The following is a 72,089-nucleotide window of genomic DNA, read 5'->3' on the forward strand; positions in this document are numbered from 1 at the left end:
GGCTCCTCTATGAAGTCTCCATCTAACACAATCACATAAACAACAATCACCATATGCAAAAACCCCCCATTTTCCCCAATTCACAATCCAAGCCAAACTCTAAAGGTTAACCAAAGAATTTATTAGGGAAAAACAAGAAATTACCGACGATGGAACAAAAGATGAAAGCCCTTGCTAACGATCACACACACTAGGGAGAGATTTGGAGAGGATTAGAGCGTCGTTGAGTGTTTACCTTTTGTAAAAATATAATTAGAAACTGATTAACGCGTTTTATATAATTCTAATCATCTCCAAATCAAACCGCGGAAAACACTCGTCAGACCGGACACTCGGTCGAGTACTGAGTATACTCGACCGAATACGCTCTACTCGGTCGAGTATTCCACATTACCGGCTGAGTATTCCTGGGCAGTGAGCCACTCAGAATACACGACATCCCTTACTCGGCCGAGTAGGCCATATTCGGCTCAGTACGGGCTTAGGAAATCCGTAGTATTACATCAAATTTACCGCCAAAGTCAAATATTTGAAACATCTGAAAGTTAGACTTGGCGCCAAGACGAATATTCCGTTTCGATTTGGCGCAAATGTTCAAGATGTAATTCGATCTCTACCTTGGCACTAACTTTGAGAGTTCAAATTTCAGTCCACCAAAACTCAAAATACCCCTTGTTCGGATAACCAAAAGTGAAATCATTATTTTATTACTCAAACTTTAAATTTTTTATTTTCAAACTACAGTTTTAATGTGCTCGGAATATGGTTGTTTAACAAAACAAACAATAGTCGACAAAAGTATTTGTTCTTCATCACATATTAATAATATACAACAATTGTGTAATCTCACCTTGAAATTTTTAACTATAAACTAAAAGGTTCATATAAAAACTCTTTCAATAGTAAACGTTATATTTGAAACTATTTTTGACTCGTATGCTTCACATGTACACAATCTTTCAAGAGACTTATTAACAATCTTCGATACTCGATACCGCATGTACCAGAATCGCGATTTGATGAACCGGAATCGCGTTTTAACATCTTTAGTACATTGTAAAACTGTCGTATAATCTTTTAAAATGTTACTCAAGGTTCCATGCATGTTATCAAATGTACGCCACTGTATGTCACTACCTTGATCTGCATGCAATCGCTTCGATCGTGCACCAAGAATAGTGTCTTAATTTACTACCACCGACATTTCTCAAATTTTTATATTGAGATTACATTATGTCTTACAAAATAAATGACTAATTAATATTTTTATCAAATTTATTAACAAAAAATTACAAGCGGGCTTTACATTGTTTTATTTTTTAAAAATTATCTGGCAATGGGCCATGTTGCATTTGGGTCGGGTTAAAGCGGGTTCAGGATTGAACTACAGGTCGGTTCATTTTGGTTCAAATCAGGTGCGGTTTGTGGTGAATCGGGTTACGCGTTATGTCACAAGTCGTTGCGGGTCATATCATTTCGGATTTGTACGGTTTATCGGTTAACCTTCGGGTTGGTTTCGGTTTAGCATATTTCGGATTCTAACTAGTCGATTTTCAGATAAGTCAAGTCGGTTCTTCAAATCGAGTCAACTTTTACAAGCTCTACTCATCATCCATGCAAGACAATTTATTTACTCTTTCATTTCAAAATTCTATTCTCATTTTTTATTTTTGAGTTTTTCTCACTTTTCTTATTCAATATTAAAATATTAATTTTCATGTAACTTTCTCGACTTCAATTATATAAATTGGTTTTTGGGTAAAATGATGAAAAGATTTATTTTAATCATTTTTCAAACTTGTACACGATATAAATACAATTGTCTTGGTTCAACTACACTAGTTATGTGTTTTTCTTAGATATATACATAAATTTCTAATTCCATTATCCATGTCTTTAAATATTGGCTGCAACGTTGAACCAGTCTTTTCCTCCCACTCGTCGAGATTATTGCGTTTGCCAATGTTCATTAATACTCCTTCCATTCAACAATTATTACCTCATTTCTCTAATTTATGTGAGGGTTATTATATTGAAATGAGGTGATAAAAGTTGAGTGGAGGGAGTATGAAGCAATTTAGATATTCTCCATTTCTTCTCTAATACACTTTATATTTTAATGTATTTTTTCTTTTCATTCATTAAAATATTATTTTTATGAAATGATTACAATTATTAGATCGGCATAAAATTTAATATGGACCATTTATAAAAAAATGGAGATCCATTTATTTCAAAGAATGTGAAGAGAATCCGAAACAAATATGAAATGACTTGCCTCTAACATAAGAAGAGATTAGATCCTCTCTAGTAACTAAGGGGGTGTTTGGTTCACCCAATAAAGGTATGAGGTATGGGTTTGGAATGAACCAAACCCATACCATGTGTTTGTTTGACAAAATTGAAGGTTTCATACCCATACCTCAAACCCATGAGGTGTGGGTTTCTCATACCCAGGGAGGGGGGTGGGTATGAGATTGATACCCATGGTATCAAATTACAAATATTAAAAAGTGATAAAAACAATTGTAAAAAAACTATTTTATATATTTATTTGATTAAATTTTCTCTACATGATTTAATAGTATAAAAATTATTATTAAAAATATTGTATTTTGAAGAGTTTTTAGCTTTGATTGATTTCTAACCTCATACCCCCCAAAATTGAACCAAACACAAGGTATGAGGTATCAAGTTCCAACCCAATACCACCCTGGTATGATTCCCGATTCCAAACCCATACCCACGCGTGAACCAAACACCCCCTAAAGTGTCGGTACTCCTTTTGACAGAGAAAAAAAAAAGATAAATAAATAGTGTATTAATTACCACCTTACCCGGCTATTATCCAAATACCTAGCCTAGCATAAGTGATAGATCGCATATGGGCCTAGGTCGTGCCCTTCGAGAAGGACAAAGTATTCATTTTATAAGTTTAAGAAGATTTCATCCCAAAAACCAATTGACAATGAGTGAAATAACTTCTTACTTGGTTTATAAAGTAGATTATACCCCTTATCTCTTTTTTCGATATATGAGAATTACGCGTAATTCTTCATAATAAGTACAAAATTTGAACGAAAAATCTTCCAAGGAAATTGATGATTCACTATAAATAAGACGAAGCAATAAAGGAAAGCCTCACCAAATAAAAAGGAATTAAAACAAGTGAAATAGTATAGCTTAGTAGTGATGGCCTATCTTGTTCAAACTGTTGTCACCAAATTCATCTTCCTTAGCCTCATTTTCTCTCTTATTACCGCTCCTGTATTATCGCTTCCTTTCGTCGTCTTCAATGGTATTTTACTCTTTAATCTTTTTATTACAACACGGTTATCATTGCAACTATATAATAGTAAATGGTATATGAATAACCATCGTTTTTCTAACGTGTGCCCTAAAGGTACACGATAATAAGTTAATTATATAAAGATTCACAGGAATTTATCATCATAAATGAAGTGTTATATTCTTGTGAATCTTTCTTAAATTAGCTCATTAACGTAGGGCACACGTTAAGAAAACCAGAACAAGCATAGGTTAACACTGTTATATGTCATACAACATCTCGCTCCTTTACTTGTTTAGTTCAAATCTCAACAATAATGTAAGAAAAAACAAGAATGAAATTAATCGCATTACATTAAAGGGGAGAGGGAGTCGAACCTGTGACTTATTGACCACTATACCTCCGTTTTAACCACTATATTAAACCTTATATCATTTGGTTGATGAATATGTTACTAATATTTACTACTGTTACAATTGTTGTAATAATTAACAGGTTTTCTTTCCACATGCAATGATGCCGAAGAACTCATTGAAACTCTAGAAAAGGATTCAGGAAATCAGGGACAATGCATGTAAGGCTTTCTATTCATTTAAATTGTTGGAAAAAGATTATATGTTAATTGCTCTCATATGAATGTAAGTTATGTAACACCTCAAATCCTTCTTCTAGGTTAAAAGTATTTACCCATTTTATTACTCTTTTCGTTCCGGTCATTAGTTATCTATTCAATTTAACACAAAGACCAAAGAAATAATACGGAGTAATAAAATAAAGGGTTCTCTCTTATGCTCACTTACACACATTATGTCCAATTGCCACTTGTTCAATCTTTAACAATTGAATGATATAACCCGAAACAAAAATAGATAACAATTGATCGAAATTTGAGGAGCACACTTTTTTGTATTAAAATAATTAAATAGTTTTGTCCTAAAACAATAATCAAATAATCAGATAATTTATGTACAGATCATTGGGGGGATGGCTCCCGCGACTATACTCCGCATTTACCCCCATAATGGACCAGGTATGATCAAGTTACAAATCCTTTTTCATTTTTGTGCAAGTATTATTTTATAGAGCAATTTATATATTTCTTAAGCACCGGCTTAATCATATCGAATATTCCCTCTTAGTTGCTTATTTCTTCACCTTTCATTTTACATAAGAAATAGGCTTTTGGAATGTGAGAGGAATGAATAGGGTAAATAAGCAACAGTTCATTAACTCCTTCCTGCATACTAAAGGAGTAGGGCTGTTTGGTCTCTTAGAAACTAAAATCAAAAGCAAGTTTTTCAGTAGAACTGTCAATGTGTTTAACAATTGGTGCATCTCAACAAACAATGGGTACCATAAAAATGGGAGAATCTGGATATTATGGGACCCTAAGATTTTTAGAATTCAGTTTATGGAATACAATGCCCAATTTATCCATATGAAGGTAGAAACTTTGGTGAGTAGGAATGTGTTTTTCTTAACCATGATTTATGCATTTAATGGTATTCATGAAAGGACCCCTTTATGGGATCACCTTAGGAGGTTTGCTAGTCTAGTGGATGGCCCTTGGGCGATGGCAGGTGACTTCAACTGTGTCCTATCAGCTACTGAGAGAGTGGGAGGTAATTCTACTTGTGCTGAAATGGAACCTTTTAGAGATTGTGCTGCTGATTGTGAAGTGGTTGACATTCCTGCAACAGGCTCTTTGTTCACCTGGAATAACAAGCAGAAGCCTGTTGATAGGATTTACAGTAGGCTTGACAGGTTTATGGTTAATAAACTTTGGAGTGATAACTTTCCTGACCTTTATGCGAATTTCCTTCCTGAGGGATTGTTTGATCACACTCCTTGTCTACTTAACAGCTCTAACCAGGTCCAACATATTAGAAGCTTCAAGTTCTACAATATGTGGGGTCAAGCTAAAGAATTTCTGCCTATTATTAAGAGATGCTGGACTACAAACATTCATGGAACCCCTATGTTCAGACTGGCAAAAAATCTTAAGCTCCTGAAACTTCCTCTGAAAGAATTGAATAGGGAGAGGTATAGTGACATTGAGCAATCTACCTCTTTGATGCAGAAAAGAGTAGCTGATTTACAGGATCTGATAGGGAAGGACCCATCAAACTTGGCCCTGATTCATGAGGAGTCTGAAGCTACTAACAGCTTAAGGTCCTTACTTGAAGCTAGGGACAGTTTTTTGGCTCAAAAAGCAAAGGTTCAGTGGCAGCAGAAGGGTGATACTAACAGCTATTACTTTCATGGTATCCTCAAAAAGAGAAGGAATGGAAATAGAGTAATGCAGATTGAGGATAGGTTGGGTAACTCTTGTGATACTCCTGCCCAGGTGCAAAATGCTTTCCTTGACTATTATATTTACCTACTGGGGACAAAGCAGGAGACAAAGAAGGTTCACAGGAGGATTATTGACCAGGGCCCTAGATGTAATGCTGAACACTTTTCCTTATTGAACAAGCCAGTCACTGGTAAGGAAATAAGGGATATTGTTTTTGGCATTCCTGATATCAAATCCCCTGGACCTGATGGCTACACAAGCAAATTCTACAAAGATGCATGGGATGTTATAGGAGGGGATGTGATTACTGCAGTCAAAGATTTCTTTACTCATCAGAAGCTTCTCAAGCAAATCAATGCTACCTCCTTAACCCTTGTCCCTAAAAGTGAGAGACCCCTTTCTGTGCTGCATTTTCGCCCAATAGCATGCTGCAATGTCATATACAAAGTTATCTCCAAGCTGCTTTGTGCTCGACTGGCTGAAGTTTTGCCTAGCATCATAGATCAAAATCAAGGGGCTTTTGTGCAAAATAGGAGTATTCAGGAGAATATTCTTATTTGTCAAGACCTGATTAGACTATATGAACGTCCTAATGCTACTCCAAGAGGTATGTTCAAGATAGACTTGCAAAAAGCATATGACACAGTGGAATGGTCTTTTATTGAACAACTTCTTGATGCTCTTAATTTTCCTATCAGCATCAAAGGAATGTTAATGCAATGTATAACTACAGCTAGTTTCTCTTTATCTCTGAATGGAGAAATGTTTGGATATTTTCAAGGAAAGAGGGGACTCAGACAGGGAGACCCTCTATCTCCACTGATATTTACTATCTGTATGGAATACTTAACGAGGACCCTGAAATTTGCAGCTGCCAGATATGAGTTCAACTACCATCCCATGTGTAAAGAGGTAAGATTAGCAAACCTGATGTTTGCTGATGATGTTCTTCTTTTCAGTAGAGGGGATGCCTGCTCTATGATGCTTCTGCTAAGAGCTTTCTCTACCTTCTCCAAAGCATCTGGTCTTCAGATGAGTACTGCTAAATCTAATGCCTACTTCCAAGGAGTCCCAGAGCACATCAAACAGGATATACTTAGGGTTTCTGGTTTTGTGGAGGGTAAACTACCCTTTAATTACCTGGGGATGCCTATCCAGACTACAAGACTGAGGAAAGCTGACTGTGAATGTTTGATTGAGAAGATATGCAGCAAAATCCATAACTATGGAGCCAGGAAGTTCTCCTATGCTGGGAGACTAGTTTTGGTACAGGCAGTGCTCACTAATCTTCACTCGTATTGGGCTTCAATGTTTGTTATCCCAAAAGGGATCATCTGTAAAATAGAAGCTGTGTGTAGGAATTTCTTGTGGGACAATAGTGCTGAATACAGGAAAGTCCCTTTGGTTGCTTGGGATAAACTGTGCTGCTCCAAACAAGAAGGAGGACTAGGGCTCAAAAACCAGGAATTTATGAATAAAGCCATGGTAGGCAGGCTGGTACATTGGATCATGGAAGATAAGAACTCAATTTGGGTGCAATGGGTGAAGAAGAACTACTTAAAAGGGAAGACCTGGATGGAGTACAAGCCTACTGCCAACTCTAGCTGGGTATGGCGAAGGATATGCAAAGTAAAGGAGGAAATGATACCTGGTTATAACGATGGAACCTGGTCTGCACAGCTAGATTACTTCCCTACCATGGGTTATGAGTGGTTCAGGGGAAGAAAAACTGAAGTCCCTTGGCATAAATGGGTCTGGAATAAGCACGTGTCCCCAAAACACCAATTTATGGGATGGCTATATGCTCATGGTGCTATGCGGACTAAAGATAAGCTGATCAAGATTGGACTGGATGTGGAGGATAGTTGTTTCATGTGTGCTCAGACTGCAGAAAGCATAGATCACCTCATGTGTGACTGTGTTTACAGTAGGAGGATTATACAGGAAATTAACAAGAAGTTGCAGCTTAGTCTTCCAGTCACTGACCTGCTAGAATGGTGCACCCTGCAAACAGGCACGACACTGCAGAAGGGGATACAGTTTGCTCTCCTATGGGGGACTGTGTATAACATATGGCAGCAGAGAAACAAAAGCCGAATGGAGGGGGTACTGCAAAGACCAGAAAAAGTAGCTAAGACGGTCATTGACGAGATAAAAGCAAGACTCCATGGAAGGGATTTCAGAATGCTCACCAAAACGGATGTTGACTGGTTGAAAAATCATGTAATTATGTGTTTAAATGTTGTTTAGTGTTTCATGAACTCCAAATGTACTTTTCTTTTTGATATTCAATTTAATCATACTCACATTTCACCAAAAAAAAAAAAAAAAATAATCATCTACAAGCGATGAAACAATAAATTGATATATATATATATATATATATATATATATATATATATATATATATATATATATATATATATATAGTAATAAGATCAAGTGAGTCCTCCTCTTACATTTGAGTCCATAAGTCCCATTATGGGTCATTGGATCTTGGAAATGGAGGGCTAAGATGAGAACCCAAAAATTAAGTTTAATACTCTAATTTTGCCATCTTTCTCTAATTTTCTCATTAACTACAATAATCCTCATCATCTTTCATTCATCAACTCATTATCACATCTCCTTATTCTCTCTCTATATCTCACTTCTCCATATTCTCTCAAAAAAAAACCAAGAAAAAAAAAACCCAAAAAACCAAACAAATAAAAAACCCAAAAAATCCAAATAAATCATTTACTCATCTTTTCCTCATTCACCACCCACCGGACACCACCACCGCTGCCGCCGCCATTGCCACCACCACCGCCGCCGCCGCCGACGACGTCATTTTTTTAAAATTTTTTTTTTTTTTTTTTTTTTAAAAAAACTTGATGTTTGGTTGTTCTTTTTATTTTTTTTTGTTGTTTTTTTTCTCCTTATATCGTCTTGCTATATAATATTGTTTTAAATTTGTGAGTTTTTTTTAATTTTAATCTTAGATCTACTAAAATAGATAAATTTTCATTGACCCGTTTTTTTTTCCATTTCCGTTTTTTTTTTTTTTTCAATTTTGATGTTTTGGTCTTTTTTTTTTTCCGGTTATTGACATTCTTACAAATTATAGTGTGATTTTAGTACTAAATCTATTAGTTATGAAATCTCATTTTTTACTTTTTTCTTGTTGATATCACTTTGTTAATATCCGTCTTGTTATATATATTTGCCAAATTTCGTATTTAAAATTTTGTCTTGGTATTGTTTGATTTAGGATCTATTAAACTTACTTGTTCGGTTAAAATTACACTTTTTTGGTTAAAATTACACTTTTGTCCGTTAAAATTACACTTTTTTCCGTTAAAATTACACTTTTTTCTGTTAAAATTACACTTTTTAACGTTAAAATTACACTTTTTTTCGTTAAAATTACACTTTTTCCCGTTAAAATTACACTTTTTTTCCGGTTAAAATTACACTTTTTCCCGTTAAAATTACACTTTTTTCTGTTAAAATTACACTTGTCTTCATTAAAGTTACATTTATCTCTATTATTAAAGTTACACTTATCTCTACTAAGGTTACCCTCTCAATGACTAAAGTACGCTTTTGGACTAAAGCTAGAACAATTTGGACTGAAGTTACACAAATTTGGACTAAAATTACACAATTTGGACTAACTAATGGAGTTATTTTAAAATTGTAACTTACACAATTTGGACTAAAGATACACAAATTTGGACTATAGTTATATAATTTGGATTAAAATTACACTTTTATGGACTAAAATTACACTTCCTTTGACTAAAATTACACTTTTGTAGACTAAAATTACATTTGTGTATTAAAGTTACACATTTGTAGACTAAAATTACAGTTTTTTGGACTAAAATTACACTTTTTTGGACTAAAATTACAATCATAAAATGATAAAAGATACACACATTATCAATTTACTAAGTTACACTTTAGTGGACAATGATTGAAATTTCACAATCTCAATGACTCAAAATAAATGAATTGTGTAACTTTAGTTAAAATTGTGTAATTTAATCTAAATTTAGTCGTAAATAGTGTATTATTAGTTCAAAATTATTCGTAAATAGTGTATTTTCAGTCCAAAATTGTATAATTTTAGTCCAAATTTAGTTGTAAATATTGTATTCAATTTAGTCGTAAATAACTCCATTAATTAGTCCAAATAGTCCAAATTAGTTAGTCCATATTGTCCAAATTAGTTAGTCCAAATTGTCCAAATTAGTTTGGCTAACTTTAGTCCAAGAGTGTAACTTTAGTCATTAATAGAGATAAGTGTAATTTTAACAGGAAAAAATGTAATTTTAACCGAAAGAGGTGTAATTTTAAAGTAAAAGTGTAATTTTAAAGTAAAAAAGTGTAATTATAACAGAAATAAGTGTAATTGTAATAGAAAAAAGTGTAATTTTAACAGGGAAAAGTGTAATTATAACAGAAATAAGGGTAATTTTAACCCAAAAAAGTGTAATTTTAACCAAAAAAATTTGTAATTGTAGCAGAAAAAAGTGTAATTGTAATAGAAAAAAGTATAATTTTAACAGGGAAAAGTGTAATTATAACAGAAATAAGGGTAATTTTAACCAAAAAAAGTGTAATCTTAACCAAAAAAAATGTAATTGTAGCAGAAAAAAGTATAATTGTAATAGAAAAAAGTGTAATTTTAACAGGGAAAAGTGTAATTATAACAGAAATAAGGGTAATTTTAACAAAAAAAAGTGTAATTTTAACCCAAAAAAAAGTGTAATTGTAGCAGAAAAAGTGTAATTGTAACTTTAATAAAAACCAAAATAACAAATCTAAAATATAGTATAACACCCACAACATTAACATAATTAAAAACCAAAATAAAAACCAAGAATACTACATCTAAAATATAAAAAAAAACCGAAATAAGAAGTAGATGAAAATAAATGAATAAATCAAGCGAAATTTTAAATACAACCATTTACAAAACGGAATCTATACCTTAAAAAAACGGAATCCGACACAAGTAAACACGGAATTCAAATTATATAAACATTGGAAACCTCAACAAAAACCAAATCTGAAATTAAAAAAAAAACCAAAATAAAAACCAAGAATACTAGATCTAAAACAAAAAAAAACCGAAATAAGAAGTAGATGAAAATAAATGAAAAAATCAAGCGAAATCTTAAATACAACCGTTCAAAACGGAACCTATACCTTAAAAAAACGGAATCCGACACAAGTAAACACGGAATTCAAATTATATAAACATTGGAAACCTCAACAAAAACCGAATTTGAAATTAAAAAAAAAAAAACGAATCTGAAATTAAAAAAAAAACGAATCTGAAAAGGGACGAATGGAGGTCGGGGTGAACGAATCTGAAAAGGGAAGGAAGGAGGTCGGGTGGTGCGTGGTTGCATGGTTGTGGTTGTTGTTTGTTGTCGGTGGCGGCGCGTGCTTGTGGTTGTTTGAGGGAGGGAGGGATGGTTGTCGGTGGCTGTTTGAGGGAAGGAGGGAGTTTTTTTAAAATTTTCTCAGATTTGAAAGGTGGTTGTTTGTGGCTGTTTGAGGGAAGAAGGGAGTGGTGGTCGTGAAAGGTGGCGGTGGTAGGGTGCGGGGTGGTTGTTTGAGGGAGGGAGGGAGGGAAGGAGGGGTGGTTGTCGGTGGCTGTTTGAGGGAAGGAGGGAGTGGTGGTCGTGAAAGGTGGCGGTGGTAGGGTGCGGGGTGGTTGTTTGAGGGAGGGAGGGAGGGAAGGAGGGGTGGTTGTCGGTGGCTGTTTGAGGGAAGGAGGGAGTTTTTTTTTAAATTTTCTCAGATTTGGTTTTTTTGTTTGATTGGTTTTTATTGTTTTGGTTTTGTTGATGAGAGAAAAATGAGTGAATGTGTGATATAGAGAGAGAGAGGAGTTTGTAGGTGGGATAAATGATTATGAGGGATGGCTGATTAGTGAGTTCCTTAATTGAAATGAGGAGCTAATTAGAGTAAAATGAATTGTGGCCATCCATTGAGATGCAATCTCCTCCCTCCATCCCCTTCATCCTAAGGCCCTTAGAAGGACTTAAGGACTCAATAGATGTAAGGGACTAAGGAGAACTTGACACTATATATATATATATATATATATATATATATATATATATATATATATATATATATATATATGTTGTGTAAGTCCACAATGGTTGAGTCCCAAAGTCCTATTCTTAGCCAATCATTTTCTGAGTGTAACTTTACTACTGTATGAGTGTAATTTTATTCATTTATTGATTTAGGAGTGTAATTTTAGCTTCATGAGTGTAATTTTTTCATTTTAAGGTCATTGTGTATATGAAAAATTGAATTTATAAATTTGAATTTATATAATTTTAACAAAAGTAAATGTAACTTTATTGTTTCACGAGTATAACTTTAGTCATATTAGATGTAACTTTAGTCGTTTTAGGTGTAACTTTAGTCATATGATGGGTTATTTGAATTTATATACTATTACGAGTGTAACTTTACCCCTTTTAAGTGTAACTTTAGTCGTTGGAGTCATAACTTTAGTCGTATAGTGGTTTGTATGTAAAAATTTAAATTAATAAACTTTACTACAGTAACTTTAGTCCTTTCAAGTGTAACTTCTGTCCTTCAAAAGTGTAACTTTAGCGTGGAAGAAGTTTTGTCATTAGAGGTGTAATTTTATTGTCTTACGATTGTAACTCTAATCCTTGAATTTGTAACTTTAGTCAAGGAAAATGTAACTTTATAGTAATAACTCTTCTTTCTCAACCCCACCACCATCACCATCCTACGACCTCCTAACCCAACCACCACAACACGACCACCAGTCCCACCACCACTCCAAACCGCAACAAACAACAACAACACCAATCACTTATGATCTCAAATCTGGAAAAAAAAAAAAAATAGGAGAGGAGACGGCATACCCACCACGCGCGCACCCCAAAACCATAACCACTGCCACCACCATCACCACCATCCCTATCTCCAGCCCCCACCCCCCGCGTCACCAGTAAAAAAAAAACACCACCACAAACCCACGACGGCACCACCATAAAAAAAAAAAAACAAAAACTGAAAAAAAAAACACAAAAACAATAACAACTCACCCATCAACAACCAACAACAACCATGGCTTCAATTTTTCAGATCTGAAAAAAAAAAGAGAAAGGAGAAGGGGATGAGGACGGCGGCGGCAAAATAGAGGCAAGGGATTGGTGAGGCGAGGGGATGGTGCGGCTGCAGGTGGTGTATGGGTGTCGGCGTGGTGGTGTGTGGTGGGTGAAGGGGAGAACGATGGAGAAGGAGAAAGACGAAGGAGAGAAAAGCATGGTGGTGTGCGGTTGGTGCGGCGGCGGCGTGGAGGGTGGCGGCGGCAGGGAGAGATTGAGAGAGAAGTTGAGAGAGAATGAAGAGAGAGAGAGGGGGGTGGAAGGATTTGTGAGAGTGATTAGGGTTTGGGTGGGATTTGGGAGCTTTTAATCTCAGCCTTCCATTTTCTTTTAATCCTCACCACTCATCTCTTAGATCTAAAGGCTTACATTAGGACTTATGGATTCAACCAAAATAGGTGGACTTACATGATCCTCTCTCTCTCTCTCTCTCTCTCTCTCTCTCTCTCTCTCTCTATATATATATATATATATATATATATATATATATATATATATATATATATATATATAGGGTTCTGATCCGGTGAGAACCACTAACATAATGAGAACCGTGAGAACCCTTACTAAATCATCATCAAATCTAGTTCCGAAAGTTTTGATGGATCATTTACCCTTAGTTTAGCATATTCTAACACATTTTTAATATAGCTAAACAAAAAAATTTTGATTTTATTGACAAATATAAACTTAATGTACAAAAATACAATTAGGTATACTAAAATGGATATAGATGCACGAAAACCAATAATAGGTGCATGAAAATTGTTACATGCATGAAAATGATTACTAGGTGCATGAAAATATCAGGCTCTAAATGCACGAAAACGAGTTCTAGTTGCGTGAAAATTGTTAGATACATGAAAAATGAGTACTATGTGCATAAAAATTAATAAAATGTTTCTCGTCTCGATTCCGGTTAATAATTTATACTTTTTGGACCAAGAAATATGTTATCTAGATATAAAATTCTATGCCGAATCCAAATATGTCGTTATTTTTCAGAAAAAAAAATCATTAAGGTGGAGTTCTCAAGGTTCTCACTATGTAGGTGGTTCTCACCGGATCCCAAATTTTTCTCTCTCTCTCTCTCTCTCTCTCTCTCTCTCTCTCTCTCTCTCTCTCTCTCTCTCTCTCTCTCTCTCTCTCTCTCTCTCTCTATCTATCTATCTATCTATCTATCTATCTATCTATCTATATATATATATATATATATATATATATATATATATATTATCAAAATCAGTTTTGGTCCCCATTGTCATCTTGTCATTAAAAGTGAAGACGTGAAGTAGTGAACGGAGATAATTTAAAACATACTCTCCCCATTATTTTTTATATGTTGTTTTAGATTATTGATAAATTTACTCCTTAGAGTATCTTCAATGGTTGGCAAAAAGGACTTGCTTACAATTTTAGGAAGTTGCAAGCTAGTAGTTCAACCATTGGAGTTATCCTATGCATTCTCTTTTTTAATGTAATTGTAAATTAATTATGGGTCCTTGATTCCATTTTTTATTAAAAAAAAATTTCATTGGTTGATAATAAACAAACGAGTAGGTCTCCTGAGAGACGGTCTCTTAATAAAGATAATAAAATAGGTACAAATCACGATTAAAAAAAAGGTACAAATCACGATTAATGATAAAATGGGTACATTTATTATGTAAATAGGTACGAAATTACTATGTCACGAACAACAACAAAAAGGGTACGAAATACAAATAAAAGAGTACGAAAGATTGGTCTCTCAATAACTTAGTGAGAGACCGTCTCTCCCAAGTTTTAGTGTAAACAAATTCACTATAGAATGTAAAGTACTAAGCATTTTGCTTCTTTCCAAAGCTTTATTTAAATGCCAAATTAATGTTATAATCAATTAATCACACTTAAGTCATTTTTTTAATAATTGCGTTTTTTTTTTCTTAAACGACATATAATGAATAATGGAGAAAGTATTTGATATTGTCTTTGAGAACTTTCACATGAAATAAGTTTTGAGTGGCAAAACTTAATTCACAATTTTTTTTTTACTCAGACTTGTTTTTAAAATATTGAAGAAAAAGGGGAATTTAGTTCAGTTTAATAGTAGACCAATTAATTCCAATAAGTATAGTTCAATTAGATTTACTAGAAGGTATTGGAATTTAAATTTTATTTAGGATGTCAAAAGGTTTTATAATTGAAATTTAATATTAATTTGAATCAAACTAACTATGTTTTTCTTTTTTCGATTTCTACAGGTGAAATTGGCATGTGAAAAGGTTAAGTCACATTTTTCCCATGAAATTCTATTAATTCTTCATGTAACTGAGCAAATGATCAATCCATAAACATTGCTAAGATATTAAACTACCCCTTCCATCCAAACTAAAAGCTACATTCACTTTTGAAGAGTCAAGCTTCACAAACTTTGATCATAAATAATACCGTCAAAGGTATAAAACTTTGAAAGACAAAACTCATATATACAGATTTGTTATGAAAAAAATCTGTCATAAAATGTTACTCCCTCCGTTCTGATTATTTGTTGTCCTATTTTATTTTGGGGTGTCTCAGTTAATTGTTATCCTTTCTATTTTAGGATTGCATTTGATGATCAATTTGATCCTTCACACTAAATTTGGTCAACTTGTCATCTTATAATTGTTCCCGCCACTTTCTTTGGTCTTTGTGCCAAAATTAAAGGACAATAATTGACCGAGACAGAGGAAGTACTTTTTGAAAAAAAAAGGACACGTATAAATGAAGAAAAATATGATCAAAGTGTCGACTCGAAAACCTCCAAACAAGTGTAATCTTTAGTGTGGAAGGGAGAGAGAGCGATTTAATTTCTTCTAAGATTTTTCTTTTATTGCCAGGTTAAAGAGTTGGATGAGCTCAAGAATGGATATAACTTAATTGGGATATCACAGGTTGTTTATTTTCAAAATTATAACATGGTCTCAATCATTTATTTATTCTTTTTTAAATCTTTTTCAGGATTATTTTAATTAAATATTTAATGCAGTAAAAGATACACGGATTATTAAAACGGAGAAGGTTTAATATATATAAATGCATGAATATATTGGATTGCAATGAATTCTTGATGTTATGTGAATCCTTTATTTAGCCTTTTTTTTGTGTTAACCAGAAGTATCTCCTACCGATAGCGGGGTAATCTATTTCGAGGTACTGAAGGCAATTTAATGGGTTGACCCCTCCCAAGTTTGGCTTTTTCATTCGCAAGAGTTCGAAATCGAACCCTTGACCGCTTGTTTAAGAGATGAGAGTTCTTACCACTCAGACCAGCTAACTTTAATTCCTTTATTTAGCCTTTGTAACAAAATGTCCATTGATATTTCAAATACAATGAGTCGAGTAAAATTCTGATCCGGCTATAAGAGCAATTCGATCCAATTGGCTATTAAAAAGAGTTGCTTAATGTTTACCATTTTTTTTTGGTTACAAGAAGAGGGAAAAGCCCGGAAAAAGAAACGAGAAAAACAAGCAGAGAAAGAAAGAACAGAACAAAAAACAAGCAAAACAAACTAAACACAGAAGATCATGCTAGGTAGAGTATAGAGGGACCATTCTAGGCCATGATACTCCCCCAGTGTCCTATTGCATCAGCCTGAACAAATGGACAGGAGCTTCATCTGGTTCCCATACTTTCAGCTGTTGCATTTGTGCAACACCAACATTCGCCAGCCAATCCGCACAACCATTAGCTTCTCTGTAGATATGATGAATCTCAATATTCCAAGGATGAGCGTTTAAAAAACACTTGCAGATTTGGGTCAGGTGGTAATGCGCAGCTGGTAACTCATCTCTAGCATCTAGTAAATTCACCATCACCTGAGAATCCGTTTGAATGATTAGCCTCGGGAATGATCTTTCTTTGGCCAAAACAAGGCCTCTCTTAAGAGCCATTAGCTCTGCCCTTGTGACAGTAGCAGTTCCTAACTTTTCAGCAAACGCCAGAAGAATATTGCCAGCCGAGTCTCTAAAGATACCCCCTGCACCAGCTACACCTGGGTTACCCTTTGAAGCCCCATCGATATTTAGCACAACCCACCCATCTGGTGGTGCAATCCATCTAACAAACACTTCATGGTAGCGGTGGTTGTTCAAATCAGCTAATAAATCTGTGGACTCCCTCGCATTTCGTGCCTCCCAAATTCTTTGCATGAGGAAAGTGAAGATGGACCCCGAGATTTCCTCAGCTCTTCCAAAACATCTGGAGTTTCTCCACCTCTAAATCCACCAAATCACAATTGCAAAGGTTGTAGGCCATGTATCCAAGGAAGCAGTTCTTGGACCGGTTAAATTCAATAGCATCCATTGTTTCAGGGACCTTTCTTGGTAGAATTGGCTTGACAAAGAAGAATTAAATAACTGCTAAATCTTTCGTGCTTCTACACAATCCCGTAATAAGTGAAGGGTTGTCTCCTCCTGCTCCCTGCACGATAAGCAACATGGGTCTTCGATGAAACCCCTTCTTACCCTGTTCACATTGGACATTATCCTATCATGTAGGACTAACCATAGGAAGAACCTTATTCTTTGTGGTGCCCACACTTTCCATGGGATCTTCCATAAGCTTCCTCCCTCCTCTTGGATTTCATTGCGGATTAACCGAATTGTAGATTTCACCGTAAATTTGCCAGAAGGACTTTGTGCCCAAAACAGGGTATCATTATTCTCATCGCCTCGTGTTACTTCATAGGATGCAATGGTATGTGTTACCTCACTGGGAAGGAATTCTGCAAACAATTCCCATTTCCATCCTGAGTTTTCATCCCACATCTCCTCAACACGAGCTTCTAATATTTGGGGTGGGATGTCAGTCACTGCAAAATCAGATAACGGACTGTCCATCGCCCAACTATGCTTCCAGAAAAACGTGTCCTTCCCATTTCCTACTGACGATTTCACCCCTCTTTTCATCGTATCCACGGCTTCCACAATGCCCTTCCAGACATTAGATGAAACTTGCTTTGCTTCAAACATATTCATGTCACATCTTCCTTTGCAATATTTATGTCTCAGCACACGAGCCCACAATGCATTAGGTTCAGTTAACAACCTCCATCCCAGTTTGGCCATGAATGCAACATTCACTTGATGCATTGACCTCAAACCCAGACCTCCATTTTCTTTTTCTCTCGTAACGGTGTCCCAGGAAACAAGGCTTAGGCCTCGTTTATCAAGGTCACCACCCCACAAAAATCTTCTTGCTTTCTTGTCCAGCTCATCACAGGTGGTGCGTGGGAGTCTAGCCGTTTGCATAACATAAGATGGTATAGAGGAGAGTGTGGACTGAATGAGGGTAGCTCGTCCAGCCATAGAGATATGTTTGGCTTTCCACCCAGACAATCTCTTGTCTACTTTTTGGACAATGTACTCAAAAGTGTTTCTGGTTACCCGTCCATTTATTGTGGGCATACCTAAATACATTCCAAGATCCTCAGTCCTCGCAATATTAAGTTCCCTGGATATAGACTCTGCCATCTCTTCATCCGTATTGGAAGAGAAGAAAACTCGAGACTTGGAGTTGCTAACTTTCTGACCAGATGCTAGACAAAAGCCATCCAGAACACGTTTGATTTCTCTGGCTTGTTCCAAGGTGGCTTCTCCAAAGAGAATTATGTCATCGACAAAGAATAAATGGGAAAGACATGGTCCATCTCTGCTTGTTTTGAACCCAGTCCATCTCCCCATTCTCGCTGCTTCAACAATTAATTGACTCAATTTTTCCATACAAATGGTGAAAATGTATGGAGAAAGTGGGTCACCTTGCCTTATGCCTCTTGAAGGATTGAACTTTTCAGTCTTCTCCCCCATTCCAGAGTATAGTCAAAGACGATAGAGTAATACATTTCATTATAGTCCTGACCATACGTTGAGGAAGACCCATATTAAGAAGTGTGTGTTCAATGAAGGGCCATTCCAGTCTATCATATGCTTTCTCAAGGTCTAATTTTAAAGCCATAAACCCCTTTCTTCCTTTCTTACCTCGCATTGAATGGAGCACTTCTTGTACCAGAATGATATTATCAGTGATTTGTCTCCTCGAGATAAAGCTGCATTGCATTGGGCTAATTAGGACGGACAGGAATGGCTTCAACCTATTAACCAGCAATTTTGTCACAATTTTAAAGGATACATTGCATAATCCAATAGGACGAAACTGGGATGGTGAAGTGGGATTATCTATTTTTGGAATAAGAGTCAGGAATGTATCACACAGTCCCTCTGGGAACACCTCTTCATGTAGCACCGGGAAACCATTCTACATAAACTTGGTGAAACCGTGTCCCATTGTGACTGGTAGAATATAGCTTGAAAACCATCAGGTCCTGGGGCTTTGTATGGTGACATTTGGTTCAGTGCAGCTTACATTTCAGTTATGGAGTAGTTCCTATCTAGTTTTTCCCGTTCCAATAAGGTAAGTATGGGAAACAATCCAGGAAGAACACCACCCATATTAATGGGCTCAGATTGGCCAGTAAACGCACACTTGAAGAAATCCAAGACCATAGTTTTGACCTGCTCAGTATTCCAAACCCAGTGCCCATCGTGATCTTGTAGACCTTCAATTCGGTTGTGCTTTCTTCTAACTATCGTACTGAGATGAAAGTACCTTGTGTTCCTGTCACCATCACAAATTGCCTCCATTCTCGATTTTTGAAACCAGAGAATCTCTTCCTGGCGAAGAGTATCATCCAGCTGCTTTTTGAGCTTCCTCTCAAGTATGAAAAGGTAGCCCGGTCCTCCACATGAAAGTTTCTTCTGCACTCCCAGCAGCCTGCGTTCCAAGCTTTTTTTTCCTTTCAAAAACATTACCAAACACTTCCCGGTTCCACTGTTTTAATTTGTCTGCAAAATTGTATACAAAAGGTATGAGGGGTTGGTCATTATTCCAATTTTGCTTGACAAATTCCGAGAACCTATCATGACACGTCCACGCAGCCTGGAATCTAAAAGGTTTCAAAATAGATGGAATTGGGGCGAAACCATTTGTATTCACCAGAATTGGGCAGTGGTCAGACTGATTCTGAATCAGATGACGTAGTGAGCCTTCCTCAAACATAACTCTCCACGATGAATTGCAAATGGCCCTGTCCAGCCTAGCCCACTTCCTTGTCGCAGTAGAGTTGCCCCTGTTAGAAATCTTTATCTCATTACTTAACATATTCATATATGTGATGATTTAATTTAGTCATAAAATTAAATATTGATCTTATGCATGCAAACAATAATAAGAATAAGGAAGAAATCATCATTCTTACATTGGTATTTCGGATCAAAAGGGCACAAGAGAGTTCTCCTACTCACTTGTTCTTGAGCTCTCCTAAAATGGATGAACAAAGGATTCAAGTATAGAATCCCTCCCAAGGAATAATACCCAAGATATTCTCTTAAAAAAATTAATATTATTAATACTAGAACAATATTAATTTAAATAAAATGACCCATAAATTTTTGGTCCTCTTGGAATTTCGGTCAAGAGGAGGAAGAAGAAGGAAGAAATATTTTTATCTCTCTAAAAATATTTTGATGATGTTAGAATGAATAATCATCATAATTCTTCTCAAGATAAGTGTATGTACCAAAAACAACCCCTTGGCATGGAGGGTTGGAAAAACGGTTATGGGAAGGGAGAAGGGCCAATGCATGAGTCTCTATTCTTCCCAAGAAAAGATTAGGCTTGCATGGCTAGAAGGCTAGGCTTAATTATATTGTTTTCCACTCACAAATTCAACATAATATAAACACCATACTCCCTCCTAATTTCGGTCCAAATGGGATAAAATGGGTTCCATTTTATCTTTGTCAATTTGTCAATTTTGTCAATTTGTCACATGTTATAAGTCATGTAAATTTGTCATGTAGTTTTAACATATTAAAAATCAACGTATTAATAAAATACGTCATGTACAAAATCGACTTAGTAATTCACAATTACTTGTACCAAAACACTTTACAAATTGTAAATTACAACATCTTGTATTTACAATAAATTATTCATTCAGTTCAATTTTGTTTCCGTAAACAACAATTTCATCTAAGTAATAAAACAACTCGATCACTTAGACCGTATCTTATTTAATCAAATTATAATAAGATACGTAAATATCACTTCCAATATGTCCGTCAATTTTAAGTAATTTAATTAACCCGTATCGTCATACGATCAATTAAATAATCAATTAAGAGTGTTATCCTTTAGGTATGACCTAAGGGGATCAACTGATCACCACCGTCGCACGACAGTAATGTCAAACTCTAGTCAGCCAATCATTACCGATTTGTGTGGACCAGTTGACAGTAAAAATACTTCCCAAATGTATTCTTTAAAATGAGATTTAAACATGTGATCATCATGATCGACAGTTGTGATCGCATTATTGTCGGAGGACACATATTCCAACAATCTCCCACTTGTCCTCGACAAGTGTGCGTCACCAATTATCTTGCCTATTACTATCTCCCACTCAATGCAAGGTGTCTTTCAGGTCGTACTTGCAAGTGATCACATCGAGAGTGGTTTCCTCGATCTGGAGAACAACTGATTGACCGGAATCATCCACCATGGATACCTTCCGAGCGTGGCCACGCATTTCCAGTTTATTACTCCTCGAGTGGCCCTGAGATATTGTTATAACCCTGACCAGGGGTGGACAATTCCTATCGCACATATTCCCTTCGACTAGCCACAGCCATCATAACCCAAAATACGCCCATTTGACCCCATTTACGAAGGTCGTAGTAACACAAATCAAAGTTAATCTGAAACTGTACCATCTTAGGCGAACAGTCTTTAGTCAAAAGAATCGACTCATTAGAATACTATAGTAGCTCTCGCCACGACCAGGCTATATAAATTTGGCAGAATTCTATAAGCGGTCATAAGGCCCGACAAAGTGTTCCTAACAGTCTGCCTATGTGATCGACTAGTCATTCTCATATGACTCCATGGCACTTGAACTTGCCATCAATCGCATCACACTCTAGTCACTTCGAGACGTCACCTCATACAAGTGACTATGGGCAAATACAATGCTAAACCGTGTTCACTTTAACGGGGTTCAATTGTCTCTATAACCCGTTTGGATGTAACAATGTATAAGAAAAGATAAAAGACAAATTCGATTATGAACATGAACAAAATCAACACTTTTATTTCATTTCAAAATCTAACATAAACTTGGTACACGTTTAAGTCCCATGGACGCAACATGTCCATCATGCTTGGCCTGCGATAAAGGCTTGGTGAGCGGATCGGCTATGTTGTCATCCGTCCCAACCTTACAAATCGCAATTTCCTTTCTTTCAATGAAATCTCTTATTACATGATATTTTCTAAGTACATGTCTAGATCTATTACTAGACTTTGGCTCTTTAGCTTGGAAGATCGTCCCACTATTATCACAATAGAGAGTGATGGGATCATTGGCGGTAGGTACTACTCTTAGACCTTCCGTGAATTGCCTGATCCACACAGCTTCCTTGGCGCACGATGCCGCAATGTACTCACCTCCGTTGTTGAATCATGATCCAGACTTCCTTGAAGCTTCTCCAGCTAACGGCACCACCATTGAGCATGAAAACGAAACCAGCTTGTGATTTCATGTCATCTCTATCCGTTTGAAAACTCGAGTCCGTATATCCATTAACACGTAGCTCGGTGTCTCCTCCAAACACTAAGATAGAATCCTTAGTTCTTCTCAAGTATTTAAGGATGTTCTTGACGGCTATCCAGTGACTCTCACCGGGATTTCCTTGATATCTACTCGTCATGCTCAAGGCATACGAGACATCAGGACGTGTGCATATCATGGCGTACATAATTGATCCAACAACGGAAGCATAAGGGATCATCTTCATGCGTTCAACATCATGGGGTTCGGTGGGAGATTGAGACTTGCTCAATATAGTCCCAGTTACGATAGGTACCAAACCCCTTTTGGATTTGTCCATGCTGAACCGTCGAAGAATCTTATCAACATAAGACTCTTGACTTAGTGCCAATATCCTCTTGGATCTATCTCTATGGATCCGGATACCTAATATGCGTTGTGCTTCTCCTAAATCCTTCATTTGGAAGTGGTTACCTAACCACTTCTTAACTGAAGATAACATCGGAATATCATTTCCAATGAGTAGTATGTCATCGACATACAAGATTAGAACACAACATTGCTCCCACTAAATTTCATGTATAAACATGGTTCCTCAACACTTTGAGTGAAACCATTCTCTTTTATAACATGATTGAATCGATGATTCCAACTTCTAGATGCTTGCTTAAGACCATAAATGGATCTCTTAAGTTTGCACACTTTGTTAGGATTCTTAGAATCAACAAAACCTTCGGGTTGTATCATGTACACCTCCTCTTCTAAATGCCCATTTAGAAAAGCGGTTTTGACATCCATTTGCCATATTTCATAATCATGAAATGCGGCAATCGCTAACAAAATCCGTATGGATCTAAGCATGGCTACGGGGGCGAAAGTCTCATCATAATGGAGACCTTGGACTTGGGTAAATCCTTTTGCCACTAGCCTAGCTTTGTAGACATCATCATGTCCTTCTATGCCATTCTTGACTTTGAAAATCCATTTGCATTGAAGAGGTCTTGCCCCTTTAGGCAAATCTACCAAATTCCAAACTTGGTTTTTGTTGGGCCCTAAATTATCCTGCCTGACCTGATATAGGCCAGGCAACAGCCAAAGACAACTTCCAGGCTCTAGAGATCTAAAACCAGGCATTACTCCAAGATTGACAGGCACTAAGCAGGAGTTGATTGAAGACAAAGCGAGAAATAACCGGCGAAACCTGAAAAGATAAAGCACCAGGCCATTGCAGGCAACAAACAAGCAGTCTCATATGTTCCCTACAAAAAAGGAAGACCAATTCCAGAAGGCAAAGATATAGGGAGCAGTCAAAGCAACGGCTAAGAAAGAAGCAACCATCTCCGGGTAAATAGGGCACATTCCCTATTTACCAGGAAAACCTAAACGGCACAAAGGGATTGAAAGCAACCACCTATAAATAGAAAGAAAGGGAAGACAAAAAGGATGATCTGAGATACCATCACTTTTACTCATATACTTTGTATTCTTAAGCAATATATTCGCCTGTCACGCCTGATATAACAATACTCTGTCAGGCTATCCAAAATCATAGTAACAATCACTCCTGGCTTGGTGCCCGTGGTTTTTTCCCTTATTCCCAGGGTTTTTCCACGTATAAAATCCTTGTGTCATTATTTGTTAGTTTACTTTACATTTAATTATTCCAATCAGGCAAGTTATTCGAGTTAGATCACCCTACATATAAATTCTGGCGGGACGCTCTAGATCACCTTTGAAAATCCCGCTAAAACAATTGGCGCCCACCGTGGGGCATCTAACTCAAAAATAATCAAAAGCCCACCATCAAAATACCACAAAAAACTAAGAAAAAATGGCAGGAGATAGCATTGAGCAACAATTAGTCTTTGCCAAACAACAGATTGTTGGAGATGGAACAATGAAACAAAAAATGATCCAGTCAAGTCAAGTGGCAAAATTGAAAGAATCGAATCCGGCCTAAAGATACGGATTGGGAGAAAAAGCTTCAGGATCAAAATTGAAAGTCCAACCTGGCACACCATTCTCCTCCATCATAAGGAACATTGACTTCTCCAATATTGGTACTCCAACTCCATCCAAAGCAGGAGAAGAAACGGACTCAGGAGAACTCCAAAATCAAGAACTCCAAGATCAGACTAACACGGCCATTATGATGGCTATGCTCCAGGAAATCCAAAAACTTCATGAGAGATTTGAAAAGATCCCAGGAGTTCCTACCCCAATTGAAGAAGCAAATCCAGAAAGCTATGCGATTCTCCTTCGTGGATGAAATAGCAAAAACAGACTGCCAAAGAAGTTTGTGATTCCCTCAATGAGAATCTATGATGGAACCACTGATCCACAAAACCATGTTGCCTATTACAAGCAAAGAATCTTTGGCAAAAGCATCAATTCCCGATGAACTACGTCAAGTCTGCATGTGTAAAGGATTTGGAACAACTCGAATGGACTGCCTTGCAATGGTACATAAACTGCCAAATGGAAGCATCAAGTCCTTTCCGACCTGGTCAATTCTTTCAATCATCAATTTGCCAAACAGCAGGAAACTAGAGAAGAGATCCGGTGACTGTACGGGGGTTAAACGAAGCCTGGAGAATCAATCAGATCATACATGACAAGATTCAACAAAGAAAAAGTGTCAATCCCCAGATGTGATGTTGGAACAGCCATTGAAGCTTTCAGGCAAGGGCTACCCCTGGACAGTGACTTCTATGATGAAATGACCATGAAGCCCTGTCATACCTTTGAAGATGTCCAAGCATTAGCCATAGGCTATATCAGGCTGGAAGAAGACAAAGGCTACAAGGCAACAATGCCGACAACAACTCAGGATATGACAAAACCAACAGGAAAAGCTTTAACAACAAAGGAAGCAGTTCCAGGCCATCTCCCTACGCAAGACCCGATCGATCGAAGTCAACTATACACATGAACAACGAGGTAACTCCTATACTTATCCTCCTGTCCAGGAATATAACTTCTCTGTTGACATTGCAGGATTAATCAAGAGGCTTGACCACATGGGAGATATTGTCAAGTGGCCAAAGAAGTCAGACAACCCCAAATCAAGAAAGGACACCACCAGGTGGTGTGAATTTCACATGGACATAGGTCACACAACAGAAGAATGCCTGGGATTACGGAGACAAGTGGCTTACCTGCTAAAGAAAGGATACCTGAAAGACTTGATGCAAACAAAAAACAAGGAAGATGACGGAACAAGAAGAAACACAGAAAGGCAACAACGCGACCTACCCCTCGCACCACCCATTTATGAAGTCAAATTCATCAATGGAGGATCGAAAATTTGTGGCTTTGACCAGTTTAATTTTGCTAAGAAAATTGCCAGGGAGTCAAAAATGAAATCTCCTTTTAAACCTATCAATTTACCTCAAATTACTTTTGACGACAACGATATGCGTGGTATTCCGGACCTCCACCATGACACTGGTAATCACCATGCAAATAGGAACGCACGTGTCATGAGAATCCTGGTAGATGGAGGCGATTGAAAACCCGATCATGCTTGATGTCCTTAAAGCAATGAAGATTGATGAGAGCCAAATCATAAAGAAGTCTAATGTCCTAGTAGGATTTAGTGGAGAAACAAGAAACACACTAGGAGAAATACACCTACCCACATATGTGGAAGGAGTATCTTCATATGAAAGATTTGGAGTCCTGGACTGCCTGTCATCCTATAATGCTATATTGGGAAGGCCATGGATCCACAACATAAGAGCCATACCCTCTACCTATCACCAATGCATCAAAATACCAACAGAATGGGGAGTAGCAACCATTAAAGGTGAACAAAAATCTGCCCTGGAATGTTATACTCGAGGCATTGAAGCCTTCAAGACAGGTAAGTCCTCGCCTAGCAATTACGGTACCACTGTCAGGACAACTCATGGCGAAACCAAAATGGAAACCGATCAAGTAATTTTAGACCCGAGTACCCGACGAGGCATGTACTTGGTAGGATCGATGTCCCCGACAATATCAGGCCAGAATTAGTAAGTTTTCTTAAAAGTAAATCTTCATGTTTTGCCTGGTCACATTTTGATATGACCGGAATAGATGCCAATATTATTACACATAAACTAAATGTTGATGAGTCTTATAAGCTGTCAGTGAGAAAAGAAGAAAATTTGCATTGAAAGACATGCCATCATCAATGAAGAAGTAGACAAACTACTGGACATGGGGATGATAAGAGAAGTCATGTACCCCAGCTGGCTAGCCAACGTAGTGGTGGTTCAAAAGAAGAATGGCAAGTGGAGAGTGCGTGTAGATTACATGGACCTCAATAAAGCTTGTCCAAAAGACCCATTTCCACTCCCACACATAGATGCAATGGTGGATGCCACAACAGACATGAACTCGACATTCATGGATGCCTCAAGTGGATTCAACCAAATCAAGATGCACCCATCTGATCGGGAACATACGCATTTATCACGAGAAAGAGGCATATCTTGCTATACAAAGCAATGCCTTTTGGCACGAAAAATGCGGGGCAACATACCAACGCCTGGTCAACACAATGTTCAAAGATCAAATAGGGGACACCATGGAAGTCTATATTGATGACATGGTAGTTAAATCAAAGAAAGTCAAGATCATGTCGGGGACTTGGAAGCTTGACCTTTAAAATCTGGAAGATTTCAATATGAAACTCAATCCATCCAAATGCCATTTCGGGGTATCCTCAGGAAAATTCTTGGGGTACATGGTGACCAAAAGAGGAATAGAAGCTAGCCCAGAACAAATAAGAGCCATACTAGAACTGGAATCCCCCAAGTCAGTCAAAGATATTCAAAAACTGACAGGACGAGTTTCAGCCCTGAATAGATTCATTTCCAGATCATCAGTAAGATGCAAGGCATTCTATGACCTACTCAGGAAGAACAAAGCATTCAAATGGTTGCCTGAACATGAGTCAGCCTTCCAGGAACTCAAAACATACCTGACTACACCTCCGTTACTTGCCAAACCAGACAAAGGAGAACCCCCGGCGATCTACCTATCATCACGAAAACAAGAATAAGTGGAGTCCCGACCAAAGAAATTGATGGCCAACAACATCCAGTCTACTATGTAAGCAAAAGTCTCCTAGATGCAGAAACCAGGTATGGCCTACTTGAAAAATATGTACTTGCTTTAGTAATGTCCGTACTAAACTTCGACCTTATTTTGAAAGTCACCCAATCATTGTAAGAACCAACTTGCCTATCAAATCTGTCCGAGAAGGCCCGAGTTGTAAGGGAGAATGGCAAAATGGTCGTAACAAATCAGCACCTATGATATAACCTTTGAACCCGGGACGGCAATTAAGTCTCGAGGCACTAGCGAGACTTCGTGGTGAATTCAGCCCTACCCTAGAACCAGACCTCATAAAAGAGGTCAACCTTCTTGACACACAAAAAACAGACCAGGAATGGATTCTCCATGTAGATGGGGCAACAAATATGAAAGGCACTGGCCTAGGATTAGTCCTAAAATCACCACGGGGAGACCGATTGCACAGTCGTTAGTTGTGAGTTCAAAGCCACGAATAATGAGGTGAATATGAAGCCCGATTCTTTGGATTAAAGGTATGTATAGAACTCGGTGTAGCAAACCTCAAGGTAAAAACCGACTCTCTTTTAATTTCCAATCAAGTTAAAGGAGTATATCTTTGCAAAAGATTCAAAAATGATATTCTATTTGGAATATGTCAAAAACCTTTGCAAAAAATTCCAAACCTTTGACATTGACCAAATACCAAGGGACTTAAATTCCCAGGCGGATGCCCTAGCCAGCCTGGGATCAAATTTCAGCCCTGCTGTGTTTGACAAAATACCCATCGTCCACCTGCTGGAACCAACCATAGAAAAGCCTGAACAAATTTGTCCTATTCAGGAAGATACAAATTCCTGGACTAAACCTTACTATGATTGGTTCCTACAGGGATACTCCCGCAAATAAAAACGAAGCAAGGGCCCTGAAAATCAAAGCATCCACTTATACCATTATAAATAACATCTTGTTTAAAAAGTCTCAGGCTGGACCTTACTTACGTTGCCTGGAACCAAATGAAGCCAGCCAGGTTATAGAAGACATACATAATGGCTACTGCGGAAATCATAAAGGTGGAAGAAGCCTGGCAAGCAAAATTCTCAGGACAGGCTACTTGCTGGCCCAACCCGAGAGCCGATCGCATAGCATACTGACTCAAAATGTGAAGCCTGTCAAATCCATTCCCCCTATATCCATCAACCATCAGAACTACTACATTCCATCTCGGCCCCCTGGCCATTCATGAAATGGGGCATGGACATAGTAGGAAAGCTACCTCAGGCGCCTGGACAAAAAGTCTTTATGCTAGCAATGACTGACTACTTTTCCAAATGGATAGAGGCAGACTCTTACAGGCAAGTCAAAGAAAAAGACGTCATATCATTCATCAAAAGAAATATCATATGTAGATATGGAATACCTTGTAAATAGTCTGCGATAATGGGACACAATTCGTGGGAAAAGAACAGCTAATTTAATTTCAGTACACAATGGAATATCAATTTAGTCACATCTACACCAGGCTACCCTAAAGCCAACGGCCAAGCAGAATCAAGCAACAAAGTAGTAATCAGTTGCCTGAAGAAAAAGCTGAAAAGAAGAAAAGGAAGATGGGCAGAAGAGCTCCCCCTAGTTCTATGGGCTGACAGGACCACACCCAAAACAGCCACAGGCCAAACACCATATTCCCTGGTCTATGGCTGTGAAGCAGTAATACCAGCTGAAATTCATGTACCAACTACCAGAAGCAGCCTGAACACAATAGAAGAAAACAGACCCCTATTACAAGATAACCTACTCTTAACAGAGGAAGGCGAGAGATGCGGCCAAAGTCGGGATAGCCGCCTACCAATGCAGACAAAGAGCAGGAGTTACAACAAAAATGTCAATATCGAGTATTCAAAGAAGGAGACCTGGTATTAAGGAAAGTTTTCCCCAACACCAGAGAAAAGAATGCAGGCAAACTAGCCCCTACATGGGAAGGCCCGTACTTAATTGATTCAATAGTGGGACAAGGAGCTTACAAGCTACAAACTTTGGAAGGAGAAATGATCCCGGATCTTGGAACATTCTCCACTTAAAACTATTTCATATCTGAGAAGCAGGTAAAACTACTCACCCTATATACATGTGCTAAGTTTCATACCTGCTATGTGCTAAATTACTTGCCTATCATTCTTAATTTCACCTAAAACTTTATTTCAAATCCTGAAAACTTGTTTTACGCCTTCTTTTCACTTATTATATGTTATACTTTAGGCTTAAACAAATGTTCGTGGATTGAGGGCCACTCCACCCAACCCGAACAACATTTCTAAAAATGCTCTAATTTGGCACCCGCCCGCTCGACCGAAAAATAAACCGAGCTCAAGATACATAAAAAGACAAGTACAAAGGTGGAATAGACCATAGTACTTGTCAAAAAAGCCCTCCTGACAGGTTGAGGGCCATAAGCCCTCCCGACCGCAACCACCCTCATTCTTAAAAGCCCTCCCGACAGCGGAAAAAGCCACCATTCCCCATAAACACGGGAATGAGGGCCATAAGCCCTCCCGACGGGCATTATTCTAACAAAAATATCACATGAATATCTGGTACAAATTCCAGTCAAAAACAAAGCAAAGAAAATCAAGAAGGGAAAGGACATATATATTCAAACCGACCCAGGAATACATCCTTCCCAGGCAAAAAGAACACACTGTTCATTCAGGCAAAGCCAACAAAAACCAAAACAAATCCTAAATCATTTGTTCAGGGAACATCCCCCCCTGAATAGGCCAAAACAACACAAACAAAAAACAAAAAATATTTCAAACTAGCCCACCTTGGACACGATGAGCAGAGCCAATCCCTCATCGTGACCTCTTCTTCTTCATCTCCATCCCCTCAACATCACTATTTTTCCCTTTAGATGGAGGAGAGTCCACCTCCTCATCAGCATGCAACTTACAAAGCTCAGGATACGTGGTATTGAGATCGGCCAATTCGATCGGGATTCCAAAAGGCGACTTCAAAGCAGGCTCTTTCATAGCATCCACACGACCCTTGCCAAAGAAATACAGGCTACATCTTTATACCTGGCCTGAACCTCGTCCCTCTCCACAGCCAATTCTTCATTTACCTTTAACTGCTCCTGCATAGCCTGTTTTTCAGCCTTCAATTCTTCCTGGGCAATATCAAACTTGGCCTGAAGAGCTTTCAAAGCATCCTGAGCAGATTTCACTTAGAGACTCCACTCAAAGAACCGAGCCTTCCCCGCCTCATTATCCTCCTTCAACGAATGATTCTCGCCTTGGACACCTCCAAATCGCTTTAAACTTGTCAACATCCTTTTTCAAGATTTGTACCTCCCAATCAAAGGCATTTTTTAGACCATGAATCGATTCGGTTGACAGGCACTCCTCAAAGACATCATTAACATTCTAAAAACAAAAGAAAATGCCCATCTAAGCCACAAAAAAAAAAAAACACACACAAAAACCCACAACAAACAAAGACAAAAAATATATACCTCCTGAAGCATGGTAACCAGGTTTGGCATAATCCCCGGAACGATACATAGCAGCCAAAGCACGAGCGAAGCCTCCTCGCTCGATACTTGAAATAAGGATCATCAACCACAAAAGCCCGAGCCTGAATTTGATCCTTAGCAAACTGGACCTCATCCATACGAGCCCCGACTCCCCTGACCTCATGAACTCCTCCCAAAGACTCATCCACTCTCTTCCTCTTCTCGGGACGATCACTTTCATCCACAACCTTTTCAAAGCGATACCAACCGAGCTCCCCGCACGATTCCGAATTTGAACAACACTATCACTCCCCGTTGCCTCACCTGCTCTTTGACTTCTCCCCTGTAATTTGAGAAACCCCGCTTCACCAAAGACAGACCAAAACTAGCAATCCTGGCAGAAGCCCTGGTAGCTGCACGACGAGTTTCTAAAATCAGCAATAAAAGCATGGATCCAATACAGGAAAACAGAATGACAAAACAAGCAAAAGAACTTACTCCCTGATGAAGATGCCCCTGGAACCTTAGTGCTCTTCACAGGCTTATAAGTGCTCAACTTAGCCTTCTTAAAACGAGGCATAGCGGCTTGCCCCGAGCAGGCGAGGCCAAGCCCTCTCCTCTTCAGGCAACGCCATAAACGCTGCTATCCGGTCAGCCGACCCCTCAGCATCAGGATCATTCACCCAATCATTTACTAAAAGAAAACACGGGCAAAGTAAGTAAACTCTCCAAAAAATACTATTACCAAACCAAAAATTATGCAGGAAAGAAAGATTACCTCCTTCAATTTGGATAATTGAGATAGTCCAGTCGGGGCAATTGAATCACCTTGATAAACATATAAGTCGAGCCCAGCCTTTATCATCCCCCTGATCAAAATTGGTGATCAGGTGAGCCATCTTTGACCTGACTCGAAAATTGAACCTCCCAGTAGAATGACTCTTCAGATGATAAACATTCTTAAAATCATCCAGAGTAATAACCAACTTATGCTTAGAACATAAATGCTCAATAGAATGGACAATCTTCCAAACCATTGGCATGAGTTGAAACGGAGGAACCCTAATAGCCCTAACCACCTCAGCCATAAAAGGAGAAAGGGGAAGTTGACCACCACCCCTGAAAGCCCACTCAAAAATACAGAACCAACCCGGGCTACTCCAATTAGCCCTGATAGGACCATTCTCAGGAATCCAAACCTCAGCCCCATGAGGAATGAGACCCCTGCCCTTTATATAATGCTCAAAAGCGAGGTTTGATTGATTAGCCTCATGGAAAGAGACTGCTAAAGCCTTACTAGGAGAATACTCAACCCCCTTATAAGACATGGACGGAACCTCCGGAGGAGGAACAACCTCCACCACGTCATCCTCGGGAATGACTTTGAGGACCCCTCAACCTCGTGCAGGCCATTTCAACTTCAACAGAACTTTTTCAACCTCAGTGAAGCTTTTGAAGCTGCTGTCCTTCTCCTGCCACCAGCCATATATTATTTTTTCGAAAAGATGAATTTTTGCAAAGGAAGAATTTTTTAGAAAGAGAAAGAAGAAAGTTAGAGATTGGAATGTGAATACATACACGAAACAAACAAGATATTTATAGCCGCAAAACCATAACGGCTAGGAAAGCAAGTGGTTAAGATCAATCATGACTCTCCTAGGGTTTTGTGAACCTACCCTATTTATGGCAAATAACCGTTACAAGAAGTTGAAGCAAACTCAAATTCTGAATCCGATAGAAAGTCCCCGCACAAATCACTTGCCTGGCCCAAATTTTTATCTCCTCATTCCTGGCCGGACCCAATAAAGGAATAAGAAGATAAGGGGCAATTGTTGGGCCCTAAATTATCTGCGACTGATATAGGCCAGGCAACGACCAAAGACAACTTCCAGGCTCTAGAGATCTAAAACCAGGCATTACTCCAAGATTGACAGGCACTAAGCAGGAGTTGATTGAAGACAAAGAGAAATAACCAAAGCGGCTGAAAAAGATAAAGCACCAGGCCATTGCAGCAGCAACAAACAAGCGTCTCATATGTTCCCTACAAAAAAGGAAGACCAATTCCAGAAGGCAAAGATATAGGGAGCAGTCAAAGCAACGGCTAAGAAAGAAGCAACCATCTCCGGGTAAATAGGGCACATTCCCTATTTACCAGGAAAACCTAAACGGCACAAAGGGATTGAAAGCAACCACCTATAAATAGAAAGAAAGGGAAGACAAAAAGGATGATCTGAGATACCATCACTTTTACTCATATACTTTGTATTCTTAAGCAATATATTCGCCTGTCACGCCTGATATAACAATACTCTGTCAGGCTATCCAAAATCATAGTAACAATCACTCCTGGCTTGGTGCCCGTGGTTTTTTCCCTTATTCCCAGGGTTTTTCCACGTATAAAATCCTTGTGTCATTATTTGTTAGTTTACTTTACATTTAATTATTCCAATCAGGCAAGTTATTCGAGTTAGATCACCCTACATATAAATTCTTGGCAGGACGCTCTAGATCACTGAAAATCCTGCTAAAACAATTTTCATGCGTAGAATCCATTTCGGACTTCATGGCTTCAAGCCATAAGGAGGAATTAGGACTAGAGATTGCGGCCTTGTAGGTGGCGGGCTCGTCACTTTCCAAAAGCAATACATCGAGTGTTCCATATTCTTCGATAAGTCCCACATATCGATCGGGATGGCGAATAACTCGGCCCGTTCTTCTGAGAGGAGGAGGGACAACCACGCTAGACGACGAAGGAACATCTTCTTGCGTCTCTACTTCGGTTTGTGGCTCTTGAACTTCATCAAGTTCAAAATTTCTCCCACTCTGTCTCTTAGAAATAAATTCTCTTTCTAAGAAGACAGCCTCGCAAGACACAAACACTTTGTTTTCTTGAGGTTTGTAGAAGTAGTATCCTCGAGAGGTCGAGGGGTAACCTACAAAGATGCATTTTTCGGATCTTGGGGCAAGCTTGTTGTCGGTCTTTGCCTTGACGTAAGCATCACATCCCCAAATCTTCATATAGGATATATTGGGAACCCTTCCCGTCCACATTTCACATGGAGTCTTTTCGGTTGTCTTTCTGGGACTATTGTTCAAAGATCTAATTAAGGTTTGAATCGGAAATCCCCAAAACGAGTTTGGTAGCTCGGTTTGACTCATCATTGATCGAACCATATCAAGTAGGGTTCGATTTCTCCTTTCGGCAACACCATTGAGTTGTGGTGTTCCGGGTAGAGAAAGTTGTGATATAATACCACAACCTTTCAAGTGTGAATCGAATTCAAGGCTAAGATATTCTCCACCACGATCGGATCGTAGTGCTTTTATCTTTTTGTTCAATTGGTTCTCTACTTCGTTTTGAAATTCCTTGAATTTTTCAAAAGCTTCACTCTTATATTTCATTAAATAGACATGCCCATGTCTACTCAAGTCATCAGTGAAGGTTATGAAGTAGTCATAATTTCCTCGAGCGGTGATACTCATTGGTCCACATACATCGGTATGTATGAGTCCCAATAGTTCACTAGCTCGTGTCCCTTTACCACTAAAAGGATTACGAGTCATTTTGCCAAGAAGGCAATATTCGCATGTACCATATGATTGATAATCAAATGGTGTAATCACATTACTTGAAATTAATCTTTTGATGCGATTCTCGTTTATGTGACCTAATCGACAATGCCAAATGAACGATTCACTTGGGTCACTTGATTTGAGTTTCTTTGATTGAATGTTATAGATATCATTAGTCGGATTCGAGGTTTCTAAAATGTAAATGCCATTAATGGAAGAAGCTTGGCCTATAACCAAATCGTTCCTTGAAATAGTACAACGATTGTTCTTAATGACAAAACAAAATCCGTCCATGTCTAACATAGCGATAGAAATAATGTTTTTAGAGAGTGTAGGCACATAAAAACAATTATGTAAATACAACTCAAATCCATTAGGCAAAACTAATACATAAGTTCCTTTGGATTCGGCCGCTACTCGAGCTCCATTTCCAAGGCGTAGATCCACATCTCCTTTGCTAAGCCTCTTCACGTCTCTTAAACCCTGTAAATGATTACAAAGGTGAGAACCACAACCGGTATCCAGTACCCATGTCGTAGTGAAAGTATAATTTATATCAATAACATAAATTTCCTTAGGAATTTTACCTTTTGGAACGATGATTCCTTCCCTTATATTTCGCAAATATACGGGACAATTCCTAGGCCAATGTCCCATGCCATAGCAATAATGGTACTCATCATCAACTTGCTTGAAGTTTTCCCTTTCTTTCCCTTCTTCTTGAACTTTTTGCCCTTTGAAGCAAGAACTTGATTGCTTGAGCTCCCACTAGTTTTGGCATCTTTATCTTCCAAAGACAAAGATCCTATAGATTTTATGAGGCGGTCTTCCTGAGACCGGCTCACAAGAGATCTAGAAGTAGTAGGTGGTCTAGTAGAAGTGATGAAGTTAAGGTTTCCATCCGAACCTATCCCAAAATGAAGTTCTCTAGTAGTGTCAAAATCATTGTTGGAGCAAACGTCGTCAAAAACATTGTGGTATGACTCAATAGTTATCGGTGCGGTAGCGTTTGATGGATTCATTGTAATGAACTACAAGTATGGAGGAAAAGGAAATATTAACATTTGTCTTTTTAGTCATACTTGTAAATAAAATTTAAACAAGATATGAGCATTTATATAGTGACCTCTACCCAACTATTATAAATGATTCCAAGATCCAAATTCATATTAACTTGGGCACGGTAGGGCCGATTCATCCCTTATCAATATAACTCGGTGGATTAACGCTTTAATCGATTATACTTTTAGAACTCTTGGTCGATAAAATTACATTAAAATTTATCTTTAGCTCGGAACACATGCGACTACGGTCACGAATACTTCCGTTGAGCTCAATCCAAATTTCGAATAAATGTGTCCATGATCCAAATCCACATCAACTTGGGCACGGTAGGGCCGATTCATCCCTTATCAACATGAATTCGGTGGATAGACATTTATCACCCACTTCCCCTACGTAACAAGGTTTGTACCCCGGTAGGGCCGAGTGCAATCCCTCGCGAAATAGGTTTTCATGGTTTCTACTTTTTGGTAAGGCTAAGTCTCAATTGATTATTTTAGCGAGAGGTCATGTCAATTTATTATCTATCACGTTTTAAGTGAACTAAAGCGGTGAACTACGATAATTCTAATTGACACGGTCGATTAAACTCGATTAAAATGACAATGCATGTTTAAGTTATGACGATTTAGCGATGCATGCAACATCTAAATAAAATGCATAGCATAAATTAAATCCTAGTATGGCCTTCCTAAAATAGAAAATCTAATTAACTATTACATATTCGGAAACCAACTCCATTGGTCCCTTGAACTTCCGTTTTGGCACGCATCTCGAGGTAACACCGTCTTTATGTATCGCCTTTTTGAGTGACACCGTCTTCAAGGAACTCCGAAATAAATAAATTATATAACAAATTACATAATTTCCTATTATACATTTGTAATTAAAATAAAATAAATCTATTAAATTACAAAACGGTGATACGAGATCACAATAAATTACAACCGAATCGATATTCCCATACATTTCGGGTAATACCAATTAAAACTAAGGCCATACTAAGTAAAATTACATAATTCAAAAATTACATAAAATAAAATTATGACAATCATAAATAAAATGCAGCATTATAATATGTATGAACATGCCCAATTTTATGCTAAATCGCCTTTAAAGAGCCAATATCGTATATTAATCGGTTTTTACGGATTTGCGTGATTCAACCTTTTAAAATCACAATAAATTACATAAAATCATATTTATGCACAAGTTAATTACCCTAACCAACTTAGGACTTAAAATTAGTCTCCACTAACTATTTGACTATAATTAACTTATATTTCTTAAAATTGTTCATTATTGGACTCAAAATTACAATAAAAAAAAAGCCATAAACTTCAAATAAATCACAAAAATTTCAAATAAATTCAAAATTTGAAATTTAAACTCATGAACATTCTGGAAAAATACCATGACACTCATAATGTTCAAAAACTTAGGTTAAAATTTCGAAAATTTATCGGAAAAACTATGTTGCGGTTTATCGGATTTATCAATTATAATCATATAAACATGAGAAAAATTATATTCATCAACTTTTCAATTTTATATCTGAAACAGATAATAAAATGCAACATGTGACATTTTTCCTTAGTCATGAAGTATGTTTTAGCAATTATTCACTAATTAAAGTCACTATTTATGCTATTTTCATCAAAAAATCATAAATCATGCATCAAGACTTCATTATAGCCTATTATTTTACACACATCTTGTAAAATTGCATGTGACAACATACTAAATTTTTATGACCAGATTCGAAATTTATCTCATATTAACCTATTTTTCATTTAAATTCGATTTTATCATGAAAAATCCATATTTCGAGCATAAAAACTCCAAAAATTCTGAAAATTTACAGATCATCTAAAAATAAAATATGTGAAAACATATCCAAAAACCACTGGAAAATTCGAAGTTTAGCTAATTTTAGTCCGAAAATGACATTTTAATCATAAAATCACATTTTTAATGCCATTATTATATAAGATGAACAATAAAAATCCATAAATTAACCAAAATATCCTAAATACATTTTAGGATCAGAAACTTTAACATGCATAATTGATTTCGTGATATATCATAATAAACACAAATTTATAAGTTTTATATGTTAATCGTATAACTCGGAAAAACTATAACCGATTTGCATGCAAACAACCAAAGGCTCTTGATACCGCTTGTTAGAAATATTTATCTCATTACTTAACATATTCATATATGTGATGATTTAATTTAGTCATAAAATTAAATATTGATCTTATGCATGCAAACAATAATAAGAATAAGGAAGAAATCATCATTCTTACATTGGTATTTCGGATCAAAAGGGCACAAGAGAGTTCTCCTACTCACTTGTTCTTGAGCTCTCCTAAAATGGATGAACAAAGGATTCAAGTATAGAATCCCTCCCAAGGAATAATACCCAAGATATTCTCTTAACAAAATTAATATTATTAATACTAGAACAATATTAATTTAAATAAAATGACCCAAAAATTTTTGGTCCTCTTGGAATTTCGGTCAAGAGGAGGAAGAAGAAGGAAGAAATATTTTTATCTCTCTAAAAATATTTTGATGATGTTAGAATGAATAATCATCATAATTCTTCTCAAGATAAGTGTATGTACCAAAAACAAACCCTTGGCATGGAGGGTTGGAAAAACCGGTTATGGGAAGGGAGAAAGGCCAATGCATGAGCCTCTATTCTTCCCAAGAAAAGATTAGGCTTGCATGGCTAGGAGACTAGGCTTAATTATATTGTTTTCCACTCACAAATTCAACATAATATAAACACCATACTCCCTCCTAATTTCGGTCCAAATGGGATAAAATGGGTTCCATTTTATCTTTGTCAATTTGTCAATTTTGTCAATTTGTCACATGTTATAAGTCATGTAAATTTGTCATGTATTTTTAACATATTAAAAATCAACGTATTAATAAAATACGTCATGTACAAAATTGACTTAGAATTCACAATTACTTGTACCAAAACACTTTACAAATTGTAAATTACAACGTCTTGTATTTACAATAAATTATTCATTCAGTTCAATTTTGTTTCCGTAAACAACAATTTCATCTAAGTAATAAAACAACTCGATCACTTAGACCGTATCTTATTTAATCAAATTATAATGAGATACGTAAATATCACTTCCAAAATGTCCGTCAATTTTAAGTAATTTAATTAACCCGTATCGTCATACGATCAATTAAATAATCAATTAAGAGTGTTATCCTTTAGGTATGACCTAAGGGGATCAACTGATCACCACCGTCGCACGACAGTAATGTCAAACTCTAGTCAGCCAATCATTACCGATTTGTGTGGACCAGTTGACAGTAAAAATACTTCCCAGATGTATTCTTTAAAATGAGATTTAAACATGTGATCATCATGATCGACAGTTGTGATCGCATTATTGTCGGAGGACACATATTCCAACAGCCCCTAGCCCAGGTGTAATCTGGTCCAGAGTAGTCCAAGTCAAGCCAATCACTGCACTCTAACCAAGAATTAAATTTGTCACACCTCCTGTGCATTACCTCACTGTCACCATTTCTCTCGCTTAGGAAACGTGTATCATTAAAATCACCCATGGCTAACCATGGTCGATTATGATTAAAAGCAAAATCCTCTAAACTCTTCCAAAGCTCCTCTTTCCTGACTGAGTCAGGACTTGCATATACCGCAGTGAAGAACCAAGGGATTTCTCCTATTCGAGATATCTACACTGTTATATGCTGATTATGGTGAATGATTGGAATAACATTAACTTCTTCTGGCTTCCAGAAGAGCCAAATCCCTCCACTAAAACCTTCGGCCTCTACCCTTGTTTTTCCTCCATAATTTATACGATCACAAACCCGCTGAGCAGTCTCACCACTTATGTGGGTTTCAACCAGGGCTAAAACTTGGGGTTTGTTAACGCGGATAATTTCCTTCAACATCGCCATAAAAGACGCACTTCCTGCTCCCTGAACATTCCAAGTCATTAAACGCGGGGGTCTCTCATTAAGGTGATTTGGGTATCTATCCATAAGGGTAGTTGGGTAAAACAGAGTAGAGGACAAAAAAGCCTCAGAGAGTTTGTTGAGGACCATCATCACTTGCGGTGTGATTTTGATCTCCATGAAAAGGTCTGGCGTTATCGTCTTTGGTGGGAGAAACGCTTCTATTTCCACCTCCATCTTGTGGGCCAACAGCAGTGCTACTGTCATGACCGGATTCTCCATGGGGGAGTCTATGAATAGGTGTTGTGATGGCGGGATGTGGCAAAAGAGTGTTGTGGGGATGGTGAGGGGTGAGAAGGCGAGGTTCATTGTTGAAAGTTAAAGAGGATAGGGCAAGACGAGATGGCTTTTTGATAGGTTTCCTAGCAATTTTATAGGCCAAGTTAGGAGTCTTTTTATTCTGCTCAATATTTTACTTATCCGGGATTGAAGATCTTGGGAATTTGGTGGAATTCATAGTTGGCTTAGTTTGTTGTGATTTTCTTTGGGATGTAATCTTAGCCAAGATATCCTCTCCCGAAATAACAGGGACCTGTACCAATTCGGATTCTTCTATGATTGCTTCGTTAATTATTCCTTTCCTAAAATTAGGAGAAAAAATAGGCTCCATGATACGATTTGCTTCTATATCCCGGGATATGTCAATCCCCTCAGTCCTTGTTTCCATAATGGATTGTTCAAAACCCCGAGATTCCAATCCCTCCAGATCAATGGAAATATTTGATAAAGATTTTGTATCCGATAACGCCCCTTGCTGGGTATCCATTACCATGTCGTGGGCCTGGTTTAACTCTGCATTCTCCTGCACCTCACCTTCTAAGTCTTGTGCAATAGTTTCAGGATTAGGATTGTTTTCTATCTCCATTGCTCCTAGGATATCATATCTTGAGCCAGAAACATGACCCTTGACTTCATTGACTCTTCCTGATTTAACTTGTTTGTACACAGCATTTGAATTTTTGGACTGATTACTCCTCTTGGTGACCATGTTAGCCTCACCACCCTTAACTCCGTTATCACCACCATTAGTCGTCTCCAAAGCTCTCATGAGATTCTTTAAAATTTGAATTTGGTTCTTAACCATATGTCCATTCTGGTCTCCACTTTTCTGATTAGATTATGTAGCGGTATTCTTTCTCCTCGCTGGTTTTTTAACGTGCATCCAAGAGCCATACACTTCCCCAGGTTCTAATCCCTAAGGGATAACAATCCTGGAATCCTTTTCTTTCCTATTGTCCTTTGGATCTTCTACTTGTAACGCACCCTGAGTCTGAGTAAATCTTTGGCAACTGACATCATTATGTCCCAATCTACCATACTTGTAGCAAATTTGACGTAACCCTTCATACTGAATAATCCATACCCTCCCATTCATTCGAAATTTAGAGAGTAATGGTTTTGTAAGATCAACTTTCACACTCATTCTAATAAACTGTCCCCTCTCAGCAAGGGCAGTGGGCTTATCAATCCTGATAACTTTTCCTACCTTGGCACCAATTTTTCTCAACACATCCTCATGGTAATATCCAACAGATAATTGTGGAATACGGATCCATGTTGTCAGATGCTTAATTGGCTCATCTGTTGCAATGAAATTAGGCACCCATTTCCTGATAGTAAGATAATGGTCCCCTATTATCCATGGTCCCTGAGAAATGACAAATTCATAATCTTCAGGGTTTGTAAAGCGTGCTACATAATAGTCATGAACGTCCATGAGTGTGAGACCACCTTTCAACGACCATTTTTTCTTCAATTGACGTAACAGAGTAAAATACCCAATATTCTTGTCAAACATTTTGACAATAAGGGTATCTCTCCAATGGCTCCGTATTTTCTTTTTCTCTTCTTTTGTCAGGAGAATGGTAGGGCAGGTTGGGTCATCCCTATTCCCCTCTTCATCAATGTCATCGTCTGATTCATCCTCGAAAACTGCATTGTTTGTAACCCAGAATTCACGATCCTGATGAATGGCAAAGGAGGGAGATGCACCATGACTGAGCGAATCCCTATATGAAATCCTTTTTTCTGGGATATTATGTAGGGAGGCTCCAGCCTGTGGGATGTTCATGACCATATTTCCATTATCTTGATTGAGATGAGTTGAATTTTGATGCATTTTGCATTTTTTTGTGGAACGACTTTCATGTTCGTCGTCGGGAACAGCGAGATTAGGGTTTTCTTCAGAGAGCATTTTTTATCTTAATGTTTACCATTGAAGCAACGAATAAATAATCGGCTTACAAGTAATTGTGCTCCACAAAGAAACTAGCTTAAAGTAATAAAATGATCGGATTTGAATATCTTTTATGAGATCTAGATCAAATGAGTAGGTATAAAATTTAAGAATTAGCTCTAACTTGAAATTGAATATGAAAAATCTGGAATTGGATATTAAAAATATAGACCTTGCTAATATCGTTATGATCTAGATCCTAAATTTGGATCACAGATTATGGGTGATCAAGTGTATATCAAGGTCATTTTATACTTTTGTTAATATACACTTCTCTTTAGCAAACATAATTACTTCTAAATTCTTATGTATTTATTTATTTCATTTGTATGTATAGGGAAGCATGATTAGCCGAGGATTGATTGAATTTTGTGATGAAGCACCACCGGTAAGTGATATAATATTATAAATTAGTTTAATTCAGTATAAATTGCACATGTATGCCATCATAAATAACACTATCATCGGAAAAAATTCAGAAACTTTTATATTTTGTATCATATTATATATAAGATTTTGATTTTTAAATAAAATTATTAATGAACAATTTGTTAATGTCGGTCCCAATAAAGACAAAGTGAATTTAAAAATACATTTTATATTCGTAATATATCTAAAGAAAAGTACAATATATATAGAAAATTATTATTAAAACTTTGCACTATATTATACGAAGTAAGAAGTGAGTAGTAGTATAGTACTACAACTTTTGAAGTTTTTCTTTGTATTTTATTACGTATGTGATTATCATTGTCGTATATAAGAGTTTCCAGATTTTTTTTGTTGCAACACCAAAAATTACAAAAGTTTACTAACACGTAAAAAGTGTACACCAAAATTTGTATGATATAATAAAGAATAATGTAGTTGATAACTTACTCTTCGATACTCCATCTGTTCATCTCATTTTCATACAATTGTTGAATATATATGAGAAATATTTTAATTAAATGTATAAAAAATAATTAAATAGAGAGACTAATATGTACATGTGCAAAATACAATCATGTAAAAATGTACATCTCCCTTTAACTAAAAGAATAAGAAACTCTAGAATTTTTCTCGCTCAAATTTTTAGTAAGGAATTGAACATCCTATATTTAGCTAAGTATCTTTCAAGACTAATGTGTAAAATAAGATTGCAATATACCAAATTAAGTAGCATAACAAATCTTTCACCTTCAAAAAAATATACCAAATAATATTCTTACGAGATTTAGTTGTTGCCCCATTTTTAACTCATCCCTACTGTTCCGGGTGTAATTCCAGAGCAGATGTTTGATACCACTCGTAGCTAGTAGAATGATGTCCTTGCTGGAATCCTTCCTGCGGTCTCCTGAAACGATGAACAAACTGAGGACTCGGCTTTGGCCGAGCGTACTCACTCCGACGCTCAAGTCAGTAAACTTAGAGAGGTAAGTTGTTGTTACTTGGCTAAGAGTGTATTGTAGAGAGATAAGGAAGATATTACCAGATGAATAGTGGTTATTAGGTCAATTTGTGGATCCTTTCCTCAATGAAGGTTGAGGAGTATTTATAGGCATTCACCTTTTGTCACGTAGTGGCCAGGTGGCCACGTGACAAAAGGTGAAAAGACCGTTGTACCCTCGGCCGATGGACTGTGGCGAAGCTCGCCGAGGGTCTTGGATATGAGTACGCGGATTTGGGTCTCGGCTGGCTAGTTGTCCGGCCGGGACCCAGGTGACAGGCCGATGGGATGCATCGGCTAGACTGTCTAAGTCGTTGACTTTCTTTGTGGATACCCTTGACCTTGCTCAATATTGTTGACTTGGTCGTGGTGCGAATATGCCCCATCAATTTGCCCCAGCGTAGTCTATGCCGTGGCATGGGCTCCGGTGTATGTTGAGCGTATATTCTGCGCAAGTATTTTGCAAAAATTTCTGCGCCGGCCTCTTCTGGTGCATCGGCTTGATCATTCGTAGGTCTACCATATCCCCCCTCCACATGGATGCGTAAAGGGTATCCGATGTGGGAAAGAATGATGATGCCGGCCGAGACCAGTGGCCGAGAGTGCGGTTATTTCGATTGTCCCGGCGGTGCTTCATGGCTTGGTCGATCATGTGGCCGCGGAGAGCAGGTGCCTGTGAATTCAGGTGGGAGATGAACAGGAGAAGAGATGTGAATGGGCGTGTTGAATACGCTTGGTAATCGTAGCATTGATTGACGTTCAACCGCTGCAACGATTGACGTTCCATGGTTGCATGTCCGACACGTGTCCGCTTGCGATTGGTTGACGGTTCATGGGCTGTGCCCTGATTGGTCCTTCTTCATGGGCTTTCTCCTATAAATAGGGCAGTTATTCCGTGATTTTGGCCACTACTTTCATTTCCTCAAATTTTTCGAAAATTTTCTCCCAAAATCTTCATCTCTCTAAACTTTCAAGGACTTTCTTTTCTGCAAATCTTCGGTCTTCGATCCCATGAGCGTGTTTCTTCAAGGTAATCAAACAAATTCTTTTTATCTTGCTAGTAGTTTGTTGTGGAAATGTCTCCTGCGATCTTTGGACCTAGCAAACCGCGTCTTGGGGTCCTAGGTCTCCTTCTCTCAAGTTGATCCTCAAATTCTTGAGGAATGGGAGGACTCTGATTCTTATGGCGATTTTGGTGATGATTTCGGTGATGAAGTGAAAAGGCCTCGTCGTAACGAAGGGAGGCAAAGACGTCATGGATCACGGCAACGCCCGTAAGGTCCTTCGACCGTGCCTGGACTCATAAGCTCGCCTTGATTGTTCAGCGAGAAATTTTTCGAGGGCCATTTTTTCTTGTAGGGGATACTTAAATTGTTATCCCCGAGGAGGGTCAGGCCGTCTGTTGTCCTCCACCGGGCCATACCGGGCGTATATATGCGACATCCGGAGTTTGGGCTCCGGTTTCCGTTGAATGAGTACGTTGTGGCCATTATTAGAGCCATGAACGTTTCTTTGCCGCACACCGCACCCGCTGGCTATGAGGACCATAATCGGCTTTGTCTCGCTCTGTCTCTTCAAGGGACAGCCCCAACGGTGAATTTATTCCACGGCTTCACCATCTCAAACCATTTTCTCGCGCGTCGGATGGTATAGTGTGGAGATGGAGCGGGTTATGTCTCTGTCAACAAGCTTCCTTCTTGCAAGGATCGGCAAGGCGGTGGGTGTACGTTAAGGTGCCGGATGACTATCCGCTGCCGCTCGCTTTTTCCAAAGACCGAGTTAACTTGCGGTGTGAAACTCAAAGTGAGCACGATAGATGGGTTTCCGGAAGAAACTCAAAATGGATGTCAGCCGCGTCCATCTCCAAGGGGATGAGAAGCTGGCAATGAGGCTCTTTGAGGTGGACAAGAGTGGGGTACCGAAAAAATGGATTCCCCCGACGCAGATCATCCTTCAGGATGAGCCGCTCTGCCACGTTGGCCTCATACCGGCCCTAGCACAGGGTGAGTGGGGTCGGTGTGAGGCCCATCGCCGCTCTTAATGCTCTTGCTCCTCGGATTTCGGTTTATTTTTCCTACTTAACTCTTGCTTTGTTTCTTTCGCAGACCACTTTGGAAGGTACTTGTCTGAGGATCTTCTTCGTAGAATGGGGCTGCACAAAGATGGGACCGTTGATAACTTGCATCCGAAGGCTCCAGCCCACGACCGTAGGAAGTCGGTGAGTGACCTTATGGAACAACGGCTGAAGGGCTTGAGCGTGGAGGAGGCTCAGGCGAGGGTCGTTAGTGGTGTAGTGCGTCGGACGCGAAAAACGCCATTGACCCCGATTCCATCTCCTACTCCCCCCCCAAAGAAGGTGGAGATTGTTGATATTCCTTCTGAGGGGGACTCTGATGCGGAGGGATCTCCTCTCATCCGTAAGAGGAAGAAAACAGCCTCTACTGCCGGCGAGGAGGTGCCTTCTTCGGCCAAGAAGGCCAGGCAAGGTACCTATCTATCCCGTGGCTCAAATCTAGCCAGGTCATTAGGTACCTATCGATACGCCGATACATGCCGATACTAATGCTTCTATTAAATTTTGTAGGTCACCAAATGACCCGGCTAAACCGCTCTCGTTGGGCGGCGGGTGAAGGGGACCTCTGCGCAGGTTGGTGATCAAGGCGCCACCGTCAACCCTTCATCCCAGAAGGCTTCCGTCTCCCATCCGCAGGTTGGTGGACAAATTGTTACCACCGTCCCTTCATCCCAGAAGGCTTCCGTCTCCCAGCTTATAGAGGAAGGCACGAAGCTAATTAGGGAGCTGGCAAGGTGGCACGTGGCCACCGGTGCTCGTCTTAAGGAGCAGGAGAAGGCCGTGGCTCGCGCCGTTCATGAGCGTGACGTTACTAAGCAGGTGGCTGTGTCGGCAAAGCTGGATCTCCTCAATGAGCGGACGCTTAGGGGAGAGATCGAGAAGGCGCTCTTGGCTGAGAGAAAAGCCAGGGAGGACGCTGAAAGGGAGGTCCTTGCTGAGAGAGCCAAGGCCGAGGCTGCGGCAGTCGAAGCTGCGAAGCTGCTGGAGAAGGTTCAGGGGCGTGCCGACCTCTATCTCCAGCAGAGGGATGAATCCAGGGACCTTTTTAAGGCCCAGGCGAAGCTGATTCGGGGCAAAGAGGCCGTCATCAAGCAGAAGGAGGAGGACATTGAGATGCTCCAAACCGTCATGCTCCCTAACTGCGTGCGCCGATTCGGGATCTGGCCGAGGGAGCTGCCAGGGAAGTGATCGAGGAGCTTTTCCCTCTTGAAGATTCCTTTCCGTGGGACAGATATAACGAGCTGCTTGATGATAAGCTTGCGGCTAAGGAGAAAGCCATGGTGGAGAAGGCCCAGGAGGCAGTGAGGGCGAAGATTGAGAAGGAGGTGCCCGCGGAGAAGGCCGCTCTTCCGAGAAGGCTAAGGCGGCCCATGAGGAAGCCGACGAGAATGAGGGCGGTGATGAAGCCGAGGCCGAAGCTGAGGCTGCTAAGGAAGCTGCTGGGTTGCCCACTGAAGAGGGTGCGGCTACCGCTGCTGGTGGTGAGCAATGACAGGCATAGGGAGGCGGGCTGCCCGGTGTCTCAGATAGCTTCACTCCTCACTAACACCGCGGGTTCGATGAGAACAAGTTTCAGATCCAGTCTGTTTCAGTTTGTTCGGGGTCGATTGTCAAGCTCCTTCCTTCGCCATCTTTTGGCGCTTCAAATGACTTAAATTGTAGTTTTTGCTTTTCTTTCCTTGTATTTTGTACAACTTTGATAGGTTGTGTTTTGGCTTATCCCAATGGGGACTGCCGTCGTCGCATTCTTTTCATCTCAGAACCTGTTTATTATTAATAAGAACTTGCTTCCTTTGCCTTCGGCATGCCGAGGTCTTTACTCTATTTCTTTTGAGTGCTTCAATGGTACTCAGTGTTTCCACTTTGCCTCTGGCTTGGCCGAGGTCTTTTTCTCGTTTTTGTCTGAGTTGCCCTCCTACGTCGTTAATTGAGCGTCTCTTTTTGTTCCCGCCTTGGCTTGGCCGAGGCGGTTTTTAGAGTGTACATCTCAACTGTTTTTAACGCTTTTACCAACTGTGCTGACCGCGATCGCCGCGGTGTTCGCTTCGATGGCGGCTCGCCGCTCTTGTCGATACAAGAGAAGAGTCGGCCCGGATAGTGTGTTACGCGGCGTCTACCACTTTAAGTGATCGCCAAGCGTCTACTATTTGGGGTGACTCGCCGCGAAAGACTACATTTCTTCATGGGGACCACCGCTCTTGTCTATGACGGTGTGAGTCAAGCCCCGGATAGTGTGTTACGCGGCGTCTACCACTTTAAGTGACTGCCGAAGCGTCTACTATTTGGGGTGACTGCCACAGCACTACATTTCTTCATGGGGACCACCGCTCTTGTCCAATCGACAGTATGAGACGGCGTCGGCTTCATTCTTTATAACGACTGCCGCTCTTGTCCAATCGACAGTGTGAGCAGGCGTCGTCGTTTTCACAACGAACGCCGCTCTTATCCAATCGACAGTATGAGACGGCGTCGGCTTCATTCTTTATAACGACTGCCGCTCTTGTCCAATCGACAGTGTGAGCAAAGGCGTCGTCGTTTTCAACGAACGCCGCTCTTATCCAATCGACAGTATGAGACGGCGTCGGCTTCATTCTTTATAACGACCGCCGCTCTTGTCAATCGACAAGTGTGAGCGGGCGCCGTCGTTTTTCACAACGAACGCCGCTCTTATCCAATCGACAGATGAGACGGCGTCGGCTTCATTCTTTATAACGATCGCCGCTCTTGTCCAATCGACAAGTGAGGAGCGGGCGTCGTCGTTTTTCACAACGAACGCCGCTCTTATCCAATCGACAAGATGAGACGGCGTCGGCTTCATGATGGCGCCTAGCTTTGAAAAATGAACATTTCGATGAAAGACTTGGTTCCTTTTACATTTAACATGCGTCGGGTGCCCACAACTGTTTTGGGCACCTCCGGCGCTAAACAAGGTCTATTAGTTTCCTAATGCCTTATTAGAGGTGCTCCGCCTCTGTCAGCCGTCGGTTGCATCCATAAGGTCGCCCTTTGGTTGTGAGGACGAGCTTTTCCCACTCTCCGATCGCTTCGCCACTTTGAGGGATTGCATGTTGCATCCTCCGCAGATATCCGGATGTTGACCACCTCGTCCTTCTCGTCCTTGGAGACGAGTTTATGTGCTTCCCCCCGGTCCGAGACATACATTAGTGTCGGGCCGGATGGACATCACTGCGTCGGCATCGCTCGAGTAACTCGGCCTATTAGGGCGTTGTAGGTGACGAGCCGTTGATGACGACGAACTCGGCTAAGACATTTTTGGCCGCATTCCCCTCGCCGAACATCACCGGAGCCCTGATTGAACCGAGGGGTACCAGTGCCGACCCCGGAGAAGTCGTATAGTGGATGGGTGCGGGGGCTCAAATCCTTGAGTCTAAGGCCGAGGTCTGTTAAAGCACTCCCTAAACATAATGTTTGTGTAGGCGCTGTGTCAATGGACACCTCTTCACCAGGTGATTGGCTACGTCCAAGTTGACTACGAGTGGGTCATTTGTGAGGGGCGATGACTCCTTCGTAGTCCTTCCCTCCAATAGTCATATCGGGAATCTTTGGAGGCGGGGGTCGCTGCGTTGGGCACAAAGTTGATGGCCTGATACAGCTCGTTCAGGTGCCGTTTGTGCCCATGAGCCGACCCACCGTTCTCGTTCCCTCCGATGACTACATGGATAACTCCTATCCGTTGAAAAACGGATTTCTTATCCGACCGCCGGGCGTCGGTCTTCGGCCTTTGGCCACATACTTGTCGAGGCACCCCTTTCGGATTAGCTCTTCAATGGCATTCTTCAGGTGCCGGCAGTTGTCAGTGAGGTGGCCGGCGCAACCGTGGTACTCGCAGTACTGGTTCGCGTCTCCGTCTCCTTTTGGCTTGGGAGGCCGCTCCCACCCGGCCCTCGCTTCGCTCGGGCGAAACCAGGCGGCCGTGCGACCGAGGGGTTTTGTCATGGTAATGCCTTTGGTAAAAATAGCCCGAATTCCCCCCGGCGCCCGTCGAGTCCTGCTTCTTGGCAGATCTATCGGACCGTGACCTGTTTTTGTCACGGCGTTTCTCATCAGACCGCGACCTGTTAGTGTCGCGGCGTCCCTCATCCGGACTGTCATCCCGATGGCTTTTCTTCTTTGAGGGATCGGCCTCGTTGGGGCCTACCCAGGTCTTGTGGTAATCTTCCACCTTGATGGCCTGATCGGCCATCTTCCTTGCGGCGTCCAGGCCCAGGCCCCCGTGCTTGATGAGCTCGTCTTTCAAGCTTCCCTTCGGGAGGCCTTTCATTAGTGCGAACGCCGCTAGTTCGGGGTTGATCTCCCGAATCTGTTGAACCTTGCCGTCGAACCTTTTCACGTAGGCTCGTAGAGACTCGCCCTCCTCCTGTTTGATAGTTAGGAGGTCCGATGTCTCCACGGCCCTCCTTTTGTTACAAGAGTACTGGGCCAAGAAAGCGTCCTTTAGGTCGGCGAAACAGTATATCGAGCCGCCGGGGAGCCCCTTGTACCAACTCTGAGCCAATCCATGTAGGGTCGTTGGGAAGACCCGGCACCAGACCTCGTCGGGCTGCTCCCATACCGACATGTGAGACTCAAAGGCCTCGGCGTGGTCGGTTGGGTCACTATCTCCTTTGTATGTGAGCGTTGGTAACTTCAGCTTGGGTGGCACGGCGGTCTCTAGAACATAATCACTGAGAGGCTGCTTGACTATGTGTCGGATGACACGCGGCGACCGACTCCTCGTGTTCCTGGTCCGGCTTCTCTCCTCGTAGCGGGAAGGACTCCTCCTTCGACTCGGGCTTCTTCTCCGGCTCTCCTGAGTCGGGCTTCGCTGGTTCCCCCGGGGTGTGCCTCGTTGGTTTTGCGGCGGCGATGTCCTCTCCCGAGTGCGAGAAGGACTTACGTTTACCACGACCACTTTGGGCTCCTCCGGTGTCTTGGTAGGGTCTGCTTCTCCCAGTGCTCCGTTCAGGTTTCTTGGAGTCACGTTCTGGGCTCTGGTCTCCTGGACGGCTTCCGCCGCTCGCGTCGGCGTGCCTATGTGAGTTGGTGTACTCCCAATTAGGTCCAGGAGTGTCTTCAGTTTTGCTACGTCAACCACCTGTCCCATGATGGTGACCTGGTTGGCGGGCGGCGGCGTGTCCGGTATTATCGGCATTCCGAATTCCGGTTGGACTACTACGCCGGTGGAGGGTTGTACTACTCCAGAATGGTGAAATGTATCATCTTGGTAGAATGTGGCTTCGTCGGTTGCGACTATCTCTTGTTGTTTCGACATCTTAGCTTTTTGGGTGGGTTTTTTGTGTTTTTGTTTTTGTTGTTTGGGAATGAATGTGACTAGCTTCTAGTGTCCTCTTCCCCACAGACGGCGCCAATTGTTCCGGGTGTAATTCCAGAGCAGATGTTTGATACCACTCGTAGCTAGTAGAATGATGTCCTTGCTGGAATCCTTCCTGCGGTCTCCTGAAACGATGAACAAACTGAGGACTCGGCTTTGGCCGAGCGTACTCACTCCGACGCTCAAGTCAGTAAACTTAGAGAGGTAAGTTGTTGTTACTTGGCTAAGAGTGTATTGTAGAGAGATAAGGAAGATATTACCAGATGAATAGTGGTTATTAGGTCAATTTGTGGATCCTTTCCTCAATGAAGGTTGAGGAGTATTTATAGGCATTCACCTTTTGTCACGTAGTGGCCAGGTGGCCACGTGACAAAAGGTGAAAAGACCGTTGTACCCTCGGCCGATGGACTGCGTGGCGGGCTCGCCGAGGGTCTTGGATATGAGTACGCGGATTTGGGTCTCGGCTGGCTAGTTGTCTGGCCGGGACCCAGGTGACAGGCCGATGGGATGCATCGGCTAGACTGTCTAAGTCGTTGACTTTGCTGTGGATACCCTTGACCTTGCTCAATATTGTTGACTTGGTCAGCGGTATTTTTCCGCTCAATTCATTGATAAATACTAGTATAGAGCCCGTGCTAAAGCACGGTATTTTAGAATGTCATGTGTAGAGAACTTAACAATTAGAGCTAATAAACTAAGAATTAAAATAGAACGAATTTTACATTTTTACTCGGAATAAGTTTATCATTAAAAAAAGAAGATTGTTAGTTTAATTTAGAGCTGATCAAATGGCCCAAGTCCATTGGCCCTACCCGGCCCGGCCCGCTTTTTGGAAGGGCTTGAGCCTTTAGTTTTGGCCCAAAAAAGCCCATGGGCCGGCCTAAAAAGGCCCAAAATATTTTGGGGCCGGGTTTGGGCCAAGCGTTTGGCCCAAATTTCGGCCCGACCCGGCCCATATTTATTAATAATGATTTTTTTTCTAATAGAACCTATTAAAGTAGCGTTAAAGTTATACCCAACTCTTTACAAACTCAAGTATATTTTTTAGATTTATAAAACAAAGTATGCATAACATAAATCATATCTACGAATGCATGATTAAGCATTCTAAAGTGGCGATGTTTGTCTTTATTTTATTATAGAGAGCAATTCATATGGATTTCATCATATTTTATACACTATGTATGTTTTAAAAGTTGTAATTGAAGGTATTACGCTAATTATTTCCTAGGGTAAGTCGTAAATTTTAGGGCCCGAAAAAGCCCATTTAGGCCCAAAAGTCCGCATTAGCCCATAAGGGCCGGGTTTGGGCTTGCTAAATAAGCCCACGCATTTGGCCCGACCCGACCCGGCCAATACAAATGGACCGATTTTGTTAGAAAGGCCCGGCCCATGATCATCTCTAGTTTAATTACAAAAAATTTATGCTTATTTTTACGCATCTGAAGCATATAACTATTTTTGTAATTTTTGTTACAATATACGGAGTAACAATTTACACGGAGTAAAAAATTTAAAGACTAAAAAAGTGAAAAACACACACTGATTTTAATAATATGAGTAAAATGTGCATATGTTTTAAAAAGAAAATTTACGACATTTAAAATACATATATTTGACTAATGAGATAATAATGAATGAAATAAATTTGGTCAAACTATAGAAGTTGCGGTGTTTGATAAGATATTTTGACACATAAAGACCATATATTATGTCCAATACATATCTAGATAAAGTTAGACCCAATTTCTAGTTAAAAGCATTTAGGCGGGAAAATTTTCAGTTTCTTATTCTTTTAGTTTAAGGGGAATGATAGGCCACATTAAAATTATGACTTTTAATTTATTGATTAAAAAATTTATAAACAGAATAAAATATTACAATCAAATCAAATGTCAACTAAAAATAGGATTAACACTGCCATAATTCACGCTTAATATACCCGTAGTATACTAATTTGTTCTTTTTTAAGTTTGGGGTTGGAGTTGATAAAGTTTCAATTATTTTTGTTCTTTTTTCTAAACTAAATTATCCTTTTTTCTAAGTTAACTAATCTTTATTAATCTGGGTTGTTCTTAATAAAGGATAAGGAGTAAGAATCAATATTTCTAATTTTCCTATTAAAAATAAAAGAAAAAAGAATATAAGGGTAAATACTATTTTAGTTGTTTGTAAATCGTCCCTCTAAATGTGTCGTATACTATTTATATATGTTTCCGTTATAAGGTCAATATGTGCTTTATAATAACAGAGTACTGACCCTATATTAGATTATGTTATTCCATAATAGTCAGCTATCATTATTTTTAATAATAAAAATAGATTCACACAAAAATAATTTATTCTAAAAGTCATTTGAATATTAAACCTTTTATTTTAGAATTTTATTAATATTATAATCAGTATATTACAGCATACTATTATAACTATAACTCATTTATGTAAAAAATTTTAATTTTTACAAGCTCAATTAATTTAAACCTTACAAATGCCGTGCTTTAGCACGGGATCTCAACTAGTTATAGAGTATGTGTTTAAACTTGATAAACAGTTCCCGCATCGACCGATCCTGTTATTTTAAGGTATGATGAACACATAAAATTTGGTCACTGAACCAAATATGTATAACTATATAAGACCTACATACAGTGGCAGAGCCAGGATTTGAACTTAGGGGGGACGAATGACTAATTTCATAAGGCACCCCGAAATTTTTTTGAAAAATTTAACTAAAATTTCGAAAATTTTATCCGCCCGGGCCCCGGTTAGCGCCCCTGCCCCGCCGCCCCCCCTCCCCCCACCACTGCTTACATACGGAGTATTAAGTTGAATAAGTATTAGGAAATATCCCACTAATGCTCCACTTACTCCCTAATCTATGCCACTAATGCTTCACTAATGCTCCACTTACTCCCTAATCTATGCCACTAATGCTTCACTAATGCTCCACTTACCTAATTTAGGGGAATAATGCTCCACTTACTCCCTATTCTAAGGGCTATGTTTCCACCATTAGTTAGTATAATGCTTCTTGTAATCCTATATATATAGGATGTTATTATTGTTGAAATAAGTAAGCAAGAAACACAATATATGCATTATTTGCAATCTTGTCATCCAATTCTCTATTCCTCTATATCTTAACATGGTATCAGAGCTGGTTTCTATCCTCTCCCTACAATCCTCTATCCTAAAACAAACCCTACTCAAAAAAAAAAAAAAAAAAAAAAAAAAAAAAAAAAACAACAAACACTCATGGTGGAGACGACACGGACACAAATCCGCTGTCGTTTTCCCAAGAATCGATCCCTCTAATCCTTATTATCTCGGTTCCCAAGATGGGCCGGGTGCAAAAATCTCCAATATCGAACTTCGTCATGACAACTATGACGTCTGGCATATGTCCATGAAAATGTCGTTGAAATCGCGACGCAAGTTTGGCTTTGTTGATGGAACAATAAAAAAACCCACCAAAGAATCCGATCTTGAAAACTGGGAAGCGGTCCATTGTACTCTTGTACAATGGATTCGTAACACGATCTCTCCCTCTCTACTTGATAACGTGACTTACGGCTACGATGCTTCGATTTTGTGGGCCGAGTTGGAGTCACAGTTTGCGGTGGTAGACGGTATGGAAATTCATAATCTCAAAACTCAGTTAAAGAATTTTAAGCAAACCAAAGGTATATTTTGTCACCTCTTATTTTGGTAAATTAAAATCGCTTTGGGACTCGCTTGCTGTTCATGAACCACCATTTTCGTGCAAATGTAACAAATGCGAGTGCGACATTGGAAAGGCTGCTATTAAGCGTCTTGACAATGAAAGATTACATCAATTTTTTATGGGACTAGATGCGACTTTATACGGTAATATCCGCTCTCAACAGTTTCAACTTGATCCCCTACCCACTTTAAATCGTGCGTATAATATTGTGCTTCAAGAGGAGCGTCTTCGTCCGAGTCATTCGGATGTGTCTGATGTCAGTGCATTTGCACTGTCTTCTGCCAATGACAATTCTGCTGTGGATTGGCGGGTCATGCGCGATAAAGAGCGTGCTCATCGGCGTCCTCTGTTTTGCTCTCACTGTGAGACCCGCGGACATGCGGTTGCTACTTGCTTCTTCAAGACTCATCGCTTTCCTGACTGGTGGGGAAACAGGCCACGAACCCTCGCTGAATATCGCCAATACCGGATGACAAACACAGGAGGTTCACGTGGTTCAGGTGCCTCTGTTTCTGGGGCTGGTCGAGATAAGGACGAGGCTATCCCTGTTCGTGCTAATGCTGTGATGGGTCCTACGGCTCATTCTCTTCTTGCCTCCGATCGCCTAAGCGGTATGTGTAATTGGATTCTCGACACTGGGGCTTCCAATCATGTCACGGGTACCCTGTCATGTTTGCAAGACCATAAAACAATCATTGGTAGGCCTGTTTGTTTACCGAATGGCCACCAAGTCATCGCCGCTATGACAGGCACCGTTTACATTAATGAATTTCTCACTCTTCAGGATGTTCTTTATATACCGAGCTTACAATGCAATTTGATATCTATTTCGCAGCTTACATCGAACACTAATCTATGTTTTGAATTTGCTAAATCTTCTTGTCTTATTCAGGACCGTTCCTTGAGGACGACGATTGGAGCCGGTGAGTTACGGGATGGACTATATTGGATTCGTGCGGGGACAAGGACTACGGTGGTGAATAACGTGACGCAACAAGGTACTTTTAATCTTTGGCATCGGCGTCTTGGTCATCCGTCCGATAAAATAGTCAAGCTTATTCCTCCACTAAGTAGTTTCAATTGCGATAAGACTATTACTAAGGATTTGGTTTGTGATATTTGTCATTATGCAAAACAACATCGTCACAGTTTTACTTCCAATACTAAGCATGCTTCAGATTTGTTTGAATTGATACATTGTGATTTATGGGGCTCTTATCGTACTCCCTCGTCGTGTGGTGCACGATATTTTTTGACCATTGTTGATGACTACTCCCGAGCAACTTGGGTTTATTTACTTCTCGATAAAAAGGAAGTGACTGATATGTTTATGAGCTTTATTAATATGGTTGCCACTCAATTTTCAAAAACAATCAAAACGGTTCGTAGTGACAACGGGACGGAATTTAACTGTATGGCCGCGTATTTTTTCTCTAAAGGAATTAAATTTGAGACATCTTGCGTCGGTACGCCCCAACAAAATGGGCGTGTCGAAAGAAAACATCGCCATATTTTAAATGTTGCGCGTGCTCTATGTTTTCAAGGTAATCTTCCCACGTTTTTTTGGGGCGAATGTGTCCTCTCGGCTGCCTATTTAATTAATCGAACTCCTTCATCTTTACTCAATGGAAAGACTCCATTTGAATGTCTATTTGGAGCATCGCCTTCGTACATAAATTTACGAGTCTTTGGTTGTTTGTGCTTTGCTCATAATCAATATACTAAAGGCGACAAATTTGCTAAAAAAGGACGTAAATGTGTATTCGTGGGTTACCCGTCTAACAAAAAGGGTTGGAAACTTTATGACCTCGAAACCAAGTCATTTTTCGTTTCCCGAGACGTTGTTTTTCAAGAGACTGAATTTCCTTTTATTACAAATGAGGCCACTACACTGTCATCTTCCCCTACGAACGATTCGCTTCCATATGATGAAACTTTTGATGAGTCACTTTCTTATGATCCGGGTACTTCCGCATCGCCTGATGGGGCGGGTAATTCGACCCTTGACGGGTCTGGTCCTACTACCGGTGGTGCAGCTGGCACGGTAGAAATAATTGTCACTGATCCGAGCAGCGAAACAGGGGCTGCCGCGCACAGTGAAACAGAGGCTGCCGCACTTGGCAGGGGCCATCGACTTCGCTTTCCGAATTCCCGACTTCGGGGATATATCCTTGATACAACGCACAGTCCATCCCCGTCTCCCAGTCCACCGAGCTCTCCCACGTCGTCCTCAGGTACGTCTTATCATTTAGCAAATTATATTAATTGCAATTCATTCTCGGAGAGACATCGTAATTTTTTAGCAGCCGTCACCATGGGTGTTGAACCACCATCCTTTAAAGATGCTATACGAGATGATGGGTGGTGCGAGGCTATGAAGCTCGAAATTGATGCTCTCGAACGAAATGCGACTTGGGAACTCTCCGACCTTCCACCTGATAAGAAGGCCCTTGGTTGTCGATGGATTTATAAAATCAAATATAGGTCCGATGGATCGATCGAACGTCTTAAAGCCCGACTTGTTGTCTTTGGGAATCATCAAATCGAAGGGTTGGATTATGGTGAGACTTTTGCTCCTGTTGTTAAAATGGTCACCGTCCCGTATTTTTTAGCCATTGCAGCTATAAATAAATGGGAGCTTCATCAAATGGATGTGCATAACGCTTTCTTACACGGTGACTTGGACGAGGAAGTCTACATGAAAATTCCTCCCGGTTTCAGCCGTGGTAAAGAAGGCAAAGTTTGTCGTTTAAAAAAGTCTTTATACGGTCTTCGACAAGCTCCCCGTTGCTGGTTTGCCAAGCTCACAACGGCTCTCAAAGATTATGGGTTCAAACAATCCCATTCCGATTATTCGTTATTTTCTTACTCGCAAAACCAGGTTCGGCTCTTTATTCTTGTTTATGTTGATGATCTGGTTATTGCGGGGAATGATTCTTCCGCTGTTGCAAATTTCAAGTCGTATTTGGGCACGTGCTTTCATATGAAGGATTTGGGACCGCTCAAATATTTTTTGGGTCTCGAAATTTCTCGTAGCTCGGAAGGAATTTATGTCAGCCAACGGAAATATGCCCTTGACATAATTTCTGAGGTTGGTTTATTGGGATGCAAGCCCGCTCAAACACCCATGGAGCAACACCACACACTTGGCGAAGCTACTGGTCCTTTACTCGAAAATATCGAGTCATATAGAAGACTTGTTGGTCGCCTTGTTTACCTCTCCGTGACTCGCCCCGATTTATCCTATGCCGTTCACATCCTATCTCGTTTTCTCCATCAACCCCGAGAGGAACATATGTCCGCGGCATTACGGGTCGTCAAATATCTCAAAGGAAGCCCGGGTCAAGGCATTTTACTTCGTGCTGATAGTAATTTAAGCATTACGGGTTGGTGTGATTCGGATTATGGCGGTTGTCCAAACTCGAGACGATCTGTCAGCGGTTGGTTCATCTTTCTCGGTGGGTCTCCTGTTTCGTGGAAAACAAAAAAGCAAACCACGGTCTCGTTATCCTCTGCCGAAGCAGAATATCGATCCATGGCAAATATTGTTTGTGAATTAAAATGGTTGAAAGGTCTTCTTCTAAATTTCGACATTCATATCAGCACTCACATGAAGGTATTTTCTGATAGCCAATCCGCAATTGATCTTGCTCGCAACCCTGTTTTTCACGAGCGCACGAAGCACATTGAAATAGATTGCCACTTCATTCGGGATGCTATTATTGATGGCTTGATCACCACGGCTCATGTGTCTACTACGTCACAATTGGCCGACATTTTTACCAAAGCCTTGGGTGCACCGCAATTTCTTACTCTTCTCCGCAAGCTAGGCGTTCTCGACCTTCACGCTCCAGCTTGAGGGGGGGTATTAGGAAATATCCCACTAATGCTCCACTTACTCCCTAATCTATGCCACTAATGCTTCACTAATGCTCCACTTACTCCCTAATCTATGCCACTAATGCTTCACTAATGCTCCACTTACCTAATTTAGGGGAATAATGCTCCACTTACTCCCTATTCTAAGGGCTATGTTTCCACCATTAGTTAGTATAATGCTTCTTGTAATCCTATATATATAGGATGTTATTATTGTTGAAATAAGTAAGCAAGAAACACAATATATGCATTATTTGCAATCTTGTCATCCAATTCTCTATTCCTCTATATCTTAACAATAAGCCCGTGTGAATTTTTTTGAGAAAAATGAAATTTAACGTGACAAAGGATTTGACACTAAATTATTTTGGTTGCCAAATAAATAGCTAGCTTGTATAAATTCTGTATTTACAATATACTATATTTTATATTTTTTTAATCAATTTGTTTCATAAAATGAGCAGATTAAGAATTTCATATCACTCGGTGGCCCTCAAGCTGGTATAGCAACGGCTCCAAATTGCACTGTAAGTAGACCTATTAAACAGCTCAGGCGAGCAGGTTACAAGTATACGAGTCGGGTCTATTTTTGATTTGTAAAATATGGATTTGAATGGGTCAGGTTTATGGGGGTGTCGGGTCGGGTTTATTTCAGGTTTGTGAAAAATATGGGTTTGTACGAGTCGGGTTTATATGGGTCTGGAGTCGAGTTAGGGTCATAAACAGGTCAAATTGGCGTCTTTTTACAAATGTTTATTTTCTCTAATTTTAATTATACATTATAAACATATAATTATTGTTAATTTTTATAATTATATACTTTGATATATGATATTAGTAGGAATAAACATTTTTTTGTCTAATATATTCAATATCGCCACTTTATACAAAGTATGGGATTTATCAATTGTGACACTACACATACGTGACAAATACTGACTATATTTATATAGTAATTATTTGACTAATTATTTTAGCGCGTGTATTTATTCCTCATTTGATAAGTTGCAACATATTGTCCAAATGTGTCATTTTATCGATTTTTATCTTTTTTTTTTTTTTTTTTTTTTTTTTTTGGGTTTATAATTGTTAGTATTTTGCTGTCCATGCAGGGCGATATTTGTGAAAAGATAAGATATCTCGCGGCTACACTTCCTATTTATAGTGACGACCAACAGGTGAATTTAACCTACGGTTGATCTATTACCACTGGGTATTCTTTTAATACCATGAAATTACAATGACAATGTGCAAATCTACTGTTTTAGACCACGTGTAATAAATGTTTAGTATTTAGAGTTTTTTTTTTATTTTTTTAATAAATTACCTATATAATAATGCACAAATACTATTATACAACTGGTTGTACAACCGTAACCAATCTAACCAACGGCGTTTCTAGAGTTCTAATAATGGGGGTTCGAGTTTTGACTTAATACTTTTTCGACGAAATTTTTTTTTATCGCACTTTGACCCTTTTAGCACAATTTTTACAATAGATTTATAAATTTTTAGGGATTGGATAAAAAAAATGAAATGAATAGAGTAATTTATTTGGGTTTTTTGTCAAAAACTACCTTATATTTAGGGGTATTTGTAAAAATACTACCTTATATTATTTTTCTTGTTTTAGACTACCTTTGTTTTCTCATTTTTTGGTCAATAACTACCTATGCCGAATATATGACAAGATTTGATCGATTTAGCGTTATTAACCTATCACATATGTCTTTGTTAACATCAAACAACAATGATCAATCGCATTCAACCCATAATTTGACTTCAGATAAGAAAAATTTATGAATTTTACATTTCAAAAATAACTTAAACATCTACTAAAGTTAAGCGTAAGTACATCATGACTTCCCAAAATCAGGCCTAAGTAAGATTAAAACATAAAAGAGTCATGTGAGATAAGTTAAAACCGTAAAACAGACTAAATATGTCTAGACTCTTAGCGTAGGTAGTTATTGACCAAAAAAAGAGAAAATAAAGGTAGTCTGAAACAAGAAAAATAATATAAGGTAGTATTTTTACAAATACCCCTAAATATAAGGTAGTTTTTGACAAAAAACCCTAATTTATTTGGTCAAATATCAAAAGAACACCTAAATTTCATAGAGGAGTGGGAACTGGGAAGGAAAAATAAAAAAACAGAACACTGAAAACCTAAATTTCACTTTGACCCTTTTAGCACAATTTTTACAATAGATTTATAAATTTTTAGGGATTGGATAAAAAAAAATGAAATGAATAGAGTAATTTATTTGGTCAAATATCAAAAGAAAACCTAAATTTCATAGAGGAGTGGGAACTGGGAAGGAAAAATAAAAAAAAAGAACACTGAAATATGGGTAAAGCACAATTGCAGGGAATCGATCAACAGACCATTTGAAGACAGTAGATGATGTTTAGTTGTTTACCACTAGACCAAGTAGTTTATATTGCTTATTACTTGACATAAAGTTAACATATATTTTCCAATGGGGGTTCAATTGAACCCCATGAAGCATGAACCCCCATTGGAAACGCCAGTGAATCTAACGTAGACTGTAATTTTTTCGAGTTTTTATAATTTTTCATTGTATTTTATTTTTTTGATATCAAAAACTAAAATCTAATTGAGCTTATATCTATTATTTTTTAGTTTCATTATAATTTTTTAAGTTCGATATTTTTATAATGGAGCTCAGCTTCTTTTAAACGAAGTTTGTAATTTATAGGTTGAAACTCAAGTAAACACATTATAAAGCCCACGTTCTGTTCTATACAACCAATACAACTGGTTGTATAGTCTACTTGCTGCTTATAATGGTATCTCATTAGTTGTTTATATTTCTCGTTTTACATTTTGCTTTGAGGAAAAAAAATTTCAACTAACAATTAATCAAGAGAATTGAGTATGTAATGTGCTGAGTATTTTAAACAAAAATATTTTTTTATACCACAAAGCCAATGATTTCAATTTTTAAATTTTTTGTTTTGTCACGTAAGTAATGATAGCGATTTACAATATTGTTTTTTACGTAGTATGAGTCAAGTCATTCTCAAATAATAACATCAATAAAAGATTTAGCCATTTATAGTTTTATATAAATTTTATTTATATTTAATTAAGAGATTATAGTTTAGAATTTAGTGAAAATAATATATTTTGATGAAAAATTAATTTTAATGAAAATAAAATAATCTAATGAAATAAAATATAATTATTTACTTCCTTATTTAGTGAATGCACTTAATGATAATTAGTTTTATTATTTATGAAGATACTTTTTGGAGAAAAAATTTGTGAAAACACTTATTCTTTTAGTAGATAAGGGATTAGCCTATTAAATTAGTGACATTAGTGAAAAAAAACCGTGGATTAATAATTGCCCATAACTAAATTTTCACTTATCAGTCCTAAATTAATCATATACTATATTATAGATATATTCTATTCATCTAAATCACATAGTGGACGTTTGGTTCGCATAAAGGCATTGCTATGAAATTGTGAATCATATTAGGTTGTTGCACAAAAACTTCAGAGAGACGGTCTCTCAATAGCGTTACTGAGAGACCTCTCACATGATGGGGTGATGGATCCACTGATTTTCTTTTTTCCCTATTATGTCTCTTACTAAATTAGTGGGAGACGATCTCTCACGAGACCTACTGAGGTTGTTGTGGGTTTGAAATTAGATTCCTAAACCTTGTATTTGGTTCATTTCTTGAATGAAGATTCAAATCTTGTTGTATGTCTTTTTATTGATTTTGTACTATTTATTTATGTATCAATTTTCTTCTTTAAATGATCATAATAGTTTTATTCCTAAATGCATTAAAAATGTAAAAAAAATTAAAAAATCATTATTTGTATTTTTCACGGGAAAAATCATAGTAAGTATATTTTTATGGATATTTCTATTTTTGTGAGAAAAAAATATGAATTTTTACACAGTATATTTTTTCTAATTCTCTTCTTTTATTTGATAATACCCATATAGTCAATAGTCATATACACCTTCCCCCGGGTATCAATTTAGCTCATCCCAAATTGTAACTTATATATTAAAAATGAGTGAACCAAACATGGCCTTAATCATTGAAAATAAAGTAATTGAATGAGACATGAGAATATATTATAAAATTCTATTCAGTTAATCATCTTCTTTCATATATGACAGGCTCATATAGCGCCATTCAACTACATGAAGAAACCAATGGTAAGTGTCTAAACCTCTATAAATATTAATTCTTCGTTACATTGGTTATTTTAATTCTACATGCAATTATCAATTAGTCTTAGGTTTATGTTTATTATAAACGATTATTAACTCAACTAAAGGGGTTTATTCACCACTTTCGCGTTTTCCGTTAACTTGTAATTGTATTCCATGGAAGAGTTCTATACATGTATTTCATTTTATTGTTTACTAATACTTTTCGAACTCAATATATGTGATTCATTGCACAAATATTTTGTGTTCTTTTTTGTGTGATGTCAAAATGTAGCTACTTTAATAATTTTGTTATTCATTAATCCGTCAAATGATAACTTTTGAGTTACTTTAAATTCTTATTAGGAAATTGATGCATATTTGAACGGGAGCAAATTTCTGCCGTATGTAAACAACGAAATACCAAGTGCACGCAATCCCATTTACAAGCAGCGGTTTTCCAGCTTACATAACTTACTTCTTGTCATGGTAAGCCGTAAGTGTAGTAATATTGAAGGGATTTTCGTAAGCAGAGTCTGTTACAGTATAAAATCGATCGATCTTGGCCCCTCCAATCATTAGTTTAAGCTTTTATTTGAGAATTGAGATGATTTCTTGACAGTGTCTAAGACATTAGTCTAGTAATTAACTATATATATGTTCCATGAATTTTATAGAATACTGCATACTATGTATTGGTTTTACATTTAACTTCGCAAATATGCTGATGCATAAACGGCGAGTCTCTAGCTCTTGAGACGAAATATCCGTTTTAAAATAAAAACAGGTCAAATATGAATGATTCCATTTTTATATAAATGACAAACCTTTTGTTGTCCCTAAGCATACTCTTTTTGTCTCATCTACCCTACTGGACCCGTTTCAAGTTAATTCGTAAATTGCAGCCTTAAAAAAGAATTTCTGATGCATAAACACTTTATTGTTGTTTTTCCATATAGTTCGAGGAAGACTCCGTTATTGTACCAAGAGAATCTTCGTGGTTCGGATATTATTCTGATGGGTCTATTGATGTGATCTTGCCTTTCAACGAGGTAATAATATTGCTTTTCAACGAGGTAGTAAATTCTCATTTGTAATTCCCTAGGCATTCTAATTTTGTCTTATTTACTCATATACATAATATTTGACCCGTTACAAGGGAGATTTACTGAATGAAGTTTAATATGTTGATTCTGGTTGAGTAGACCACATTGTATAAAGAAGACTGGATAGGATTAAAGACATTGCATGAAGCGGGAAAAGTGACATTTAAAAAGGCACCTGGAGATCATATTCATCGCTCAGATACTTTATACAAGATCATCACCCCGTTTCTCAAAGATGATGATGAAGATTCAACTAAGCAAATTGCAGTTGCATGATTGCTGGTACCATATGTGCATCGGTGCATGGATTTCTACTTGTATTTCTCTAAATAAGTTTTATGTTATGTATTTTTCTAAGTAAATCGTTATGTTATGTATCATCATATGACTTTATTGTTCATCTTATAAAAGTGCTGAACTTATGAATTATGTATTAGGCTTATGTTATCTAAAAATGAATATGGGTTTGTGTGTAATACGGAGTAATATGTTGGGCGACAAATTATTATTTCCTCCGTTCCAATTATTTATTGTTTAATTTTATTTTAGGGTGTTTCAAGCAGTTATTATCCTTTTTATTCCCTCCAATCCGCTATTTTATTCCCCTTTGATGTGGGCACAAAGATTGTTAGAACACACTTGATTGATGATGTCAAATATCCTTGTTATTTGATTGTTTGTTCTTAGTTACAAATGTTTAGTGATTGAAACAATTAAATGGACTCTCAAAAAAGTATAACATAATGAAGATGACGTCAAGACAACAATATGTTCCTAGCCTTAGTCGAAAGTTGTAAGAGTAAGTGTAACATTCTCATTTACGTCAAGTTGCTGCAAAACCATGCAACAGTGCACTGCACTGTGGTTTCTGATACTACCGTATGAAGGAACTTTTATACGAAAAGTTTAACTGTTGAAATCTTTAAAAATTCCATATTCTTGAAACTTTAACATTTGAATTATCAAAAACAAATATGAAAATGGAAGTCACTAATCTTCATTTTTAAATCCTCTAGATTTGTGCATTTACTTTTCTTTTTACCAAAATGGTAAATTCAACTTGTCAAACTTTTAAAATTAGAAAAGGTTTTTGCCAATTTGGTAAAATGTCACATGTTGAGTGTTCTGTGAAGAGTTTTCTTATTTTGATTAAAGACTTGTGCTTTAAGTCTAAAATCTAACACTTACAATCACTCAAAGTCTATCTTTTTTATATTGGATTTAATTAACCTAAGTTGTACCTCTTAGATGATCAAATCCACTTTAAATAGTGTGCCTTAGCTTCATTTATTTCTCAAGACTTTCCAAATCATTTATTGTGAAACCTTGAAAATCATTTGTGCATTTAAAGCCTTGTTCTTTAAGCATTTGCAAAACGTTTTCAGATTTTAAAAGTTTTGGTTTGTTTTCAAAAAGCTGTAAACCTCCAAGTATTAGTTCGCTGCACTGTGACATAATGAGTTTGTTCCATGATTCTCGTGTTTAAGTCTTAATCGTGATCTCCATGTTCATTAAGTGAACCCTTGAGATTCGAAGACTTTGTAAACCTATGAGAAAGAACATATAAACTCTTGAAGCGGAGTTGCTTTAAGTTTGAGTGCAATCGGGGTAGATTGGTGAGTTATTTTCTATGGACATGGGCCACCCGTGCAGTACGCACTCGCGCGTTGATTTCGAGGTGGCGACACTTCTTCAACGGAACCTTGGTTTGCCAAAGCACGTCATGGGCCGTTACCGATTTGTGAGGCATTGAAACTGGTGAAAGGTTGAATAAGCCTGCATTTGTGGAGTCGCCACCAATTTATTGTGGAAAAATTGGAAACCGTTCGAATACTCGTGCCACGTCAAGACGCAAAGTAATGACATGAATACTAAGAACTCGTTACCCTTAGCATTCCGTGTTTAGAATGACTCTCGAGATGCCAATAGACACGGATGCCCAGAGATAACTGGAGTAAGGGGTGAGGGTACGTATTAGGAAGTTCTTTAATTCGAACACCTAATGACGCCCGCCTTGATAGCGACCTCTACTAATGATTAGGAAAATTGTTCATATTTGATATGTCGTCGATGTAATGTATGCAATGCAACAAACATAGATTAATCCTAGCATGTGAAATTAGACTATGTCGGTGAACAAACAATTTAACAAACAACTTGGTCGAAGTAGATATAAGATTCAATACATGTGAATGCCATACAATTAAATCATACATAACGATAAATGAATAATTAAAATTACAAGGATCACAAGATTTATTTGATCTACGTCAAAAGCACTCTCAAAGACAGGATTTCGAAGAAGAAAATAAAAGGAAAATAAAATTAGAATTAAAATAGGAAAATATGTCAGATTAAAGGTGATAATACGAATAATAGTTGATTTAAACCGTAATTAGAAACTACGTCAAATCGAGAAAGAGTTCAGAGACAGAAACCAACCCAAAACAGGCGCAACATTTGCTGCGTCCTCTGAAAGAGGCACAACACTTACTGCGTCTGCTCTTGAGTTGGGCTCTGGTTGTGAAGTCAAAATCGGAACATTGTTATCGTTAATTGGTAAATTTAGGATGGAATATCAATTTTAGACTCGAATTGAAAAGCTTTAGCTGATTACATGCATCAAGGCAAGTCATAAAACGAATTAAAAACGAGAAAATACTACGATTTACATAATTATAAAGAACTCGTGTCGGAAATACAAAAAGAACGAAACTTGAGGTTAGATTAACAAAACTGGGAAAATAAGAAAACTTATGTATCAAATTAGGACTTTCAGCACCTCGACATGAACAAGTAGAAACCCCGAAGAATCGATTTGAATTACAACCGCGAAAACCCACAAGTATTGAATTACTCAGGATTAAGTACGAATTAAGATCATAATTAAAAAGGTAATTGGTTAAAATATAATTTATACACTGAAAATTACGAAAAAAAAACGAAAGAATAAGAGAAAAGGAAAATTGCAGGAGGTCGAGGAAGAAGAAGAAGAGCAGAAGCAGCGAGCAGCCTCTGGAAGAGGCGCAACAGATGCTGCGACCCTTCGAAGAGGCGCAACTGCTGCTGCGTTTTTTCTCGACGTTTGGCTTCCACTGTTTTATAAATATGGTTTTAAAAGATTGATTTTAAATTGGTTTTTGAACGTGCTTTTGATATAGATCTACATTAATTGATACAAAATAAAAGTACAATAATAAAAATGAGATTTTAAACCCTCAGACTTACATGTTTGACGAAACGAGATTGACTAAAGTTAACCTTAGTGATTACTCGACTCGAATATGCGTGGAAAGTGCCCTCGTTGGAGGATTTAAAAGATTGATTAGGTTGACTAAAAGTGGAGTTGGTCACATTGATCGGTCTACGCAACGTGACTGGTACTCAAAAATATCTGAGCTTACGTGGTCGATTGATCAAGCACGTAGGAGTCAAAAGCAATAGCGTAGTCTATAATGCAAAGGGAAAAGAGACGGGCGGACACTCGCGTGAAAAATATGTGAGGCAAAGGTCTTTATTTATACTAATCACACGGAGGAATAATGGTAAGGGTAGAATTTGGAAAGGAATAGGAAAGAAAGATCCGGAAACAACCGACTTAGGTTGAAACATGGAAATTCGGACAAAAATAAAACCTTGAGAAAAGGCGCTGTAATTGTTGCAACGCTTAGAAGAGGTGCAGCACTTGCTGCGTCATTTCTCGGGTAGTATTCTTATGTGCAAGAAAATGCGTTTGACACCGTGTCGTATTTTAGGCATAACTTTCTCTACAAGACTCGGATGAAGTTTATTTTGGTGGCTTTGGAAATTTAAGAGAAATATCTAGAACTTTCTCTGAAATAGGGCAGACCCAAAAAAGTAGTTATCACCTCGTAAAACGGGCCTAAATGTGGGGTTGTCATTTTAGCTAAATGAAATGCACATTTTGTAATGTAAACTTTAAGTTTAGCCCAAAGAACTGATATGGAACTAAAAATGAGATATACTCATAACATTTTATTACATCCTAACCTTAGGTAGACAAGCACAGTGCTTTTTGACTCGGAATTTGACGGTTTAGGAAATGAACACGGTTCTTGACCCGGACTTCAAATGTTCTCTAATTACTGCCAAAACGACCGTAATGACACCTAGATGACAACCAAGGGGGTAGACACATGTGTATGAGTTACCTTTTATTAACCGATTTAGAAAACGTCATAAAATCGCGACATATGTTAAACATGCGGCCCAATCATCACTGGGTGTTTGGCGGGAGGTGCGGAAACGAGGAGTCTACATTTTCATTGTAAGGGTTTAGTTGTTTGAGTAAATTTCTAAACAAGTAATATAATAACGGTTGGACGTAGGCCTCAAATTAGAGGCTGAACCAATTTTTAAAATGTCGTTTGTTAGTTCATTTACTTTTACGTTCTCTTACTTTGCTCTTTCTCACTCATACTTATTTAAGTTCTATATCATAGTCAACTATACTGTGACATAAAACTGCTATATCATCTTGTGAACTTACAGTCTATTAAGTCTCAAGGTTTGTACTTCAAGGTTCTTTACTTAAGTCATCAATTAACTAAGTTAAGAACAAATTTTAAAAAGGTACATCTAATACACCCCCTCCCCCTCTTAGGTGTTTATCGTTCCTAACTCTTCAATTGGTATCAGAGCCTCGTGCTCTTGATATTGGTTAAAACCAAAGAGTTGATACCATAATTATGGACGATTCAAAACACACTAAGTATCTTATATTCAAGGGAGAACTTGGTGGAAACATCGCATAGAGCACTATGTCAAGAGTGCGGACTATGAATGTTGGATGATCATTCGAAAGGGTCCACTAGCTATTTCGGTGACTAATGCGGATGGCACTAGTACCCCTAAAAGCGAGGACAAATACGTCGAGGCCGATTATAGGAAAGTCGAAAAAAGTTCTAAAGCCATGCCCATCCTCAATATGGCATTGGTGAACAAGATATTAATCGAATATCCGAATATAACTCGCGCGGCTAATGAAATTTGGGACACCCTAAGCCTTGCTTATGAGGGAACATCACACGTTAAAAAATACCGTGTTGATCTTCTCATGCAACAATATGAGATCTTCAACATAGAAAGAGATGAGTCAATTAATAGTCCATACTCACGTTTCTCTAGTATTGTTAATGACCTCAAGAGTTTAGGCATAAATTTTGAATCCGAGGATTTAGTCCGTAAAATTCTTCATAATCTAACCGAAAAGTGGAAACCAAAGGTTACGGCTGTTGAGGAAGTTAAAAACCTTTCATTGCTCTCCCTTAATGAACTTATGGGCTCACTCATGGCTCATGAGTTAACTCTCATGAAGTGCTCTAGTGAAAGCTCTAAAGGGAAATGACTCGCTCTTAATACTCTCTCAAGTGATGAGGAAAAAGTAGACGATGAGACTTTGCTAAACGTGATTACAAAAACAAGCTAATGACTGCCATTTGGGGTATGTCTGATTCTAAAGAGGATGATGTCCTTGAGGAAGATTTAGACGCCAAATTGTGCATCTCGTCTAGTTCCTAAGGATGATTCCAAACCACCAAAGAAATAAAACATCAAGTGTCTTATGGCCCACTCAGTTGACTCAGATTCAGGTTTAGACAATGAGGTAAATAAGCTCAAGAAAAAGGTTCGATCTTTCTCTAATAAAGACAAAGTTTGTCTCCTCCTAGACCAAGTTATTGATAAGTGTCGTGTCCAAACCAAAAATTAGAAGTTTACAAACTGAAATTAAGGACATAACCGAAGAAAATGTTAACTTGAAAGAATGTCTAAATGAGGTTGATCAACCTAGTTCATCATTAGGTCTTGAAAAGGAAATTAGAAAGCTTCGAAAACAAAATATGTTTCTAGCTAAGAAGGTTGATAAAACTCATGTAATAGAGCATTACACTGTTGCATCAGTATCTAACAAAGAAAATGAGTCCTCACTAACTCAAGAATGTGACCAACTTCTGATTGACTTAGCAACCTGTGAAAATAGAAAAGATGATCTTGCCCAAATTGCTGAAATGTTGAACGACGAGTCAAGTCATGTTAAAAGTGTTTTCGATTAAGCGCAAAAGTCAAACAATGACCTTCTTGCACAAATTGAAATCTTGAAAAAGGCTGAACAAACCCATGTAACAGGTGCTGCTACTGTGGCATTTGAGTCTAGAAAAGAAATTGAGACTCTCAAAAAAATTGTGTCTTAATTAACTAAAGAACGTGACTCTCTTTTAGCTGACCTCACTTTATGTCAATGGGATAACAAGCAACTTGAACAAATTGACTTGTTACTTAGTGATGAAGTAAGACATGCAAAATAAGCTTTCGACAATGTTGGTCAACTAAATCTAAGACATCTTGCTAATATTGAAATATTGACCAAAAAGTTAGATGAGGCTAAGATGTTCTATTAAAATGGGAAGGAAATCATAATGTTTTGGAGTTTCTTTTAAAACAATCACAAGAATACAAAAAATCTTCAAAGAATGCTGGATTTGGTTTCAAATGCAACAGTAACACGCACTATTGCACTCGAAACAGGATCCAAGCAAAACTGACCTTCGAAGAAGAAAGTACGCTGGTCTTTCTGAATATATCATTTGCCATTAGTATGGTAAAACAGGTCATGAGTTTAATGGTTGTGAAAAGAGAGTCCATGATTTAGAAAGAAACACTAAAATGGCTAAACAAGTTTAGATTAAGAAAGAAGGAATCAAGAAAGTTGTTGTCAAGAAGGAGCCCAAACTCGCCTGGGTTACTAAACTAAATGTTTGATATCTTATAGGCATTACTGAGAGGCAGCAACAATTGGTACTTAGACAGTGGATGCTCTCGTCATATGACGGGAGATGAAAGCCAATTCCTGTCGCTAGAAGTCTACAATGGTGGCATGGTGACTTTTGGCGACAACAAAAGAGGTGAAATCATTGGTATTGGAATGGTAAGTCAAAATCATTATGCGTCGACAAAGTGTTTCTTGTCAAAGGTTTGAAACACAATCTCTTAAGCATATCACAACTACGTGATCGAGGTAATATCGTTGAATTTCATGCTAGTGAATGTAAAATAATCAATGAAAAGACTAGAGAGCTCATACTTGAAGGTAAACGTGTAAAAGATGTCTACATGACTAACCTATACTCATTATCGAGTCAAACATTATCATTCATGAGTGTTAAAAATAATGACCCTTGGCTTTGGCATAAACGACTTGGTTATGTAAATTCTAAAACACTTAACACTCTCAAGAGACTTGATCTAATAGATGGCATTCCTAACATCAAATTTGAATTTAAATCACTTTAGGATGATTGTGTCAAAGGCAAACAAGTTAAATGCTCCTTTAAATCCAAAAAGGTTGTTAGAACTTTCTTACCTCTTGAACTCATTCACATTGACTTATGCGGTCCCATGCGCGTTGTGAGTAGAGGTGGAAGTCGCTACGTTTGTGTCATTGTAGATGATTTTAAAAGATTTGTTTGGCTTCTTTTCTTAAGCCGCTCTAAATATCAAACATTTGAGGAATTCCTAATTTGGGTCAAAAAGATTCAAAACAAATTTGGTTATAAACTTGTCTCAGTAAGATCCGTCCATGGAACCGAATTTGATAATTCTTCATTTGAGGTCTATTGTAATGAAAATGGTGTTAGCCACAATTTATCGGCCGCAAGGACCCCACAACAAAATGGGGTTGTGGAACGAATGGATCGAACTCTTGAAAATATGGCTAGGACCATGTTCATTAGCTCTAAAGTGCCAAGAAACGTTTGGGCCGAAGCCGTTAACACATCTTGTTATATTTACAATCGTGTTATGATTAGAAAAATAATTGAGAAAACTCCTTATGAATTACTACGAGGAAGAAAACCTAACATCTCAAACTTGAAATGCTTTGGTTGTAAATGCTTTTGTGCACAATTACAGAAAAGATAACCTAGGCAAATTTAATGCTCGTAGTGATGAAGGAATTTTTGTTGGTTATTCTGATCATAGTAAAGCTTATAAACTGTATAACAAGAGAACTATGAAAATGGAAGAGGATGTCCATATAATATTTGACGAATCTAGTCTATTTGTCTCAAATACACAGGCTGATGATGAAGATGATGATGATTTTGAGATTGGAATGACACGACGTGGTATGGATCAAGTGGTGGAAGAGGTTGAGCAACAGTTGGAGCCACTGTTGTCGAGGATGCTGACCAAAATTCAGGAGGAACTAATCACCCTCCAACGAAAGAAGATACTAGCTCATCCAGGGGAAATGTGGATGGTGGAGAACAACCCAACCAATAACGAATGAACCACAATCACCCCCACCAAATAATCCCCATGCAAGAGTCGCATCCACTGTGACACAAGAACAAAGCGATCCCTCAAACTCACTTGTCTCCAAAAAATGGAAATACCAAAGCTCACATCCTTTATCAAACCTAACCAGTGACCTAACATCTGTAATAAAAACAATATCATCGCTCCAAAATTTCCGTGCATA

At 38.5% G+C, this 72,089-nt stretch overlaps 1 protein-coding gene across 1 annotated transcript; it reads left to right on the top strand.

Moving 5' to 3' along the window:
- The first annotated feature begins 3,146 nt into the window (after nucleotides 1–3,146).
- On the top strand, nucleotides 3,147–59,533 carry LOC141594260 (uncharacterized). Its single transcript, XM_074414389.1, has 8 exons — nucleotides 3,147–3,298; nucleotides 3,785–3,863; nucleotides 4,262–4,319; nucleotides 14,989–15,009; nucleotides 15,607–15,660; nucleotides 42,178–42,228; nucleotides 58,743–58,805; nucleotides 59,391–59,533. Exons 1-8 carry the CDS (start codon nucleotides 3,193–3,195, stop codon nucleotides 59,475–59,477), a joined length of 519 nt encoding a protein of 172 aa, XP_074270490.1. The 5' UTR covers nucleotides 3,147–3,192; the 3' UTR covers nucleotides 59,478–59,533.
- The last annotated feature ends 12,556 nt before the right edge of the window (nucleotides 59,534–72,089 follow it).

This window comes from Silene latifolia, chromosome 8 (assembly GCF_048544455.1).
Source record: "Silene latifolia isolate original U9 population chromosome 8, ASM4854445v1, whole genome shotgun sequence".
NCBI lineage: Eukaryota > Viridiplantae > Streptophyta > Magnoliopsida > Caryophyllales > Caryophyllaceae > Silene > Silene latifolia.

Coding starts and splice junctions, on each gene's coding strand:
- LOC141594260 (XM_074414389.1), top strand. CDS start 3,193: ATGGCCTATCTTGTTCAAACTGTTGTCACCAAATTCATCTTCCTTAGC. Junction 3,864..4,261: donor GGAAATCAGGGACAATGCAT/GTAAGGCTTTCT, acceptor ATTTATGTACAG/ATCATTGGGGGGATGGCTCC. Junction 42,229..58,742: donor TTTGTGATGAAGCACCACCG/GTAAGTGATATA, acceptor TAAAATGAGCAG/ATTAAGAATTTCATATCACT.